This window comes from Artemia franciscana, chromosome 1 (genome assembly GCF_032884065.1).
Source record: "Artemia franciscana chromosome 1, ASM3288406v1, whole genome shotgun sequence".
NCBI lineage: Eukaryota > Metazoa > Arthropoda > Branchiopoda > Anostraca > Artemiidae > Artemia > Artemia franciscana.
This window is the reverse complement of record NC_088863.1, coordinates 23,093,538-23,164,630: the sequence shown is the minus strand read 5'-3', so window position 1 is coordinate 23,164,630 and position 71,093 is coordinate 23,093,538. Positions and strand designations below refer to the sequence as shown.

Below are 71,093 nucleotides of genomic sequence, written 5' to 3'. Positions count from 1 at the left end.
ATTAATATATATATATATATATATATATATATATATATATATATATATATATATATCATGAAAAGAGAAATCACCAATGCAACAGCACAAACAAAAAAAAGAGACAGAAGGAGAAAAGGAAGACTGTTTTCCTAAATTAGTGATTAATATAGACCATCACTTGAATGAGGCCTTAACCCTACTCATCCATACAATCACATAGGTCAAACAGCATAGCCAAACACAATCAACCATAAAGAATAATCCATGGACAGGCAGTCATGTCGTCAATAAGTATAAGTCGTCATTTACCAAACAATAGAAAAAATAATAAAGACAAATAATTCAGACGCAACAACCCAACACAAGGGCTCATCAGGAGAATACACTGGCCTGTAGGGTTTTGCCACTTTAAATTCTCTACCGAGCCAAGTGTTGTGGCTACCACAGAATATCCATGGCATCCCCGTGTCAGGTATCACCCCCAAAATACATGCCTATGAAAAAAAACAGCAAATGTAAAACAACCAAGTAACACCAAAACAAGCTTATCCTGTTAATATATCTCTCTTTTTAGCAACAATAGGTAAACTAAATATGATAAAACTTACCAAATCAAAAGTATTAACACATTGCAAAAAAATAAAATAAAAAATTAATGAACTAAAAAATTATAGAATTCATCTTTACCATGTGGCTATTTTTAAAAAAAATTCGCTCTATTAGAAACACAATTCAAAATAAATCGCGCTGCATCATCATTTGTCGAACCTCCGAAATTAGTTGAAAATTTCTTTAAGTATTTCCAGATTATTCTTTTGATATTTATTTAAAAGTTCGTTATAATGAAAACTAATTTTTTAAATTGCCAAGTTAATTTATTTGAAGAAAAACCTCTTGATATCAATTTTTGGCTTAAGGTTTTACATCTATTTTTAAAATCAATATAATTACTATAAATCCTTACATAACGAAGTAACTGTGAGAAAAACGCAGAATATGTGATATTTGAGTGTATATTACTTTCAGGGAATGGGAAGCTAATCACTTCAAAATCAAGATCATCTGTTTTATTATACAATTTAAAGCTTAATTTATTATTATCACAAATATTAACATTTAAATCTAAGAAATGATCTTCATGACCAACGCCATGACTAGGTTCAAGAGTAAGCTCTGATAGATATATATTTTAGAAATATCAACGAAATCCTTACAATTTAAGACCAAAATATCATCTAAATATCTTTTATTATTTGACAAAACATGTTTTAAATTATTTGCATTATTCTTATCCATCATATATTTATATTCTAGTTGACTTAAAAACAAGTCAGCTATAAATGGGCTGGCATCCCCCCCCATGGGAATTCCCACGATTTGCTTGTACAAATCACCACCAAATCTTATATAAGTATTGTATAAAACAAATTCTAATAACTCAAAAATCATATCCAAGCTGTAACATCTCAAGTTAACTGTGGTATTAAAGCAATTTGTCCATATAGCTTTTTTATTATAAGTGTCTATTTTTAAGAACCTTTTACTAGATAAGAGGAAAGATTTCTTGATAACAGTTTTTAAATTATCTAACACTACATTAAGTGATAAATTAGTATACATTGTCGTAAAATCGAAAGACTCAATTCTTTTAGCTGAAACCATTGTTAAAGACTCTATCACCTGCAGTGAATTATTTTTAAAATTAGAATATATTTTATTTCTCATTCTACTAATAATTAAATTCATCCAACTTTGAAAACTCTCTTTACTTTTATTCTCTTTCTTACACCACTTATCAGTAAATAACTCAAAATCATTTTCCAAGCCATCAAGAACACTCGATGGTTTCAGATGATGAGAAAGACGGAAATTAGCCCCTTTATTCATTATAATTTGAAGATCATCTTGCTTTATTATTGACAAGTCCCCTGTTATAACATGTTTGTAAGTACGATTTACAAATGGGCCAAGTTGCTTACAATTACAAACCGGTTTCCAATTTATATCACTGTCTAATCTTTTAAGTATTAAATTATAATTAAAAATAATTTGCCCAATAGTTTTTGAAAATTTATAGGTTAGGACTGGACTATCAATATATATATATATATATATATATATATATATATATATATATATATATATATATATATATATATATATATATATATATATATATATATATATATATATATATATATATATATATATATATATATATATACTAGCTGTTGGATAGGCGCTTCGCGCCACCCCAACACTAGTTGGTGGGGGCACTTCGCCCCCCCTAAGCCCCCCCCCCGCGCGCGTAAGTCGTTACGCACCATATTAGGTACGTGCCATTGTAGTTGTGTCCCTGTGTCCCACCTATGAATATAGATTGATATTTATATGTTTTTAATTACGTAGAATTTGCTAATATACAGCATTCTTCGCTGTCCCATTGTCTGTGCATATAAATAGATTGTCAGGTTTACCGACTCTTGAACGTGCAACATATAATTGTCCATGGGAAAAACAATCCGTATTCAGATCTATACCTCATTATTGTAATGATTGCCCTTGAGCTTTGTTGATGATGATTGCTAATCGAACATTCTCTGTGTCCCCGTCGTCAGTTATATATCCCCCTGTGCACCCCGGCGTCTCCGTTGTAGTTGTGTCCCTGTGTCCCGGTCATCACTTATATTTCCTGTGTCCCGGTCGTCATTTGTGTCCCGGTATCCCAGTCTGTGATTTCTCTTTGAGTGTCCCGGTCGTTATTTATATTTCCTGTGTCCCGGTGTCCCGCTCGTTATTTGTGTCCCGGCGTCCCGGTCTGTAATTTCTCTTTGAGTGTCACGGTCGTCATTGTATTCCCTGTGTCAATTTATATTCCCTGTGTCCCGGTCGTCATTTGTGTCCCGGTGTCCCGGTCTGTAATTTCTCTTTAAGTGTCCCGGTCTGTAGTGTCATCTTATAATGACGTCATATACAAAGCCTTATATACTTATATCTTGCGAATATACAACATTCTTTGCTGTCCCATTGTCTGTGCATATAAATAGATTGTCAGGTTTACCGACCCTTGAACATTCAACATATAATTGTGCATGGAAAAAAAAATCCGTATTTAGATCTATACCTCATTATTCTAATGATTGCCCTAGAACATTCCCTGTGTCTCGGTCGTCATTTATATATCCCCCCTGTGTCCCCCGGCGTCCCCGTTTTAGTTGTGTCCCTGCGTCCCGGTCGTTATTTATATTCCCAGTGTCCCGGTCGTTATTTGTGTCCCGGTGTCCCAGTCTGTAATTTCTCTTTGATTGTCCCGGTCGTCATTTATATCCCCTGTGTCCCGGTGTACCGGTCGTCATTTGTGTAACGTTCGGTAATTTCGTCAGACGACAAACATGACGTCAGTCAACAAACAACTTCATGACGGAATGATGCTCAATCCTCATAATGACGTCAGTCGACAAACATGACGTCAGTCGACAAACAAACTTGATGTCAGTCGACAGACACACAGACAAACAACTTATTTTTATATATAGATATACTAGCTGTTGGGGTGGCACTTCGCGCCACCCCAACACCTAGTTGGTGGGGGCGCTTCGCGCCCCCCAAGCCCCCCGCGCACGCAAGTCGTTACGCGCCATTGTAGTTGTGTCCCTGTGTCCTGCATATAAATAGATTGTCAGGTTTACCAACATATAATTTTCCATGGGAAAAACAATCCGTATTCAGATCTATGCCTCATGATTCTAATGATTGCCCTTGAGCTTTGTTGAGGGTGGCTGCTAATCGAACATTCTCTGTGTCCTCGTCGTAATTTATATATCCCCCTGTGCCCCCCGGCATCCCGGTTGTAGTTGTGTCCCTGTGTCCCGGTTATTTATATTCCCTGTGTCCCGGTCGTCATTTGTGTCCCAGTGTCCCAGTGTAATTTCTCTTTGATTGTCCCGGTCGTCATTTATATTCCCTGTGTCCCGGAGTCCCGGTCGTCATTTGCGTCCCGGTGTCCCGGTCTGTATATACATTCGTTTTTGAATTGGTATATGATGAAATAAATTTTGTTTTTTTTATTTTTATTTTTATTTTTTTAGTTTTCTTTTTCTCCTTTATTTTTCAGTGTTTTCCTTTTTTAGTTTTTTTTTCTTTTTTAGTTTTTAGTTTTTTTAGTTTTTTACCTTTTTTTATTTTTTTTTAGTTTTTAAGCCTTTTATTAGTTTTTTTTTTAGTTTTTAGTTTTTTTTTCTTTTTATTTTTTTTGTAGTTTTTACCTTTTTTTAGTTTTTTTTATTTTTTTTTTCTTTTTAGTTTTTTTTTGTAGTTTTTACCTTTTTTTATTTTTTCTTGTTTTGTATTAATACTAAAGCCAAGGTTCGAACCTGAAACCTCTCGAACATAGAACCTGGAACATAACGCGTTACCAACTCAGCTACATCGGCTTGAACATTCCTTGTGTCCCTGTCGTCATTTATATATCCCCCTGTGCCCCACGGCGTCCCCGTTGTAGTTGTTTCCCTGTGTCCCGGTCGTCATTTGTGTCCTCATGTCCCAGTCTGTAATTTCTCTTTGAGTGTCGCGGTCGTCATTTATATTCCCTGTGTCCCGGTCGTCATTTTTGTCCCGGTCGTCATTTGTGTTCCGGTGTCTCGGTCTGTAATTTCTCTTTGAGTTTCCTGGTCGTCATTTATATTCCCTGTGTCCCGGTCGTCATTTGTGTCCCGGTGCTTTGTTGATGGTGATTGCTAATCGAACATTCCTTGTGCCCCGGTCGCTTTCTCTTTGAGTGTCCCGGTCGTCATTTATATTCCCTATGTCCCCGTGTCCCGGTCGTCATTTGTGTCCCGATGTCCCGGTCTGTAATTTCATCAGTCGACAAACAAGACGTAAGTCGACACAAAAACATGACGTCACTAGACAAACACACAGACAAGTTATTTTTATATATATACTAGCTGTTGGGGTGGCGCTTCACGCCACCCCAACACCTAGTTGGTGGGGGTACTTCGCGCCCTCCAAGCCCCCCGCGCGCGCAAGTCGTTACGCGCCCTATTAGTTACGCGCCATTGTAGTTGTGTCCCTGTGTACCACCTATGAATATAGATAGATTTATATATGTGTTTTGAACTACGTAAAACTTGCGAATATACAGCATTCTTGGTTTTCCCATTGTCTGTGCATATACAAAGCCTTATGTACTTATAATGACGTCATATGCAAACGCCCCCCAGCCCCCCACGGGCGTATGTATATATATAGTATGTATATATAGTATAGTATGTATATATATTCGCAGTAAAACTTGCGAATATACAACATTCTTCGATGTCCCATTGTCTGTGCATATAAATAGATTGTCAGGTTTACCGACTCTTGAACATGCAACATAAAATTGTCCATGGGAAAAACAATCCGTATTCAGATCTATACCTGATTATTTTAATGATTGCCCATGAGCTTTGTTGATGGTAATGGCTAATCGAACATTCCCTGTGTCCCCATCGTCATTTATATATCTTCCTGTGCCCCCGGCATCCCCCTTGTAGTTGTGTCCCTGTGTCCCGGTCTTCATTTATATTCCCAGTATCCCGATCGTCATTTGTGTCCCAGTGTCCTAGTCTGTAATTTCTCTTTGAGCGTCCCAGTCGTCATTTATATTCCATGTGTCCCGGTGTCATGGTCGTCATTTGTGTCCCGGAGTCCCAGTCTGTAACTTATCTTTGAGTGTCCCGTTCGTCATTTATATCTCCCGGTCGTTATTTCTATCCCAGTGTCCCAGTCTGTAATTTTTTTTGAGTGCTCCCAGTCGTCATTTATATTCCCTGTGTCCCAGTTTTTAGTTTTCTTTTTCTCCTTTATTTTTCAGTTTTTTTCCTTTTTTCTTTTTTTTCTTTTTCAGTTTTTAGTTTTTTTAGTTTTTTTATTAGTTTTTGTTTTTTTCTTTTTAGTTTTTTTGTAGTTTTTACCTTTTTTTAGTTTTTTTTTGTTTTTTTTTTCTTTTTTAGTTTTTAGTCTTTTACCTTTTTTTTAGTATTTTAGCTTTTTTTTAGCTTTTTTTAGTATTTTGTTTTTAGTTTTTTTTGTAGTTTTTCCTCGGCACGCTTTCTTTTCTTACTTTCTCTATCAGTCGTAAGTTTTTTGGCATAGACTCTTTGAGCAGCTTCCTCGGCTGTTGCCATTGTAGGTTCTTCAGTCATTTTACAATTAAACATTTTTCCATCTACGATCTTCTTACAATTAAAAATTTTTCTTTGAAAATTTTTCTTAAATACCTTTAATGACGTCATCGTAATAACAAACATGACGACAACTAACTTCATGACGACCTGATGACATGACGTCACTCGACACACACACAGACAAACAACTTATTTATATATAGATACTAGCTGTTGGGGTGGCGCTTCGCGCCACCCCAACACCTTGTTGGTGGGGCGCTTCGCGCCCCCCCAAGCCCCCCGCGCGCGTAAGTCGTTACGCGCCATATTAGTTACGCGCCATCGTAGTTGTGTCCTTGTGTCCCACCTGTGAATAGATATATATATATATATATATATATATATATATATATATATATATATATATATATATATATATATATATATATATATATATATATATATATATATATATATATATATATATATATATATATATATATATATATATATATATTTAACTACGTAAAACGTGCGAACATACAACATTCTTCGCTGTCCCATTGTCTGTGCATATAAATAGATTGTCAGGTTTACTGACTCTTGAACATGCAACATATAATTGTCCGTGGGAAAAACAATCCGTATTCAGATCTATACCTCATTATTCTAATGATGTGTCCCTGTGTCCCGGTCGTCATTTATATTCCCTGTATCCCGGTCGTCATTTGTGTCCCGGTGTCCCAGTTTGTAATTTCTCTTTGAGTGTCCCGGTCGTAATTTATATTCCCTGTGTCCCGGTCGTCATTTGTGTTCCGGTGTCCCGGTCTGTAATTTCTATTCGAACAATCCCTGTGTCCCGGTCGTCATTTATATATCCCGCCTGTGCCCCCGGCGTGCTCGTTGTAGTTGTGTCCCGGTCGTCATTTATATTCCCTGTGTCCTGGTCGTGATTTGTGTCCGGCTGTCCCAGTCTGTAATTTCTCTTTGAGGTTCCCGGTCGTCATTTGTGTCCCGGTGTCCCGGTCTGTAATTTCTATTCGAACAATTCCTGTGTCCAGGTCGTCATTTATATATCCCGCCTGTGCCCCCGGCGTCCCCGTTGTAGTTGTGTCCCTGTGTTCCGGTCGTCATTTATATTCCCTGTGTCCTGGTCGTGATTTGTGTCCAGGTGTCCCAGTTTGTAATTTCTCTTTGAGGTTCCCGGTCGTCATTTATATTCCCTGTGTCCAGGTCGTCATTTTTGTCCCGGTGTCCCGGTATGTAATTTCATCAGTTGACAAACATGACGTCAATCGTTGTCATTTATATTCCCTGTGTCCCGGTCGTCATTTGTGTCCCGGTGCTTTGTTGATGGTGATTGCTAATCGAACATTCCTTGTGTCCCGGTCGCTTTCTCTTTGAGTGTCCCGGTCGTCATTTATATTCCCTATGTCCCGGTCGTCATTTGTGTCCCGATGTCCCGGTCTGTAATTTCGTCAGTCGAAAACATGACGTCAGTCGACACAGAAACATGACGTCACCTGACAGACAGACACACAGACAGACAACTTATTTTTATATATATAGAAGATATATATATCTTCTATCTATCTGTCTATGTATATAAAAATAAGTTGTCTGTGGATATGTCTGTCAGGTGACGTCATGTTTGTGTGTTGACTGACGTCATGAAGTTAGTTGTCGTCATTTTTGTTATGACGGTGACGTCACTAAAGATATTTAAGACATGCGTTCACGTAGAAATCTATTAATGTTTAACTTTAAAATGACTGATGAACTTACAATGGCAACAGCCGAGGAAGATGCTCAAAGAGTCTATGCCAAAAAACTTGCTGCTGATAGAGAAAGTCAGAAAAGAAAGCGTGCCGAGGAATCAAAAGAACAGCAAGGAAACAGGATTGAGGCTGATAGAGAAAGAAAGAACAGAAAGCCTGCCGAGGAACTTCCAGAGCAACGCGAAAGCAGACTTGCTGCTAAAAGAGAAAGTGAAAAAAGAAGGCGTGCCGAGGAACTACCAGAGCACCATGAAACCAGACTTGCTGCTAAAAGAGAAAGTGAAAAAAGAAGGCGTGCCGAGGAATCACAAGAACAGCAAGAAATCAGGCTTGCTGCTGATAGAGAAAGTAAGAAAAGAAAGCGTGCCGAGGAGTCAGAGAAACCTGAAAGTTAGCGCCTGGCATTCAGGTACAGCCCAGTCGATGATTATAGCTTGAGTAGAAGTGTTTCAATCAGGACTATGTCTAAAATTTTTCCCTATTGCAAGGCCTTGAAATTCAATGGTGAAACAATGGGAATGTGTTGCGCCTCAGGAAAAGTTAAACTTCCTCTATTGGCTGCACCACCAGAGCCATTGAAGACTTTTCTTACTGGAACTACGTCAGAATCTAAGCGTTTTTTGTCACAAATCAGAAAATATAACTCATGTTTCCAAATGACGTCGTTTGGAGCCCAAATCGAAAATCCAGATCAATTTATGTCTACTTATGTCTATGGCAAATTTATCATAGAGCAGGGTCCCTTCTACCTTTCTCAGGCGAGAATCATAAATTTTTACAATTGTATTTCGTCAGTGATAGAAATTCTGAATTGAATGCACGTTGCGAAATTTCTCCCAACGTTGAAAGGACAATCGTTTCCCAATTGCAACATCTTTTCCACGAAAATAATAATTTAGTGCGTCTGTTCAAAACAGCCATCCATTTGATGCCTACTGATACGCATAAAATTGTTATTTCCGCTGACAAAACGCCTCCTCTCCAACATGTGTGTAGATACAATGCTCCAACTATCGACGAAGTGGCAATCGTTATGGTCGGTGATCAGTTTTTACCTCAAGATATTATTCTTCATAAGCGAAACGCTCAGTTGTTAAGAATTGCTGAAACTCATCGATGCTACGATGCCCTACAATATCCTATCATATTTTGGGATGGAACCGACGGCTATCACTTTAATATTAAATTGATGAATCCAGCCACTAACAAAGAAATGAATAAGAAATGCAGTGCAATGCATTATTATTCCTATAGACTAATGATTCGGCAGGATGAAGAAAATTATATTTTTAAATGCCGTGAATTGTTTCACCAATTCGTCATTGATATGTATGCTAAAATTGAATCAGAACGTTTGCTATATATCCGCCTTACGCTTCTATATTTTCCCAGGCTTCATGAAAAAGTTGATGAGTTAAGACAAGTCTAATTCTGTCTTATCTTAATAAAGGTTCTGAATAGAATATAATCTGATAATAATAGCTAAATAATCTTCTTTTTGACCCGCTAAGGGAACAAAAGCGGGGTATAAACAAAGGACCTTAGACCTCCCTTAGATCCTCCTGAGCCATCGGTGGCGCATAAGGCGTCGACAAGGTCTCTCCATTCATCATGAAGCTGTGCGGCTGCAGTGATATCTTCCCATTGGGGAGTGAGGGAAATTTTTCCCTTTTTTAGGTCCCGATCATACTGCCTCCGCAGTGTGCGTTTCGGTCGGCCTCATCTTCGTCTTCCTTCAGGCTGCCATTGATACATTCTTGAGGGCAGTCTGTCTTCGGGCATGCGTAGAATATGACCCAAATATGTCCATCTTCGTTTCTTCAAAACTTCGGTCACTATGGGCTGGTTTGTTTTCAGCCGGATTTCCCTATTGATAATTTTCTGATGCCAACTGATTTTGAGGATCCTTCGAAGGCAAATGTTTTCGAATCCAAGGATACGTTTCTCAAGTTGTTGGTTGAGTTTCCAACATTGACTGGCGTACATCAATATAGACAACACATTGCTGTTGAACAGACGCAATTTTAAACGAAATGAGTATTTTTTGCTTCTCCAAATTAGTGTTAGTCTGTTGAAGGCGCTTGATGCTTGTCCAATCCTTCTCTTGATTTCAAATGTTACATCGCCAGTATTTTCGATCCAGCTTCCTAAGTATTTAAATTCTTGCACCTGTTCAACAGATTTATCGGAGCATTGAAGAGTTAGGGGGGAGCCAGATATGGACATACTCTTTGATTTATCGACGTTGATCGACAATCCGACCTCTCGAACTTTTTCTGAGATTTCATCAAATAGCAGCTGTAATCGATCTTTGGCGTCTTCAAGTTGTACTACATCATCTACAAAGTCAAGATCTGCGAGTTGTTTGTTGTTGACGTTTACTCCATAGCCCGTAGACTGTTTGAGTACGTAGTCCATAACTATTGTAAATAAAAGTTGTGATAATACACATCCTTGCTTGACACCAGTCATGATTTTGAAGTATCTTGTAATTCCGTTTCCTGTTCGAACACAGCATTCTGTTTCTTTGTACAGGGTGATAATCAGTTCTACTATCTCGGGGGTTATTCCATAGTATTTAAGGATTTTCCATAAGATTTCTCGGTCAACAGAGTCAAAGGCCTTTTCTAGGTCAATGAAAAGAAGATATAGCTTTTTATTCCATTCCTTTGAGTCGTCAACCAGCATTCTCAGTGTGAAAATTGGGTCTGCACATGATCTTCCAGGTCAGAAGCCATGTTGTTCATCACGAAGATATTGGTGAGGCAAAGAAAAAGGTAAAATAGAATAGAAAATAAGTAAAAAGGCTTTTTTTATGCCCAGGGGAAGGATCTTGGCTCAAAATTTGGTTCACGGTATTAGTCTTTTTTCGCAAGTCGTCTTTCTTCTCTAAGCGGTTGGCGGCATTAAAAATCATAGTGTCTTACATCATCATCAAAATTTACTTCAGATACATTAAAAAGGAGGAAAAATGCGGTTCATAATCAATGATCTTCTTCATCTTCGCTTTTGGATTTGACTTCTTGACAAGGGTCAAGGTGGCCACGTACAGGCTCTCAGAATTGTGGAGCTTGATCTGATTGTCTGTAGGGTAATATTTGTAGCAAACTGTATCTTTTGTTTTGGTCGCGGTTTCGTGACCAGCACGGCTTTAATATTTTCTTTCTTCAACCTATTCCGCTTTTTTGTCTTGACATCATTGATCCAAGAAAAAATTCTTTCTGAGTCTGCGTTCGAAGGCGATAGGGAGAACACCCTCTCAGCGAGTTCTGCCAGATCTGGAAAAACTCTTTCGTCGGTAAAGTTCATAATTTCGGTCGGTAAATTTCAGATAGCCATTCACTCAAAGTAACACAAGTTTGAAGAACTGGCTGACAGCCATCCAGAGATTGCCAAAACGGAAATGTTTCCTTAGTGGTACTGAGAATGCTTTAAGCTAGCCTTTGTCTTTGGGGAAAGGCTTGCATTTCATGAAGTTTCTACCAAAAACTAGAATCCTTAACTGTAACTAGCCACCAGTGATAGATTTTGGTAGATTAGAAAACAATATCCGATCAGCATAAGCTTTTCACAAAATCTTTTGGAGTTTCGGCGATAGTTAGGTGTCTAGCTGGTGTCAGCTGGTGTATAGTAGCTATCAGCCAGTTTTTGAACCATGAACCATTGCTTATGGTTGAAAGGACTAGGCCTAATTGCAAGGCAAAATTCTCTCACCGTTCACCACCAACAACAAGAACATGAAACCCCTCTAAATCTCAAAATTTCATCAAACAATCATCCTCACCAATCCAATCCAAGTAATCACCACATGTCTTTAAATTCAAATATCTCGCGTGTGCTTTTCTTTGCCATAGACCATAGACAATAGAATCAGAACAGAAAAATACCAGATGGTTCGTAGTCTGTCGCTGTGCCGAAAATTTTACTTTAGTTTGGTCGGAAAATTCGATAAGCCTTTGGTGTTCGTTTTATTGATGTGACGTTATGAGTTGCTCTACATCGTCTTAGACTATCTTAAAATTATGCTATCATAAGGAGGATTTTGCTTGGATGCTTTTGGTTCTTAGTTATGCTACGTCCCACATAATTATCCTACATTTGGCAACACTGTGTAAGGGTAAAAGGTTTTATTTGCAGTACTGCCAAGTTTTGGCTTACGGAAAATATACCAATGCGACTTGCACGGGAAACCATTTACTTGATAATAAGAGGCAATAATTTAAAAAAGCAAAATACTATTACTGCTGATAGAAAATGAGTCCAGCATCAAGCCAACTGGGGCAAATACAGCTATACAAACTTTTCCTCCATCTCAAATTTTCAACAAGTTCCGAAAATTGTAGGGAGGTATGTGGACTAACAACAAGTCCATACACCTCTTCAGAAAAACTGATCTTCATCAGAAAAACTAGTCATTGGAGGTACTATTCTCCTCCAGTCAGCAAATAATGAATACATACAATTATGTAGAGTAATACACTGTTATTGATTGTGGGAATTGCAAGTACCTGAGCTACCCGTCCCCAGCAATTTAAGTCCTCTAGGCTGGTCGGTACCAATACGGCTCTTCTTACTCATTCCCGCTCTCTTCTGTACAATCGAAAACTATAGACAAATCATTTTTAAAATTAAATTTTAAAATTAACTTCTTCAGGCTTTAATTGTTACTAAACAATATTTCTCTTCTTTAAGATATAGTTGATGCTTTAAATATCTTACGATCAATATCCCAGGATATTTTAGAATCCAGGATAGCTGTATAAGCATTTGGAATCTTCGCTAAGGAGCAGAAACGCTATGGAGCAATAGTCTCCTCATCCTTAGCCTGGCAATCAAATAATACATGCTGGATTGTTTCATCTACTGAAAAGCAGACTCGGCATAAAGGGGAATGATGTAACTTCCAATTAAATAACAAGCTATTTAGAAGTAGGGCACCTGATTTCAGCCGGTAATATAGCACCGTATTTAATCTTGTATGAAATGAGATAAAATTAATTTACTGTGATTAACATTGGATCTTATCCTGGTAATAGCTTGTGAATTGAGGTCAGACTAGGAATTAACGCAGAAGCCTTCTAACGAAACCTCTCACGAAATGAGCCTTTCATGAAATGAGCCAAATTAAAAATTATAGATGATCATCCAAAATCACGCACAGTCCATTCTAGGAAAATAAAAAAAATACATTCAAAAATAACTTAATAACCACTGTCCTGACATCAGTTCTAGCCATTGAGGGTTTTATAGAATACCCTAGACAATTGTTCTTAGAATTTTTTGGCATGGAATTTGATAAAGCATCAAAACTAACAATATAAGAACAAAAAAATCTGCTTAAATAACATGCCTAAGAAAAGATAGAGAAATTGAAATACCGTGGCTAGGGTATACTGTTTATATTGTCTTTTTAGTGTATAAGGTATTTTCGGCAGCGTACTGTCGTACCACCAGTTTCATTGACTGGTCCGTCAATATTTAACTTTATATTTAAGTAAAGCCCCTCTGAAAGAGTACGTAAAATAGTGTACAAAATTCTCAACGGGAGTTAGGCAAAAAGAAAATTGAAACTGAGTTTACGGGATCATTTGATTCTGTAATTTATAGTCTTTTTTCCTGAAGAGCCGTTACATTTTCTAAAAACTTCCCAAATCCCTTGCGCACAAGTGGTATTTTAACTCAGTTGAATAAGACTGCTCTGACTGGCCGTTTAGAATTTATCGAGGTTCTAAGTTCCAAAAATTAGAAATTTGAAACCTCTTTTTATAAGTATGGAATGTTTCGAAAGGACATCAAACATGACACTCTTCAAACATTAGGTAAAATATTAACAAGCTTGAAACTTGAGTAGGGTGCTTATGGGCCATTCAAATACCAAGAAAATAGATGTATTAAAGTAGACACCTCTAACACTCAATTAGAAACGTGAATTTTGTGAGAGAGTTTTCTTTCTTTTTCCAATAAGTTTAAAAGCGACTATAATTGTTCTCAAAGGGCTAAACTAACATCGAACAATAGAGATGAATCGCCTTCTCCTTTTCAACTTATATATTCAACTCAAAGCACCACACTCATTATTTGACATCGCAATCATCACTTGGAAGGATATTGACTTTCTTGAAAGATTCATCAATCCATGTGAAAGTATAGAATAAAAGCACTTTTGTATGGAATTGTTTAATGCCAGCAATAAATTTCCACGTGAATGCTTTTGGTGTTCCTGTGCATTCAAATAGTAGTAGGTTTAACGAAAATTTGCTAGTGTATCATTATTTTATCATGATGATATCATGCGGGGGTGTCAACCTTAGAGGCAGTATTATTTTATCTTTGGACCATTTTGAGCAAAACCACTATCTCATCTTTCAATTAGATGCGTTTGGTGAAAAGAGGGGAAGGCTGGAGAGGGGGAGGCTAAATGCCCTCCATCACTTTTGACTCTCAAAAGGGAACTAGAACTTACAATTTTCAGCAAAATGAACCTCTTCTGAAGTTAAACAGCCACCCATTCTATAAAAACCTTATATGCAACCAGGGCATATCTTACAACTCTTGCCCTGAAAGTTGTGGGGGTGGAGGAGTCTTCCTCAAAGACATAATTTCCGGACGCTTCAACTACAATGAGGCGAATTTCCGTCTCCAAATTTTGGTTAAATATACATTTTTTGAATACACTTTTGATAATACATTATCAGGGCTTTTAAATACACATGTATACAAATGTAAAAAAAAATGTGACTATCAGGCTACCATTTTATGTTCTTTAGAGGTAGGGAGTATTCTTCAGATTTTTCTCAGCTTATTAATTCAGTTGCACGGAAATTACCTCTAATAACCCCGCCCCCCCTGCAGAAATCTTTGGATTTTTATGATTTTGCATTTTATGATCATGATTTCATGATCAAGTCATTAAATATAACCCTTTTAACAATAACCCCTTTTAAAGGCAAGTTTGGACACAAGTTTATAATATATTTTTGAAAAGAACAAGGATCAAGGTCAGCACTCTGTAGCTGTTCGGGTTGTAGCGGTAGCTAGCAACCTAGTAATATACAATCACGTCCCATATTAAAAAAAAATAGCCCATCAAACAGTTCGTGGTAACGAATCCGGAGGTAACGGGGTAAAGGGTAAAGGGGCTGTTTCCCTCTCTACAACGCCCTGCTCTTTACGCTAAAGTTTGAATCTTCCTCTCAACTCTACTTTTTAAAACAGTAAAAACTTTTGCGTAAAGAGCAGGGCGATGAAGAGGGAAACAGCCCCTTTAATATACGGGGTAATTTCTGCTCGTTTTAAGTTTTAAAGTCCCTCCTTACTTTCAGTTAAAAAAATTTGTTTTTTTATTTAATAGCTCCTAAAACTAGAGTCAGATCAAAACAAGGAAGTGCACTATTAATACCACACTGCTCATTACCTCTACATAGGAAACTAACAATTTATTGGCTGGAATAACAAGGAAAGTATATTGATTTGAAAATCAAGAAAAGTGGCTATAAACCACGGTATTCTGAATCGAGGCCATTTTTCTTCTTTTGTTTCTTTTTTCTCAGATAGCGGGACAATGGTTCGTTTTGAAGGAATTTGATGGGCTGAAAAACATTTGTAGTTAAAACAACCAATTTCCAAATTATAAATAATTTTCTCTGAAAAACTGCATTTTTCTAAAGCACTGTTGTAGTTTTTGTTATTAAAACATCATGAAATTGTCACCTCTGAATGCTTTTGTAAGTAATCAAACAGTTTGTGGTAACGAACTGTAGTAAGGAGTGACCCGGCTCAATAGTAAACAAAACTCTGAAAAACAGAATTTTGATGCTAAAAGATACATCAAAAGAATCAAATTTTTATGCTGATTCTAAATATATAAGTTTCATCAAATTTAATCTATGTCATCAAAAGTTACGAGCCTGAGAAAATTTGCCTTATTTTGGAAAATAGGGGGAAACACCCCCTAAAAGTCTAAAAATCTTAATGAAAATCAATCAATCGCATTTAGCGTATCAGAGAATCCTATAGCGAAAATTTCAAGCTCCTATCTACAAAAATGTGGAATTTCGTATTTTTTGCAAGAAGACAGTCACGGTTGCGTGTTTATTTGTTTTTTTTTTCAGGGGTCATCGTATCGACCAAATGGTCCTAGAATCTCGCAAGAGGGCTCATTCTAACGGAAATGAAAAGTTCCAGTGCCCTTTTTAAGTGACCAAAAAAATTTGAGGGCACCTAGGCCCCTTCCCACGCTCATTTTTTCCCAAAGTCAACGGATCAAAATTTTGAGATAATCATTTTGTTCCACATAGTCGAAAACCATAATAACTATGTCTTTGGAATGACTCACTCCCCAAAACTCCTTGGGGGAGGGGCCGCAAGTTACAAACTTTGTCCAGTGTTTACATACAGTAATGGTTATTGGAAAGTGTACAGACGCTTTCAGGGGGATTTTTTTTGGTTTGGGGGTGGGGTTAAGGAGAGGAGGCTATGCGGGAGGATCTTACCTTGGAGGAACATGTCATGGGAGAAGAGAAATTCAATGGAAAGGGCGCGGGATTTTCTAGCATTAATATAAAAAAACAATGAAAAAAAAACTTGAAAAAGTTTTTTCAACTGAAAGTCCAGAGTAGCATTAAAACTTAAAACGAACAGAGACTCAAAATTTGGAGATGGCAATTTGCCTCATTGTAGTTGAAGAGTTCGGAAATTATTTCTTTGAGGAAGACACCCCCACAACTCTCAGGGCAAGGGTAGTAAGTTATGCCCTGGGTGCATATAAGGTTCTTATAGAAAGGGTGGCTGTTTAACCTTAGAAAAGGTTCATTTGGCTAAAAATTGTAAGTTCTAGTTCCCTTTTAAGAGTCAAAAGTGATGGAGGGTTTTTACCCCCCTCCCCCTCCAAGCCAGCCTCTTTTTTCACCAATCGCATCTTATTGAAAGATGAGAAAGTGGTTTTGTTAAAAAAGTGCCCAAAGAATAAATAATAATACCTCTAAGGCTGACACCCCCACGCTCTGGGGGTAAAGTTGTAAATTATGTCATGAGAGCATGTATGGCTTTTATGGAATTGGCGGTCTTGTAAATTTCATAATGGGCTCATTTGATTTGAAATTGGAAGTTGTAGTTTTCTTTTTAAGAGTCAAAGTTATTGGAGAACAACTAGCCCCCCCCCCACCTCTTCCATGCTTATCATCACGGTTAACACCTCCAATCAAAATTAGATGACAACAATTTTGTTCATCATAGTTGAATAGTCCAGAAATTATTTATGAGAGGAAGACACCCTCACAGTTAAGTCAAGACTGAACTTTTCTTGGCTGACATTTCTGTTAAGAGGTAACGATGCCTAGGCTATTTAAAGAAAGTGGATTTTTTAACCGAGAACTTTTATTGTAAGTGTGTTATTGTTTATTATTTTCTTTACTGAAGACGGCCCTTAGATATAGGGCCGAAATATTCAAATAGATTTTGTTCGTTCACCGTTTCGGAAAAAACCCTCATTATTCTCTTTTCCGTATTTATATTATGTAAAGGCAGTGTGGTCTTCGTCATTATTTACTTCACGCCTATTTTCTTGGTATTTGAATGGTCCATAAACACCCTACTCAAGTTTCAAGTTTGTCAATATTATACCTAATGTTTGGAGGGTGTCATATTTGATGTCCTTTCGAAAAAATTCCATACGTATAAAAAGAGGTTTTAAATTTCTAGTTGTTGGGACTTGGAACACCCATAAAGTTTAAACAGCTAGTCAGCGTAGTACAGTTTTCGACCAAGTTAAAATATTATTTGCACGCGAGGAATTCTAATGAGTGAAACTCACCAGAATTTAGAGAAATCTTAGAACAGCATAAGGATGATATCAACATTCTAAATTCTAAATTCTAATTTTGCTTCTGTTTCTTTTAATTCTACTTTAAGCAGACATGTGTTTGAAAGTCCTTGCCACAAAATACTCTTTGAAGAAACTGCCCTTATTAGCAATGAACAAGGCATAGGGCAAGTAGTTCAAGAAGCAATTGAAATAAGAATTAAGATTAATAATAATATTTCCTTAAATAGGGGCTTAGGAGAATATTCAGAAGATGCTCAACGCACAAATTTAATTAAAAACGATCTTACAGAATATTATAAGAAACCAATAGATATTAACCAAGAACCTGTCGCAAATACACCTATGAGATCAGCTGCCAAAAATCACAAAAAAAACAAAATCTCGAACGGTGGTTGTGAACTTCTTTTTTGCTTCACATTCTTTGTGAAGCTTGTTTCTTTTTGCGTACTTTTTTGGATGCTTCACCCTTTGAAAATAAAGTTACTTTTTCAAGTGAGTTGAAATATCACTTCGGCAAGAGGAACTTGGAACTCGTCAGAAACAGTTTTTTTCGTTTAAATAAGCTCTGAAAAAATCGTGTTTTATGACGCTGGTTGTAATTTTTTCATTGTTTCTGGAGTTTAGCTCCTTTTATATAGTTTTTTAAAAGGGTTTCACCGTTGGGAGTGAAGTAATGGGGATTTTTTGTTTGGTTAGTCCTGACTACTTAGGATGGAAAATTTTCTATCGACAATTTAATTCTGCATTGTATGTTATTTTACATAAATTCATTTTACGTAAATGTGTTTTAGTTTTTAGTGCATACATGGATGAACGGTAGGAAGAAATCAGAAGTAAATAAAGCAATGTATTTCTTCACTCAAATGGGAACTTTATTGGTGCAAGCCTTGTTTCAGAAATGATACTCTTTAGAAGTGTTTTGTTTTTCGGAATTTTTTTTTAAGTTTGCATTGTTGTTAGTTCTTTGGTCCATAAAAGTTGTATCTTAAGTAGCTGTGCCATATGGTTACTACCCAGCTAAAATTTAAAAATTTCCCTCACCAAGTGTTAATGTAGGGCCTTTCTTACCATCTCATCCTCGCTTTGCCCATTTTCGTTCATTTGTGTGTTTTTTTTTAAGTTTTATATACATGCGTTATCGCTTTTGGAACCTCAATAAACTTACGGAATATACTAATTAAATATCATATTATTTGTGTAAGGGTGTAAGCTTATAGTTAATTACATAGCGTAATTTGTAGTTATTCATAATTGATTGCTTCAACTTAGAAGGGAACGTGACTAGTGCTTTGAGCTAGTGAAAACTGTCCTAAGGCCACCAGTAAATGAGGAATGACTGGGGGACGCTATCCTGTTGAACTGATTTGTTGAACCTGTACAATTTTTCCTAAAGATGTCAAAAATTTAAATTCTCAAAGATGTAAAACCTCTGTCCCGATACTTACCCGTTGAGAACTGAAATTTTTTTTGAACTTCCATTTAAAATTTGACACATTCACATTTTTAAATGCTTGAAGCTTAAAATATTTAACCTTGTGTTGTTTAAAAATACAAAAAGTGGTGACAAGTCACCACACTCTAGAGTACATAATAAATGAGAAAATCAAATTTGATAGTATTGAATCGAAGAACACACGTAAATCATACCTTACACTTTTCTAAGCTGCATTTCGGCTTTTAAATCGTATACAAAAACATCAATACTAGTCGAAAAGAAATCAGTTCGGTTTCTGTTGGATAGGATTCAACCCAATTTAAAAGCATTAGAAGCTGAATCTTGTTTTTAGTGAGTTTTGATTACTAATGAGCCTTTGAGCACTTCAATTTAAATTAAATGGTAAATAAATAAAGCCAACTTCCAGTTTCATCCTCAGTAAGAATGCCGAAGCCTAGCCATTGAAGTTCGAGAGGTCCTCCCCTTCTATACAAAGTGGCTAAAAAAGAAAAGACATATGGTGCTTCATTTTGGCAGGACTATCCTACCCCTGATATTTTAGATTTTTCATATTTTGGATGATTGACCAATGCGACCAAAATAATCGTGCTTATCTATTAGGCAGTACATACTAAAAGATTAGTATGTACTGTTATTAGTATGTTTCTGTTGGATAGGATTCAACCCAATTTAAAAGCATTGTTTTTAGTGAGTTTTGATTACTAATGAGCCTTTGAGCACTTCAATTTAAATTAAATGGTAAATAAATAAAGCCAACTTCCAGTTTCATCCTCAGTAAGAATGCCAAAGCCTAGCCATTGAAGTTCGAGAGGTCCTCCCCTTCTATACAAAGTGGCTAAAAAAGAAAAGACATATGGTGCTTCATTTTGGCAGGACTATCCTACCCCTGATATTTTAGATTTTTCATATTTTGGATGATTGACCAATGCGACCAAAATAATCGTGCTTATCTATTAGGCAGTACATACTAAAAGATTAGTATGTACTGTTATTAGTATGTTTCTGTTGGATAGGATTCAACCCAATTTAAAAGCATTGGAAGCTGAATCTTCTTTTTAGTGAGTTTTGATTACTAATGAGCCTTTGAGCACTTCAATTTAAATTAAATGGTAAATAAATAAAGCCAACTTCCAGTTTCATCCTCAGTAAGAATGCCAAAGCCTAGCCATTGAAGTTCGAGAGGTCCTCCCCTTCTATACAAAGTGGCTAAAAAAGAAAAGACATATGGTGCTTCATTTTGGCAGGACTATCCTACCCCTGATATTTTAGATTTTTCATATTTTGGATGATTGACCAATGCGACCAAAATAATCGTGCTTATCTATTAGGCAGTACATACTAAAAGATTAGTATGTACTGTTATTAGTATGTTTCTGTTGGATAGGATTCAACCCAATTTAAAAGCATTGCTTTTAGCGAGTTTTGATTACTAATGAGCCTTTGAGCACTTCAATTTAAATTAAATGGTAAATAAATAAAGCCAACTTCCAGTTTCATCCTCAGTAAGAATGCCAAAGCCTAGTCATTGAAGTTCGAGAGGTCCTCCCCTTCTATACAAAGGGGCTAAAAAAGAAAAGACATATGGTGCTTCATTTTGGCAGCACTATCCTGCCCCTGATATTTTAGATTTTTCATATTTTGGATGATTGACCAATGCGACCAAAATAATCGTGCTTATCTATTAGGCAGTACATACTAAAAGATTAGTATGTACTGTTATTAGTATGTTTCTGTTGGATAGGATTCAACCCAATTTAAAAGCATTAGAAGCTGAATCTTGTTTTTAGTGAGTTTTGATTACTAATGAGCCTTTGAGCACTTCAATTTAAATTAAATGGTAAATAAATAAAGCCAACTTCCAGTTTCATCCTCAGTAAGAATGCCAAAGCCTAGTCATTGAAGTTCGAGAGGTCCTCCCCTTCTATACAAAGGGGCTAAAAAAGAAAAGACATATGGTGCTTCATTTTGGCAGCACTATCCTGCCCCTGATATTTTAGATTTTTCATATTTTGGATGATTGACCAATGCGACCAAAATAATCGTGCTTATCTGTTAGGCAGTACATACTAAAAGATTTAGATAAACAGGTACGGGGTTGAAATAACTGAGACGCTTGGGATATAGCTAGGATATACATAATTTTGGCTGTGTGTTTGGGCATTGGGGAAAGTTAAGCATAGCGGGGCTGCATGTAAAATGTAACCGAACCTAGCTAAAATACCAACTAAATGTTTATTGAAACATAGTTACAATGTAGTTTTTCACAGAGCCAGAGCTCAAATACTTCATTTTTCAGAGGAGGGGTGGTGGTAAAGTTTTTCATAAATATTAAAAAAAAATTTCAGTTTTAGGGAGATTGGCAAAATGTGGAACAAATTTTGAAATAAATAAAATATACGAGCTCCTAACCTCCCACTCTGAAAATAAAACTTTTTGAGCCCCGCTTACCTTATATAGTTCATAAGGTGGGCATCTCCTCTCTCCTTCATCGTGAAATATAAAATTTCCTACAATGTTTCTATTAATATCCTTTGTTTTGACTATTCTTATGTTTTTTATTAAGTTTATTCCGCTTCTTGAAATGTGCCCCCTTCCCCAAATGACGCTGTCTATGATCTTTATTTCGTGACCCTTAATCCAAGAAGTCCAACTGGGCAGGAGCACCCCACTGGTAGAGTCGGCCGCGGTGTATCGCCTGTTTTTGGTGCGGCTTCGAGGATTAATAAGAAGCCAATGAAAAAACTGTTTTTCAGAATCAAGTTATTTCTAGGAAAGTTCGTCGTAATAGCTGTGAGGTAAAACTTATTTTCTTGTGTAGGAATGTATACCATGAGTCAGGGTTATATTAAACAAAAGGGTAACCTTTTATGGCTATATAAATCATTATGCTAGAGTGAAAAGTATAGATAAGATTAAAGAATTTTTTTAAGTGGTTAACTATTTTGCCCTTTCGCATAAGCGTAGTTCATTTTCAGTCTTATATATAGTAAAAACAAAAGAGAAAAAGTACAAATGTAATTCATATAATTAATACATAGAATCTACCTGGCAAAACTAGATGTCATTAGGTGGCATATGGTGCGGGATGGCGTCTTTTTAGATATATAAGTGATTGTTAGCATTTTTTCCCAGAAATAAAAAGAATGCGGTAGTTAAAATAAGTGGTTAAAAATACCTTGGAAAGGTGTGCTATTTTCTTTATGTCAAAGTACCCTGAATTAGAAAATTCAAAATTGTCAGCGTATGTCAAATTTTGAGACTAGGGTAAGTTCTAATTAAGAATGAGTAATTGTCGTATAAGAATTTTATTTTGCCATTATGTTTGCCCCCTAGGGAACAAACCACTGTTCTTTTGTATTTTACATATCTTCAGTTGATCCGTTTCAGTCAGCTATACTTCAAAGTACCAGAGCAAAACATTCAGATGACGTATTGCACTAGATCAGTCGCTCTGCCTTTTTGGCTCAATAGAGCTGCCGAATTCATCGGCAATTTCAAGGCGCTGATGGAGTCCGTCGCTTCACATCGTGTTGGTGGAAACTAATTTTAATCTCCTTATTTTAACTATAGACTCAAGTAGATACACATTGGGTGGGAAGAATATTTTATTTTTGTTATTTATGTTTTGAGGTAAATTATGAACTGAAAAACACATCTATAATTCTAATTTGCACCTCTGAGTATACGATGTCCACTTAGCCAAATCATGGGCTTTGCTGCTTGATATCTTAGTTGGCTTAAGAATGACTGTACTATAACTATTATTTAGAGGTTTTCTTGTCATACACTTGCGGGAGCCATCTTACTAGCCCGTATTATATTCAGCTACCTGTCTCTTTTGGAGGTCGTGACCAATGGTGGTAGTTGCAATAACAATTTTACACAGTTGATTTTAAGTGTTGATTTGGGCTAGTTTTTGGTACTGGGTTCTTTTTCATAGTCAAACATGGAGAATTATTTGAAATGTCTGTTACTTCAAAGACACTACCTGATATAGAAAAGGTGGCAAATCATGGGCAGTGCGATAGATTTATAGATAACTATAAAGATCTTTTGAGGATTGATTTTCCTGTACTGCTTGCTGGAGCTGTAGTAATGAAAAACATACTTCAAACAAAAAACTTCGATATAAAAACCAATTCGATTCTATATTTTGAGTCATGAGTGGGGATGAGTAAAAGCAAGTAGAGACAGGAAGGTGGTTGGAGTAGAATCCTTCTTTTAAACTTTGACCTCGTGACTAACAAACGAAGCAACAACATGATTTAAGTTGAAAGTTGATAAAATTGACCCAATATATGAAATGTTATCATTCTCAGGCCATCCATATTAGTCGAGAGAAGCAAAGCCCCGAAAGATTTGTGATCGGGGGGATTGCATTTGCTATATCTAAATTGAAATCTCCGCTAATGATAACAGATTTTTTTAAGATATAAAACTTTTTACTAACTTTTTACCTTTCTACCTAACTTTTTTAAGAAACCTGCCTAAAAGCTAGCAGGCAGACGCAAATCGTGAATCAGACTGTTTGTTGTTATAATTTGTAGGCAAATAAACGTAAATTAATACATGAGTTTCAACCTTTGCTGAATCAACCTTTTTAAGTAATTCCAAAGTCTAGAAACAACCAGTATTTAATAGATGATAAGCTATAACAATACGAAATAATAAAGTTTTCCTTATGCAAGCTTTCCGATCTTTATTTAGATAGAGAAAATGAAGATATATAGAAGATAGAAGCTGCGATTTCTTGGTTGAGGAGTGACTTCACAAGGAGACTTCACAAGGAGCAGAAGAGCTGGGATGAGCAGTAAATTCGTTTAGCAAAGGATGAGCAAAAAATATAACTAGTTCAAAAATGTTAAGGGCTCCGTTTCTTTTAAAATGTGAAATAGAAGGAGAAAAAAAAGGCATGAACAAGAATTTTACAGAGAATGAAGCCAATTTAAAGTTGAAAGCCCTTGATTTTTATTTTAACTTTAAAATTACAAGAAGCCTGGTCTATTGCAACGTCTTTTTCTGTGAAAATGAATGCTATCACACAAAAAGACGGCAACAGTGTAAAGACTTACACGGTTTTTTACTGCGAAATTTACTGCTCAGCTACTTCTTAACCTAGAAAAGAAAAATGACGTTAATCGATTAGAGATAAAAGACATGTAACGAAGTGATGAAATAAATAAATAAACAAAGAACAGATCACTACTTTAAAGGAGCAATGTGAATGGGTCCTCAAGTTAAGATCAAGATTCTGACCCGGGTGTAAGAAAGAGTACAACCTGGTCATCTATAACTGGTCATCTTTAGGCAATCTTTTCTATTGACCTATGATTATGCTAAAAAAAAACTTAAGACTGGAAAGTCCTAGACATCCCTTTCCTTATAAACTATCTTAAATAAACCTCGTCGATGCCATATGACTGGCCACCTTGCAGCAAACTGCACAAACATTACCCTCTGCTCAAAATGCAAAGCTAATGACCATAAGTTTAAATCTGAATCCCCGTATAAGAACAGTCCTTTTTGTGTTAGTTGTAAAGTTCCAGGCGATACGTGCTACAGCATTAACTGCCCTAAAAACCGTAAAACCGTTGGCCAATGACTCCTGTGATAAATTTCATGTCTTGGCATATACATGGTTCTTTCGCAATTAAATTACCAGTGCTGATTATTTGTTTATTTCTTGGTTTTTCCTTGTTTCTTTTTCCTTCTTTTTCCCCGCTTTTTCTTATTTATCCTTACCTCGTTTAGGCTATTTTTTACTTTTCTTTCCTTATATTTTTTCCTTATACCTTTGGTCTGGTGGGTTTGGTCATGGAGCGGAACTGCCATCCACCATGAGTAAATCGACGATTTCTATTGGCGACCAGGTTGGTATCAAGTATTTGGGGGAACGTTTAATTGAATTACAAAATAATCCTTTAGATATTGAAAATAAAATTAATAATTCAATTGGAAGTAGATAATTCAATCTGAAGAATATTGATTCTAATTCGGCCAATAAAAGTAAGTATGTTTCGCATTTAAATGGTTCTACCTCCTCTAAACGTGATGATATATACTCTGTACTTCATCTTAACATTCAGGGATTTTGCTCGTCTTTTGATGAGCTGAAGTGGTGGAACTCCTGATGTTATACGATAATGTGAAACTTTCCTAGATTCAAAAAAGGATATCCTTTTAGATATTCCGGGATATAGAATTGAGAGGCTGGCTAGGAAACAGATGGCGAGAGGTGGCCTTGTCCTTTATATTGCTGATCGTCTTACATATAATGTCCGAAGTGATTTGAGAAGAAATGAGGAAGGAATCTTTGAATCCCTTTGGATCTATTTTATATATCCCCCAGTGGATCTATTCCTTCGTTTTTGAAAATTCTGGAAGAAGTTTTGGACTCAGTCCAAAAACATCCCTATGAACTAATGCTTATAGATGATTTTAACCTCAGCTTTCAGGATCAAAATTTTGCTTCAACTATTGATTTTATGTCGATGGTGCTCTCTTCGGGAACTCAACCTTCAGTTTGTACACAAGCCCGAGTTACTGACACGCAGGCGTCTCTTATTGATAATATTTTTTCGTCACTAGATGTCTTAGATAATTTGGTGCTGGTTAGTGATATTTCTGATCATTTTCCCGCTATTTCCCAATATAAGAGTGTTGATCAAGCGCAACGTATAGCATCACCATCTACTCTCCCAATTTTCTGTTATGGTGATATTGAGCTAAGTCTAATTAATTCTCGTCTGGCTTATCTACCATGGGACAGTTAGGTTTCTGATTCAGATTTTAACCGCTCTTTTGATTCCTTTTATGATTTAGTGAAAGAAGGAATCCTGGAAATTTGCAATCAGGGTCCAGCGCCCCATACTTCGAAAAGAATAGCACCACTGAATCCATGGATGAGTTCAGGCTTCCATAAAAGCTGGAAAAGGAAAAACTATTTGTGGAAGATTTACAAAGCTTCATCATCTGTAGCTCATAACGAACATTTCAAGACCTATAGGAGTATATTTAAATCTTTATGTCGGAAGGCAAAGTATCAGTATTATCATAAGAAATTTTCTGAATGCTGGAAGGATGTTAGGAAGACAAGGTATTTAATTAATTTAGTTCTTAGACCTACTCCTCCTCTGCCTTCAGTTCCATCAATGCTTGTACTCGATGGTAAAACCGTTTAAGGAGATGCAGATGTTCAGCTAGAGCTTACCTCTTATTTTGCTGATATAGGGAAGGCAACTGCTTCCTCTGCAAGCTCTGCTACTTCTCGTTGCGATTAGAGAGCCTTTCTTGGACCCTCATGTTTAAAGTCGATGGTCTTGCATTCTGTTACTGAATTTGAGGTTGCTCGTATGGTGAATACTCTTAAAGGATAATCCTCTTTAGGACCAGACAAATTTCCTACAAGGATTATCCGTGCCATTGTGCCTGCTGTTGTGTTACCATTGACTAAGCTTGTCAATCTGTCTTTCGAAAAAGGAATTTCCCCTGAATCTCTCAAGCGAGCTAAGGTTATAGTGCTGTATAAAGATGGTTCTCGGAGTGATCCTTCTATTTATAGGCCAATTTCTCTCCTATCTGTTTTCAGCAAAATTTTTGAAAAGGCCATGCTATCCAGACTTTTTAGTTTTCTGGATGTAAAAGAATTTTTGCATGATTTCCAGTTTGGATTCCGAGCGAGTCACTCTACGTAGCATGCTTGCGCAGCTTTCTCGAATTTCATTCGTTTGGCAATAGATTCTGGTCATATCCCGGCAGCTTTATTTTTGGATGTTCGTTAAGCTTTTGATTCCTTGACTCATCGGATTCTTCTTTGGAAACTATCGCATAATGGTATAAGATCAAACGGTTTTTCTTGGTTTGATTCATATCTTTCTGGTAGGCTTATTTCAATTGATCCGCTTTTCCAGAGCCCTTCTGAAGTACATTATGGCGTCCCTCATAGATCTGTTCTTGGTCCCATTTTATTTCTGATTTATGTTAATGATCTGATTTTGAAGGTAAAAACACCAGGCCTCTGGCATGCTGCAAGCTGTATCATCCTGATGCTCGGTCGTGTTCCAATACTACTTCTAACGAATATTTTCTTGTTGCTTTTGCTGATGATGCCACTCTTGGGACCATTGGGAGGACGGAATGTGATATCAAATCTAATCTTGTGGCATCATTTGAGAGAGTTATTCCATGGTTTAATGCGAATTACTTGGTCTTGAATGTTGATAAGTCACATTTTCTTATTTTTTCTCGAATTGGTATAGCTTTCCCTCAGCTTACACACCTTCAGGTGTCACAAGGCTCCTTGTCTAGACCAGAGAATTAGTTGGTCCGGTTTCTTGGTATCCTGCTTGATGAGAATCTTTCATTCAGAAACCATGTAGCCATGATTAGGGTTAAGGTCTCACGGAGTTTGGGTATCATTCGAAAACTTAGACACACATTTCCTGGATCTATTCTGAAACTTCTTTTCTTCTGTCTTGTCTAGTCATATGTTTCTTATGATATGGACGTCTACTTTTCCGTCTACACTGCGGTCACTTTCTGTTATGTGTAATAAAGCAAGGCATCTGGTTATGGACACCAACCGTTCTTCACCCACACCACTCTTAAGTCTACGGTCTATTTACATTATTTCTTGTACTTCTTTTGTCTTTCATCAGCTTCAAGGCAATCTTCCAAAATCTCTCCGGAAAACTCACATGTTTATTTCTGATTCAGCTCCATATAGCGTTCGTTCATCAAATAATATCTACATTCCGTTTACCCCTACTATTAGATCAGATTTCAATTCCCTCATTGCTTGTCAACAGGTCTGGAATTCACTACCTATTTCAGTACAGAGATACCACTCATTGGGACTTCTAAAAGGATTCTTAAGGGTCATTTAATAAAAATCAAGTAGAATAGCTTTTTTTTCCTCTGAGGAGTTGATGTCCCCTGAGTTCTGTTCATGGTGTATGGTTCTCTTCTCTGCTCTTTGACTCCCAGGCCTCAGGTATGTTCTCTATGTTCAGGTATGTTCTATTATTCTCCTTTTTTTTGTAGTTGTTGCTTTTATTGTAGTTTTTAGTTGTAATTTTTTTGTACCCCCCTTGTATCCCTGGCCTTGGAGCCTTTTGAGGGAGAATAAGTGTATTATAATTCCATTTTAAATTGTATTTTATATTGTATAAGTATTAAATAATAATAAACTTCTTCTTCTTCTAATAATAAACACTTCCTTTTATTGTTATTAAATAAATAAAAAACAAGTTTTTTTAAATGAAAGTAAGGAGCGACATTAAAACTTAAAACGAACAGAAATTACTCCGTATATGAAAGGGGCTTTTCTTCCTCAACGCCTCCCTCTTTACGCTAAAGTTTGACTCTTTCTCTTAGCTTTACTTTTTAAAAAAGGAAAACAATTTAGTGTAAAGAGCGGGGCGTTGAGGAAGAAAAGCCCCTTTCATATACGGAGTAATTTTTGTTCGTTTTAAGTTTTAATGTCGCTCCTTACTTTCATTTAAAAAAACTTGTTTTTTTTTTATTTATTTTCTGGACGTTTTTTAATTCATGCATGTTTTGATCTTGGCTCTCCGCGCATAAATAATTAAAACAAAATTTGCATATTAATTTTCTTTTTGGCTAAATGACTTTCTCATAGTTTTAATCGGAAGATTTTGAGAAAAAAGGAGTTCGCTCTTTACACTAAAGCTTAAATTCTGTCACAATTCCTTAAGAATGACCCTTGAATCACAAAGGCTGTAAAATAACTAGTTGAAATTACTAAAAATACTTTCGCGTAAAGACCGAGGTATTACGAGGAGGTAAACCCCTCATATGCGCAATAATTTCTCCTCGTTTTAAGTTTTAATGCTGCTCCTCACTTTCAGTTGAAAAAACTTCTCATATTTATTTTTTCCTTGCTTTTTTAAATAATGCGAAAAAAAATCCTGGTCCCCCTTCATTGAAAGTTTCTTCCCTATGAGAAATTTTTCCATGGAAAGATCCTCCTGCGTATTCAACCCCCCCCCCACCTCAACTCTCCCTCCCAAACCAAAAAATTTCCCCTGAAAACGTCCGTACACTTCCCAGTAACCATTACTATATGTAAACACAGGTCAAAGTTTGTAACTTGCAACCCCTCCCAGGGAGACTCTGGGGTAGTAAGTCGTCCCCAAAGACACAGTTATTAGGTTTTTTACTATGGTGAATAAAATGGCTATCTCAGAAATTTGATCCGGTGACTTTTGGGGAAAAAATTAGCGTGAGAGGGGGCCTAGGTGCCCTCCAAATTTTTGGTCACTTAAAAAGAGCACTAGAACTTTTAATTTCCGTTAGAATGAACCCTCCCGTGACATTATAGGACGACTCGGTTGATACAATCACCCCTGGGAAAAAAAAAAAAACAAATAAACACATATCCGTGATTTGTCTTCTGGCAATAAATGCGAAATTCTACATTTTTGTAGATAGGGACTTGAAACTTCTGCAATAAGGTTCTCTGATACGCTGAATCTGATGGTGTTATTTGATCGTTTTTTCTGATCGTTTAGATTGTGAGACTTTTAGGGGGTGTTTTCTCCTATTTTCTAAAATGAGGCAAATTTTCTCAGGCTCGTAACTTTTGATAGGTAAGACTTATCTTGATGAAAGTTATATATTTGATATCAGCATTGAAATGCGATTTTTTTTATGCAGTTATTGGTATCAAAATTCCATTTTTTAGAGTTCTGGTTACTATTGAGCCGGGTCGCTTCTTACGTTAATATGATTATGTATGTAAATACTAAAAAATAGCCCGTGTTTAAATGTTTAAGACAGTTTTTATTAAATCCGTCTTTAAAATTAACCATTATTTATAGATCCCTGAGCATGAATTTTATTTAGAGGGGTTCAAAAGCAATCACGTTGATTGGAAGGGGGTGTTCCGTTTAGAGTTCTCCCCCCCTATATATTGGAGAATACCTTTTTTAGTGTATTTTCATTGAGAAAAATAGAAAAACGACGAATTTTCCCCACAGAGATATTGAAAAATACATTCCCCTTCCTCCTCTAAGTTTCGCAAATTGATGCCACCGGTAATAACGTAAAAACAGAACGCAGAAAATGGGTAAGTATCGGGGTAACACAGGAGAATATGGGATAATAAGACGCTCAAGATTCCTGGGGGAAGGAACCAGAGTCGAGCCCCTTCGAAGTCCATAACTGATTATAAAAATAATATTGCTAACAGATTAAGGATGTGTAATTACATCACACAGAATAAATAACAGAACAAGACGACGAAAAAAATGAGGGAATTACGTAAGAGTGCGAACTAAATCTAAACATAATGTATCTTGACTTAAACCCATTTGATACCAAGCTGGAGTCCCCACTTGTGGTGTAAATTGGAAGGGAATATCCCCCCCTAATTTAGGAAATTTCTTCGAAGAATGGCTTTTTGTGTTTTCACTTAAAAAATTGAAAAAGCAACAAATTACCCCAGCCCCCTGCTTGACAATTCTTTTGTTCTCTCCCCTCCCTATATCTGCGCAAATTGAGGCCAGTGATACTAAACATGCAGATGAAGGAAGCGAAATTTTGTATTAAAATGTATTAACACTTGTATTAACATGTTGTATTAACCTAATTTTCTAAAATATTTTGTTTCACATAAATTGCCTTAAAACTAATCAAAATCATATTTTCCAGAAGAAAAGCAAGATTTTAATTTCAATTTACCAGCATTGAGATGACAGGTCAAAGCTAATTGGCGCTAAAATATGAATATTTTTCAACAGGAAATATGAGTGACAAAGCCTACACAGTAAATGCGGACATGCAAAAACCAAAACACATTCTTACCCGTTTCCTTCTCTCATCATCGTAGTTCACATAAGAAGAAAAAAACATGGTAAATACTACAAATATTTCTTGTTCTTTTCAGTTTGTTTAATTTTGGGACATAAATAATAAATATGGTTGGTGAAGCTTGAAAACACTGATGAGGTTAAAATTGAAGAAAATATACTGGTGAAGTAAACAGTTGAATTAAAAATAAAGGTGAAGTAGGTGAAGTTAAAGCTACAGTAAAAATACAGATGAAGCAGGTGAACTTGAAGTTGAAATACAAATAATGGTGAAGTAAATGAAGTTAAACTCGAAGCAACAATACTCATGAAGCAGGCGAATCTAAAGCTGAAGTAAAAATAATGATGGAGCAGGTGAAGTTAAAGTTGAAAAAATACATGTGAAGTTAAAGCTGAAGTAAAAATATTGGTCAATTAGGAGTAGATAAAGTTGAAGTAAAAATATTGACAAAAAAAAAAAGCGAATTTAAACTTGAAGCTGACGTAAAATTCTAGTTAAGTAAGCGAAGCTAAAGTTAATGCTGAACTAAAAATACTGGTGAAGTAGGTGAAGCCAAAGTTGAAGCTGAGGTAAAATACTGAAGAATCAGGAGAAATAAAAGCTAAAGTAAAATACTGATGAAGTAGGTGAAAGTTGAAACTGAAGTAAAAATAGCAGATGAGGTTAAAAACGCCCAATCTCATGTTATCAATTACTCAAATTAGAACCTAAACGGACGGCATAATATTCGACCAATCTTCAAATCGGCTATATTCTCAAAATATAATTTTTAAAAGAAGAATAGGCAACTGCTGAAAATTCCAGATTTGAAGTGAAGCCTTTAAGATATGAAACTCTTCCATTTTCATCTCTGCTTTACTCTTTTTTTCTTCTCGTGACTGGGGTTTAATTTCATTTCATTCTCAATTTCCAGATCCCTAGTGTCCGTCTTACAATAAATTATGGGAATAAACAGATAAACCTTATTAATGTACATAAGAATTATAAAAAATAGCAGATGTAATTTTAGTCAGTTATTTGACTGCAATACTTATTTAGTAAATATACATTTTAATGCTACGGACAAGGCCGTATCCAGAGGGGTACCAGATTTGACCCCTCCCCCCAAACAAAATTCCTTGACTCGTAAAACAGGAACAAAATGCATATAAACAAATTCTGGATGTATTTTTAAGTTTTTTGCAACCTTCCGCCCCCGAACAAAAACTTTTTATTCCCGTTTTAAAATCGAAATTTGTCAATTTGCTATTTACTGAACAACACATAACAGAGCTGATACAACAAAAACAAAAATAAATCGATTTGTTCCACTTTGTATAATATTGGTTTTAACACAATATTAAAACGGTAACAATTATAAAAACAACCTTGTATCGTATTGGATAACTAGTTAAAACACCCGAGGTATTGCAATTTTGTTTTCGTCAATATTCAACTTTCTCGCTATTTCAAAATTCAACTATTTAAAAAAAAAATCAATTTTAAAACAATTCGTTAGGTGGATAAAGCTGAATCTTAGCTATCGAATAATAGAAAAACTATCATCTTACGTTGAACTATTAAAATCGTAGGATTTCAGATAAGCTCTGATACTTCCAAGACTATTGGTTCTGAGTTACTTCTCCGCTTTTCGTCGTACAATAGGATGGCTCCTTTTTTCTGTTTAGCCTACTTCCAAAGGGTAGTCTTTTTTTTGTCTTTTTTTTTTTAATTGAAAATGGAATAGTTGTGGAAAAAGTCAAGTCATGGCCAATTAAGTGGGCATCAAGTCAGGTCTTTTTTTTAAGTACTGAAGATGGGTTAGCGGAGGTCTTTGCTCAAATATCTGTTTTTTTTCATTACGTACTGGCTTTATCTCCAATTAGCCATGGCTTGATGGCAACTTGATTTTAATTCAAAAATCAAAGGCTAAGACAGAGTCTGTTGATTTTTGAATGAAAATCAAGTTGCCATGGCTAATAGGAGAAAAAGACAAGAAAGACAGTCTGAATGAGTGGCATAAGCCTTTTTACAGGATCGTATAAAAATGATGTCATTTTCACTTGTTGATAGATAATCTTATCATCCATCCATCCTAGGGCAAAACTAAGGTTTATAGAAAATTATCCTGGCTGAATTATCAATGGCTGAGAATTATACCCGTTTGTTTTGTCTTTTTGTGTTAACCTTAGAAATGCAGAAAAATAACAAATCAAAACGTACACAAGGAGCATGTGCCTAAATATTTTTCATTTTATTTCATTTGGGCGCTTGACACAATAAACAGTCCAGAGCGAAAAGCCTTGGGCCCCCAAATAGTGCCTCTTCTATTTAAAAATACAATCAATTTTATTGGTTCAACTTATTATTCAAATAAACTAGAAAGTTTACACTTCTGTATTCGTTACACTTAAAGGCGGTCGATTATTATCATAATTACTATTTGCCCGCGTGATATTTGAGGATTTTCTAATGATAAAAACATATCAAAATGACACTTTCCATGCCAGAACTTTAAAGATTATTTTCTAGCATGGTTCGATTCAGACTATTAAAATCCGAAAGCTGTTAACGATAAATAGTGTGAACAGCAAAGATCCGGAGGTTTCAGCATGGAACCGACACACTTGAGATAAATCTATATGTTCTAATTTGCAATTATTTTATTTTTATCATATATAATTCAGCAATGTGTGCAATAACAATATAATTATATGATTATGAGTAGTAAAAGAAAAAAAAGAAAGGTAAATTACTTTTGGTTCAAATAGGCTGAAAAGTACGATACGATTTTGTTAAAATGTATGTTTGTTTAACGCCTTCAAACCAAATAACAATAGTAACAATAAAAACAGCGTTCAGCTAAGAACAAGGGTTTCCAGATTTTTTTTTTCTGAAGAATCTCCCAATCATAAATTGTTGGACAGGGAATCTCCCTCTGCAACACAGCCAGCTATTCATTTAAATTTTAAATTAGGCACAATCCAACAATTTAACGGATTTCTTTAAAAACTACTTTTTCGAAAATTGCCCTTTACAAATTTGTAGGTGAAACTTCGATGCAAAAAAGTCGTCATTTAATAATAAAATAGATGGCTGTCATGATCGTCAAGCTTCACGTATCCAAAGTTTGCGAAAATAGGAGTTCGTTCATTTAGAATGCTAGGGGACAGAAACTTTTCACTGACCTCTTCTCAAATAAGAAAAAATCATAAAATGCAAATATCTAAAGTTTTATTATATACATATCCCAAAACAAAGGGACATATTTTATACCATATCTTTTTAACAAGTTGGAATATTAGAGAAGCTTAAAGTCTTATCATCACTCTTCAGTAAAATCAAGAAAATCTTATATAAACTTCGGTGAAAACGACCTAATCATAAGACGATATCTTCAATTAGTTGAGCCCCCCCCCCCCCCCCGAATAAAATGCAGAATCCTGGCAGAAGGATCGGCTAATACTGCGATTAAATGTAGTATTAGTATACACTGAAACTACAGACTTACATTTTTATCGACTATGGGCGCGTTGTCATTTTTACTGAAAAGGTTCAAAGTACATCCAATGCTGGGAATCCTTCATCAACAGCTTTAACAGTAACATAAAGCAGCTTTTCTCGTTTCGGTTCATCTCTACCGAACACCTGGAAACAGAAAATTAAAATCTCTAATATTTAATAATGGAAAATGGCATGGTTTAGCTTATTGTTACCGTTTATCACAGACCAAATATGAAATAAAAACCAAAAATGGAAGAAGTTTTTTTGCCATATATTGCAATTCTGATTGGTTTTTTGTAAAGGAAATAAAAGCCTATTGTCTGCCTATATTATGTTGTAAGTTCTTTACAGAACTAATTCAAGTTTCGAGTTCAGTAATTTCCCGCCTTTTTTCATTCATAGGAGAGACACAGGTTCAACCTTCATCGGGGATGAAAAGAAGTCTTATTGTAGGGAATAAAACACCTCAAACTGTATTCTAATCAAAGTGTTCCCTCCTTCAGCCTTTCCACGAAAGGGTAACCCGAGCCTCCATCCCAACATCTCATCATATTTTCCTCTTATAATTTGTTTATTAATTGCTTTTGTTGACGGACTTGGTCACCTTCCAATATCTTCCCATAATAAATGTTGGTACATGATCCTATCTTTCATTCCCCTATTTAAAAGCATGGTCAGAACCCACCTAAACCACTTTAAACTCAAGATCCCTCCATTTTCAATCTTAAAAAAATAAGAAGAAAAGAAAAAAGACATTGAATTTTAAAATCCCTATCGGCAGTGCTGATCTCTATTTCATGGCTTTTCACAGTAAGGAAGTGCAATGAAAGGGAGGGGTCGGCAGCCATCCTGTTCTTTCGCAAACCCTTCCCGGCTACCTTCCCAATATATCTTCAGGTACCCATTTAGAGCTGGATCCCATCTTCAATCTATCAAATCAAACCAAAAAAAAAAAAAAAAAAAAACAATAAAAAAAAAAAACAACAACAGGAATCTCAGCAAATATATCTGAAAATATACATCAACCTAACGGTACAAAGAGAAAGTAATTGAAGCTAAAAAAAAAAAAAAAAAAAAAAAAAAAAAAAAAAAAAAAAAAAAAAAAAAAAAAAAAAAAAAAAAACAGCTGATCAATCATTACTAGCACAGAATAAGCAAAACCATAAGAACTATAAGTGAAGGCTCGTGTATCTGTCATATATCACAAAAATATAGGAACACAGTTTTCGTTAAGATAAGAACTTTTGATTCTCGGTTCCAAACGAGATAGCAAATTATTTCTGTGCTTTTCAATAGAATACCGAAAAAAAAATTAAGAGAATCAAGTCCCCCTTCGCAAAATTTCTACCAACACATGACACTTGGAGCACAAAATGTCTTTCACAGAAACACATTGGGAGAGGGACCAGGGGAACTTTTGGGACCTTGCCCCTTCTCTCCAAAATGGTATAATTTTTACAATTTTTCACAATTCCCCATAGTTTAGAATTTGCCAGTAGCCTATGTTGTTTATAAGTCAGCCCGCCATTCCTCCATCGGTGTGTGGACTCTAGAAATTCATCTCCACGTGCATATGCGCAGAAATATCCGACTCGATGGTAAGGGAGGTGGAGGTCAGAAAATTTTTTTCTTAAGCAAGAAACAATATATATTTTCAGGTCAACATATTTTTTTATTTTCTGGGATTCTTAGACCAAGCTTAGCCCCCCCCCCTCCCACTGTTTTGTGTAGGAAATTGCATTGCGGTGCAATTTTATCTATTTATAATAATCTATTATAATGATAATAGTCTATTCAAATCATAGCTTTGTACGTAAGCGGATATTGGTTAAGAATAAGGTATAGTCCATTATAAAACAAACCCAAAATTTCAAGGACCAAATTAAGTCAAAAAATTCTCCCCTTTTTTTTGCAACATTTTAGAATTCATTTTGAGGGTTAAGTTGATTTCCAACTCTCTCCCTGAAACAAAAAAAATCATAATATTCGAAATAAACGACACCTTTCTGACATTAAAAATATTTTCTATCCTTCCCCCACTAAAATACCCTGCAGTTTCCCATTATTCTTTAATTGTTGGAATGAACAAGGGCAGTTTAAATCAAAATATAACATTAGGCTAGTCAATTAAATTCTCCATGCATCAATCACTACAAAAAAATCACTTTGGGTAATGGAATGATGGAAGCAATAAGAATCCATCACGGATAATTTCAGGAAATAGGCTATTGGGAGACTTCATAGCATCCGTAATTCAATCAGAGGTACATAATACCTTTTTTATTGTTTTAAAAAGTAGAGCTGTGAGAAAGAGTCAAACTTTAGCGTAAAGAGCGGGGCATTGAGGAGGGGACAGCCCCTTTCATATACATAATTATTTCTGTTCGTTTAAGTTAATACTCAATTAATAAAAACTTATTTTTATAATATATATATTGACGTCAATCATTTTCAAAATTTTCAAGCTCCTATCTACAAAAATGTGGAATTTCGTATTTTTTGTCAGAAGACAAATCACGGGTGCGTGTTTATTTGTTTATTTGTTTGTTTTGTTTTTTTTTCCCAGAGGTCATCGTATCGACCAAGTGGTCCTAGAATGTTGCAAGAGGGCTCATTCTAACGGAAATGAAAAGTTCTAGTGCCCTTTGTAAGTGACCAAAAAACTTGGAGGACACCTAGGCCCCCTCCCACGCTCATTTTTCCTCCAAAGTCAACAGATCAAAATTTTTAGGTAGTCATTTTGTTCCGCATAGTCAAAAACCATAATAACTATGTCTTTAGAAATGACTTACTCCCCCACAGTCCCTGGGGGAGGGGTTGCAAGTTACAAACTTCGACCAGTGTTTACATATAATAATGGTTATTGGAAAGTATAAAGTCGTTTTCAGGAGTTTTTTTTTTGGTTTTGGGGGTGGGGTTGAGGGGAGGGGGCTATGTGGAAGGATCTTTCCTTGGACATATATGTCATGGGGGAACAGAAATTCAATGAAAAGGGCGCAGGATTTTCTAAAATTACTATAAAAAAATGAAAAAACAAACATGGAAAAGTTTTTTTCAATTGAAGGTAAAGAGTAGCATTGAAACTTAAAACGAACAGAGATTATTACGCATATGAGGGGTTCTAAAAATACTTTAGCATAAAGAGCGAGGTATTTAGGAGGAGATGAATACCTCGCTCTTTATGCTATAGTATTTTTAGTAATTTCAACTATTTAGTCTACGGCCTTTCTGATTCAAGGGTCATTCTTAAAGAATTGGGACAAAACTTAGGATTTAGTGTAAAGAACGAGGAATTAACGAGGGTACAAACCCCCTCATATACATAATAAAAATTAAAGAATATAAAAGTTTGTTATATAAGTTAATTCTTAAGTTATATATATTTTTTACTAATAAAAAAATTCGTTAAAAATTAAATTTTATAGTTGCCTTTTTATGTAACCGAAAAATTGCATGGCAACTAGGCCTCCTTCCTCATCCCTTATTTCTCAAAATCGTCTGATCAAAACTAAGAGAAAGCCATTTAGCCAAAAAAGGAATTAATATGCAAATTTCATTTAATAATTTATGCGTAGAGAGCCAAAATCAAACATGCATTAATTCAAAAACTTTCAGAAATTACATAAAAAAACTAGTTTTTTTAACTGAAAGTAAGGAGCGACATTAAAACTTAAAACGAACAAAAATTACTCCGTATATGAAATGGGTTGTCCCCTCCGCAGTCCCTCGCTCTTTACGCTAAGGTTTGACTCTTTGCCACAATTCTGCTTTTTAAAACAATTAAAAGCTTTCTCTCTCTCTCTCTCTCTCTCTCTCTCTCTCTCTCTCTCTCTCTCTCTCTCTCTCTCTCTCTCTCTCTCTCTCTCTCTCTCTCTCTCTCTCTCTCTCTCTCTCTCTCCCTCTCTCTCTCTTGCGCAGTACTTGGCACTTAAAATAGAAATTCTTTACTGATATGTGGAATTTCGAGTATATATATATATATATATATATATATGTATATATATATATATATATATATATATATATATATATATATATATATATATATATATATAAATATACTCGGAATTTCGAGTATATATATATATATATACAAATATATACATATATATATATATATATATATATATATATATATATATATATATATATATATATATATATATATATATATATATATATATATTTGTGTTAAATGCTCCATTTGATTCCATGATGGAATCAAATGGGGAAGAAGAATGCTCCTGGACTTTGATTATTCTGATGATTTAAGCATATTAGATGAAAGTGTGAGCAAAATAAATGACTTTTTGGAGATTTTGCGAGTTCAGGTTGGTAAAATAGGCTTGAAAATTAATGTTAAGAAGACTAAGTCACAAAGGTTAGGAATAAGTGAAGATGAACAGGTGACACGAGGTAACGAAAAGATTGATCAGGTTGGGAGCTTCAGTTACCTTGGTAGTATTATTGGTAAAGATGGTGGGAGCAGTGAAGATGTTAAAAGTAGAATAGCTAAGGCTCAGGGTGTTTTTTCACAGTTAAAAAAAGTTTTGAAGAATAGAAAGTTAAGTCTGCAAACCAAGATTAGAATATTGGAAGCCACAGTGATGACAGTGGTCAAATATGGCTCTGAAGCATGGGTGCTCCGAAAAGCAGGTGAAAATTTACTAGATGTTTACAGAGAAATTGCCTACGGATTCTTCTTGGTACCCGGCTGACAGACCATATTTCAAACGGTAGGTTGTAGGAAAAATGTGGTTCAATCCCGCTTTCTAGAGCTATAATGAAAGAACGGTTGAGATGGCTTGGCCACGTTCTGAGGATGAAGGATGACAGATTGCCAAAGATTGCCCTTTATGGCCAGCTATCTGGGGCTACACGGAAGGCAGGTCGTCCTCGTCTGGGTTGGGAGGATGTCATAAATAAAGATTTAAAGGAAATGGGAACTTCCTGGAAGGGTGTAAAGAGGGGGGCTTTAAATGGATTAGGTTGGAGGAGGAGCGTGCGTAGCTTGGTGCTGCAGTGAGTAATTATTTGTATTAGTAGTATATAACAGCTCTGAACAGACTGGGCATAGGTTTGCATTAATTCTGTCCCTTAAAAGAAGTTGAAACTAAAAAAAAAAATATGGAATTACCTTTTTTGGGAAGTTTTCAAAAGGATATGGAGATACATTTGAGAAAGAGATCAGTTTGTGGACAACTCAAAGGCCTTAGTCTGTCATAGTCTCCTTGACCTGAAGAAAAGAGGATTTAATTTGATTTCCATACAGATAAATGAATGCTTTCACAATATGAGAGTACTCACATAATTGGCGTGATCCTGATGGGCGAAAAAATAAGAATCGAAGAAATAAATTAAAAACCAGACCTTAAAACAAACAGCCTTGAAAAAAAAAAAAAAAAAAAAAACCAGAGCCTTTCATAGCAAAGGTGAAAGGCTAACTAAGTAAAAAATACGATCCTGGATGGCATAACAAAATTTCATTTTATGTTAAACATTCTTAAAGGCCAATCGCTTACCAGGTATGGTGTTATAGATTCTATTAGGTTGCAAAACATGATTTTGTGGATGGATATAAAAACGATCAAAAAACACAGTAGTCTAATTAACCATCAAGGGTTTTTGTAGAAAAAATACTTTGACACAAAATATCTATTCTAGGATGCACCAGTGCCCTACCTCTACTTGGCTCGATTTTGTTCTTTTTTTAAGTTCGACTTTTTTTAATTACATTAATGATTGTATTTTGGTGAATTTTGTGTCTCGTGTGGTTTTTAAAAGGTTTTTATAGCTAGCAAAGGAAATAAGCATAAATATGCCAATTAGGAATGATGGCAAAAAGGGTTATTTAATTTTCGGTCCAATGTAAAGCAAAATTGCATAAAAGGCAGAAAAAAGAATATGACTAAATATTTATTTTGCCTCTATTTTGTTTCTTATATTCACTTGATTTTGTTTCTTAAGATCTTTTTTTACTTCAATAATCGTATTTAGGAAATTACATTTTCAGCCCTTAGACAGACTAAGAGGGATCCAATTAGGGTGTGGTAACCAAAATTCTAAAAACATGTTTCTAAAAAAATAGTTTAGGGAAAAAAATTGCCCATTCGGTAAATTTGCAGTTTCTTTGATAATTCAGTAAGGCTGAAAATGAATACATCATTTGATACCCTTTTTAGCAAACAGTTCATGATAATATCAAGAGAATCGACCTATTGTGAGGATTTCATATATATAAGAATCATTAGGCTTAGTGTTACCTGTTAAATACTGCAAGCCTGAGAAAATGAGCCTGGTTTTTGAAAATTCGGGAGAGTACCCACTAAAGTCCAAGAGCCTTAATTAAAATTAAATAAAAAACAAGTTTTCTAACTGAAAGTAAGGAGTGAAATTAAAACTTAAAAAAACAGAAATTACTCCGTATATGAAAGGGGCTGTTCCCTCCTCGATGCCTCACTCTTTACGCTAAAGTTTGACTCTTTCTCTCAACTCTAATTTTTAAAACAGTAAAAAACCTTAGCGCAAAGAGCGGGGCGTTGGTCACCGTCCAATTTTTTGATTATTTAAAAGCCTAATATTTTTTGGTAATTTAAGTTATTTAATTTGCTATTATTTTTTGTTTATTTCAAAGGCCAATAAAAAAGGTCATTTAAAACTTTTAATTTTTTACGAACGTTTTTATTAGTAAAAATATACGTAAGTTACGAATTAACTTAATTAACGAACTTCTATACTCGTATCATTTTATCACATATATGAGGGGGCTCCCCCCTCGTCAATATCTCGCTCTTTACACTAAGGCTTAAATTTTGTCCCAATTCCTTAAGAATGACCCCTGAATCACAGTAATAATTTCTGTTTGTTTTAAGTTTTAATGCTGTTCCTTACTTTCAGTTGAAAAAACTTTTTCATAATTTTTTTTTTCATTGTTCTTAAAAAAAATGCTAAGAAATCCTGCGCCCCCTTCACGGAATTTTTTTCCCCATGACAAATTCCTCCATGGAAATTTCCTCCCACATCCCTCCCACAGTAAAAAAAAATCCCCCTGAAAGCGTCTGTACACTTCCCAATAGCCATTATTATGCGTAAACACTGGTCAAGCTTTGCAACTTGCAGCCCCTCCCATGAGGACTGTTGGGGAGTAAGTCGTCCCCAAAGACATACTTATTAGGTTTTTCGACTATTCTGAATAGAATGGCTATTCCAAAATTTTGATCCGGTGACTTTGGGAAAAAAGTAGCGTGGGAGGTGCCCTATATGCCCTCCAATTTTTTTGTCACTTAAAAAGGGCGCTAGAACTTTCAATTTCCATTAGAATGAGCCCTATCACGAAATTGTAGGACCACGGGGTCGATATGATCACCCCTTGGAAAAAAAAAAACAACAAATAAACACGCTTCCGTGATCTGTCATGAGGTAAAAAATGCAAAATTCCACATTTTTGAAGAAAAGAGCTTGAAACTTCTACTGCAAAGTTTTCTGATACGCTAAATCTGATGGTGAGATTTTCGTTACAATTCTATGACTTTTAAGGGGTGTTTCCCCCTATTTTCTAAAATAAGTCCAATTTTCTCAGGCTCCTTACTTTTGATGGGTAAGTCTAAAATGAATGAAACTTATGTATTTAAAACCAACATTAAAATGCAATCCTTTTGATATAACTATTGTTATAAGAAATCTGTTTTTTAGAGTTTTGGTTACTATTGAGAGGGGTTGCTCCTTACTACAGTTCGTTACCACGAACTGTTTGACTACACCATCACATTCAGTGTATCACAAAAAACCAACAGGTCTAGCTTTTTTAGGAATCGGCAGATTGCTTACAATTGACCTCCTATGGACGTAAACCGTTGCCAAGTTGAATCCAGAAATCGTGATACAGCCTTAAGAACTTAATGATTTTTAAGTTGCCGACATAAACATATATATATATATATATATATATATATATATATATATATATATATATATATATATATATATATATATATATATATATAGGCCCCAGGTGCTGATAGTATGATTAATGAGTTCCTTAAATATGGTGGCTCTGAGGTTAGGAATAAGCTACTGAAGATTATGAACATGATTTTTGAAAAAGGGGAAGTACCCAATGATTTTAGGAAAACCTTAATTAAACCACTGTATAAGAAAGGTGACAAGAGTGAATGTCGGAATTATCGAGGCATTAGTCTGGTCTCTGTAGGTAGCAAATTACTGAGTAATATGATACTTTTTAGACTGAGACATGCTGTAGACAAAGTTTTAAGGGAAGAACAATGCGGTTTTAGAAAAGGTAGAGGATGTGTCGACCATGTTTTCACTCTTAGGTTAATAATTGAGAAGTCCCTTCGTTGTCAAACACCTTTGGTCCTTAGTTTTATCGATTATGAGCAAGCTTTCGATTCTGTTGATAGAACAGCGTTAACAAAGGTCTTATCGTTATATGGTATACCAGAAAAATACATTAAAGTGATTTGCGCTATGTACGAGAATAATATGCTGCGGTTAAGGTAGGAAATGAGGTTAGCAACTGGTTTTGTATTAAATCAGGAGTTAAGCAGGGTTGTGTTCTATCCCCCTTTATATGGATCATTTTGATGGACTTCGTCTTAAGGAGCACAGGAAAGGCAATTGGAGACCATGGAATCAAATGGGGAGGAAGAACGCTCCTGGACTTAGATTATGCTGATGATTTAAGCATATTAGATGAAAGTGTGAGCAAAATGAATGAATTTTTAGAGGTTTTACGAGTTCAGGGTGCTAAAATAGGCTTGAAAATTAATGTTAAGAAGACTAAGTCACTAAGGTTAGGAATAAGTGAAGATGAACAGGTGACCTTAGGTAACGAAAAGATTGATCAGGTTGGGAGCTTCAGTTACCTTGGTAGTATTATTAGTAAAGATGGTGGGAGCAGTGAAGATGTTAAAAGTAGAATAGCTAAAGCTCAGGGTGTTTTTTCACAGTTAAAAAAAGTTTGGAAGAATAGAAAGATAAGCCTACAAACCAAGATTAGAATATTGGAAGCTACAGTGATGACAGTGGTCAAATATGGCTCTGAAGCATGGACACTCCGAAAAGCAGATGAAAATTTACTAGATGTTTTCCAGAGAAATTGCCTACGGATTGTTCTGGGTACCCGGCTGACTGACCGTATTTCAAACAGTAGGTTGTACGAAAAGTGTGGTTCAATCCCGCTTTCTAGGGCTATAATGAAAGAAAGGTTGAGATGGCTAGGCCACGTTCTACGGATGAAGGATGACAGATTACCGAAGATTGTCCTTTTTGGCCAACCGTCTGGGGCTACACGGAAAGCAGGTCGTCCTTGTCTGGGTTGGGAGGATGTCATAAATAAGGATTTAAAGGAAATGGGAACTTCCTGGGAGGGTGTAAAGAGGGAGGCTTTAAATAGATTAGGTTGGAGGAGGAGCGTGCGTAGCTGTGTTGGCCTCAGGCGGCTTGGTGCTGCAGTGAGTTATTAGTAGTAGTAGTATATATATATATATATATATATATATATATATATATATATATATATATATATATATATATATATATTCTGTTTATAGTTATCAGTAAACCTAATATGGATCCAGGGTGAAAAGCTGCTCTTATTTTCATGTCCTTGGTCTTTCAATGGTTTAAAAAGAATTTTTGACAACACGATATAAAAAAGAGTACTAAATACCAGCTCAGGGAAACACAGAGTTTGTCAATAGGGAAATGCTGTCTGGTAAAGATCAAATGTACAGTAGAGCACAGAAGGAAATGTCCTTGAAATATCCAAAGAACTTTAGAAGTGGCAGAAGAAGTGCTTTCCAAAAACTTTTCCCGCCAGAAAGCATATTTCACTTACAAAATGTAAATATGGCAACATTAGGGGGCAAATATCGAATAACAGCTGACTTATATTTAAATTTACCCCATGCTTGCCAGAAAGAAAAGGAAGTCTGGTTTTGAGGCTCAATTTGAATCCAAGAAATATAAAGAATTGGCAAATTACATATACCCCAAGTGCAAGCAGACAATAAATAACTTCTTCAACCAAAAAACCATGTACTAGAAGCAAATCATAAGTTTTATGACTTACACAAATTAAAAGCGATAGCATAGAAAACCGTGTGTTTCTCCATCCTAAGTATAATTCAAACTGCAAAAATTTGTTCGATTTCAGTTTTATGTGCATCTGAAATATGGATTTCTCAGACTGTCATATGTTAGGATACATTTTCATAAAGATTATTTGTTATTATTTGCTGATAATATTTGATTATATCGGCTGAAAAACTAGTTTTACTATCCGATTAGATTCTAGGAAAAGCTGTGACGACGAATAAGCAATTTAAAATGATTAAATGAAAAAATAAAGTAATCTTTTTTTAGAATAATCTTTTTTCTAGAATAGAGTTTCAAATTCCTTGAACATTTTTATTTTACATTGCTTAATCGTATGTTTGCAATAGCCCAAGTAATTGGTCCTGCTCACAAGGTTGTCATAAAACAAATTCTCTGATACACGTTTTTTGAAAATAACAAACTTATTTTTCATCTGAAAGTAATGAGCGACATCAAAACTCAAAATGAACAGATTTTATTTCATTAATGGAAGGATTGCCCCCCTCCTCGATAGCTTTAACAGTGCAATTGCAATAAGAGCGCAATTTTTTGTTTAGTTTGTCCCAAAGTGTGTAGTGTTTTCCGACCGCCAATACCTTTGCCATTGTACTAATTGGCCTTGCCAATACCGTAGCACTTGCAAAACTGTAAAATAAAGAGTTTTTTTTTTTAGTACAGATTCACTTATCAAACATACAATGAAAAAAAAAAAATCCCTTCCCCACAGGAAGGAGATCTCTTCGGGAAGGAGAGCTATTTCTCAAAATACTTTCGTCATAAAGAGTGTTTCAAACAGTTCGTGGTAACGAACTGTAGTAAGGAGCGACCCGGCTCAATAGTAACCAAAACTCTAAAAAATGGAATTTTGATACCAATAGCTACATCAAAAGAATCTCATTTTAATGCTGGTTTTAAATATATAAGTTTCATCAAGTTTAGTCTTACCCATCAAAAGTTACGAGCCTGAGAAAATTTGCGTTATTTTAGAAAATAGGGGGAAACGCCCCCTAAAAGTCATAGAATCTTAACGAAAATCACACCATCAGATTCAGCGTATCAGAGAACCCTACTGTAGAAGTTTTGAGCTCCTATCTACAAAAATGTGGAATTTTGTATTTTTTGCCAGAAGGCAGATCACGGATGCGTGTTTATTTGTTTTTTTGTTTTTTTGTTTTTTTTTCCCAGGGGTGATCGTATCGACCCAGTTGTCCTAGAATGTTGCAAGAGGGCTCATTCTAACGGAAATGAAAAGTTCTAGTGCCCTTTTTAAGTGACCAAAAAAATTGGAGGGCACCTAGGCCCCCTCCCACGCTAATTATTTTCCCAAAGTCAACGGATCAAAATTCTGAGATAGCCATTTTATTCAGCGTAGTCGAAAAACCTTATAACTATGTCTTTGGGGACGACTTACTCCCCCACAGTCCCTGTGGGAGGGGCAACAAGTTACAAACTTTGACCTGTGCTTACATATAGTAATGGTTATTGGGAAGTATACAGGCGTTTTCAGGAGGATTTTTTTGGTTTGGGGGAGGGGTTGAGAAGAGGGGGATATGCTGGGGGAACTTTCCTTCGAGAATTTGTAATGGGAGAAGAAAATTTCCATGAAGGGAGAGCAGGATTTACTAGCATTATTTAAAAAAAAAACAATTAAAAAATAAAAGTGAAAAAGCTTTTTCAGCTGGAAGTAAGGAACAGCAATAAAACTTAAAACAAACAGAAATTATTACCCATATGAGGGGCTCACCTCCTTCTAATACCTCGCTCTTTACGCTAAAGTATTTTCGGTAATTTCAACTACTTATTCTACGGCTTTTGTGATTCAGGGGGTCATTCTTAATGAATTGGGATAAAATTTAAGCTTTAGTGTAAAGAGCGAGGTACTGACGATGGGGCGAATCCCCTCATATATGTAATAAAAACATGAGAATACAAAAGTTCTTTACGTAAGCTAATTTATAAGTTACGTAAATCTTTTACCAATAAAAAGATTCGTAAAAAATTAAAAGTTCTAGTTGCCTTTTTAATTAACCAAAAAATCGGGGGGCAACTAGGCTTCGTCCCCCGCTCTTTTTTTCTCAAAATCATTCGATCAAAATTATGAGAAAGCCATTGAGCCAAAAAAAAAATATGCAAATTTCGTTTTGATCATTCCTCTGCGGAGAGCCAAAATCAAAACATGCAATGATTCAAAAACGTTCAGAAATTAAATAAAAAAAACAAGTTTTTTCAACTGAAAGTAAGGAGTGACATCAAAACTTAAAACGCACAGAAATTACTTCGTATATGAAAGAGGCTGCTTCCTCATCAACGCCCCGCTCTTTACGCTAAAGTTTGACTCTTTCTCTCAATTCTTCTTTCTAAAACAGTAAAAAACTTTAGCGTAAAGAGCGGGGCGTTGATGAGGAAGCGTTAATTTATACATTCTTTTATCAAAGCCACAGATCTTAGAATATTTTCTATCACAGCATCTTTCTTTTCAATCAATATATTTGATTTAATAGCATCTTCTATTCTTACCATTATGCAACATATTAGTTCTGCAACTAAAAGAAAAGAAAAACTAAAAAAGAAACAAACTAAGAAAAGAAAAAACTAAAAAAGAAAAATAAAGCTAAAAAGGAAACTGTATCTATATATATAAAAATAAGTTGCATATATACATTTTTGTTTTTTCGTGGGTTTGCATTTGACGTCATTATAAGTATATAAGGCATTGTATATAACGTCATAATAAGATGACACTACAGACCGGGACACTGGGACACAAATGACGACCGGGACACTGGGACACAAATGACGACCGGGACACTCAAAGAGAAATTACAGACCGGGACACCGGGATACAAAGGACGAGTGGGACGTCCCATTGTCTGTCCATATAAATAGATTGTTAGGTCTAACGACTCTTGAACATGCAACATAATAATTGTCCATGGGAAAACAATCCGTATTCAGATCTATACCGCATTTTTCTAACGATTGCCCTTGAGCTTTGTTGATAGTGATTGCTAATGGAACATTACCTGTGTCCCCGTCGTCATTTATTTATCCCCCTGTGCCCCCGACGTCCCCGTTGTAGTTTTGTCCCTGTGTCCTGGTCTTCATTTATATTCCCTGTGTCCCGGTCGTCATTTGTGTCCCGGTATCCCAGTATGTAATTTCTCTTTGAGTGTCCCGATCGTCATTTATATTCCCAATGTCCCAGCTGTAATTTGTATCCCGGTGTCCCGGTCTGTAATTTCTCTTTGAGTGTCCCGGTCGTCATTTATATTCCCTGTGTCCCGGTCGTCATTTGTGTCCCAGTGTCCAGGTCTGTAGTGTCATCTTATAATGACGTTATATACAAAGCCTTATATACTTATAATGACGTCAAATGCAAACCCACAAAAAAACAAAAATGTATATATACAAATTATTTTTATATATATAGATACAGTTTCCTTTTTAGCTTTATTTTTCTTTTTTTGTTTTTTCTTTTCTTAGTTTGTTTCTTTTTTAGTTTTTCTTTTCTTTTAGTTACAGAACTAATATGTTGCATAATGGTAAGAATAGAAGATGCTATCCTTGCGACGCGTGGAATCGAACCTGCAAACCTTCACTTTGAAGTGAACGCCATTGTCCAGTACGCCATCGCAAGGTATTCAAAGAATTCACACACCAAGTATATGATAGCTACCTGAACATTTCAACTGACGATATATTGATTGAGCAGAAAGATGCTGCGATATAAAATATCCTAAGAGAGCCTCATTAGTCTAAAAGATAAGCACAAGAAAATGATTGAAAGAAGAAGGTTGGAGTTTTTCTTTTCTTTTAGTTGCAGAACTTATATGTTACATAATATCCTTGCGACGCGTGGAATCGAACCTGCGAACCTTCACTTTGAAGTGAACGCCATTGTCCAGTACGCCATCGCAAGGTATTCAAAGAATTCACACACCAAGTATATGATAGCTACCTGAACATTTCAACTGACGATATATTGATTGAGCAGAAAGATGCTGCGATATAAAATATCCTAGAGCCTCATTAGTCTAAAAGATAAGCACAAGAAAATGATTGAAAGAAGAAGGTTGGATGATTTAAAGAAGGAAAGAAAGAAGGTTGTGTTTTTGAAAGAAAGTTGGATGAATGAAAAAACTTTGGCTGATTGAAAGAAGTTTAGACGATTGAAAAAAGGTTAGATGATTGAAAAAAGGTTAGATGATGAATGAAAGAACGATGGATGATTGTAAGAAGGCTAGATGATTGAAAAAAGTTTGGATGATTGAAAAAAGGAATGGAACAAGGTTGTGTGTTTGAAAGAAAGTTGGATGATTGAAAGAATTTTGGGTGATTGAAAGAAGGTTAGACGATTGAAGAAAGGTTAGATGATTGAAAAAAGGCTGGATGATTGATAAAAGTTCAGCTGTCCGAAAGAAGATTGGAAAATTGAAAGAAACGTTGTATAATTGAAAGAAAGGCTGTATAATTGAAAGAAGGTTGGATGATTTAAAGAAGGTTGGATGATTGAAAGAAAGCTGGATGATTGAAAGAAGGTTGGATGATTGAAAGAAGGTTGGATGATTGAAAGAAGGCTGGATGATTGATAGAAGGTTGGATGATTGAAACAAGGTTGGATGATTGAAAGAAGGTTGGATTATTGAAAGAAGGTTGGACTATTGAAAGAAGGTTGGATGATCGAAAGAAGGCTGGATGATTGATAGAAGTTTGGATGATTGAAACAAGGTTGGATGATTGAAAGAAGGTTGGATTATTGAAAGAAAGTTGGACTATTGAAAAAAGGTTGGATGATTGAAAGAAGGGTTAATGATGGAAGAAAGGTTAGATGATTGAAAAAAGGTTGCATGATTGAAAGAAGGTTGGATGATTGAAAGAAGGTTGGATGAAGGTGGGATGATTGAAAGAAGGCTGGATGATTGAAAGAAGGTTGGATGATTGAAAGAAGGTTGGATGATTATAAGAAGGTTGGATGATTGAAAGAAGACTGGATGATTGAAAGATGGTTGGATGATTGAAAAAAGGTTTGATGATTGAAAGAAGGTTGGGTGATTGAAACAAGGAATGAAAGAAGGTTGTGTGCTTTAAAGATAGTTGGATGAATGAAAGAACTTTGGATGATTGAAAGAAGATTAGACGATTGAAGAAAGGTTGCATGATTGAAACAAGGTTGGAGAATTGATAAAATTTCGGTTTTCCGAAAGAAAATTGGAAAATTGAAAGAAACGTTGTATAATTGAAAGAAAGGTTGTATGATTGAAAGAAGGTTGGATGGTTGAAAGAAGGTTTGATGATTGAAAGAAGGTTGGATGATTGAAAGAAGGAATGAAAAAAGGTCGTGTGTTTGAAAGAAAGTTGGAAGAATGAAAGAACGTTGGATGATTGAAAGAAGGTTGGATGATTTAAAGAAGGTAGGATGATTGAAAGAACGCTGGATGATTGAAAGAAGGTTGGATGATTGAAAAAAGGTTTTAAGATCGAAAGAAGGAATGAAAGAACGTTGTGTGTTTGAAAGACAGCTGGATGATTGAAAGAACTTTGGATGATTGAAAGAAGGTTATAGACGATTGAAGAAAGGTTAGATGATTGAAAAAAAGGTCGGTTGTTCGAAAGAAGATTGGGAAATTGAAAGAAAGGTTGTGTGAATTTAAAGAAAGGTTAAATTATTAAAAAAGATTGGATGATTGAAAGAAGGTTGGATTATTGAAAGAAGGTTGGATGATTGAAAGAAGGATAGAAGCCATTCTTTTGTACAACCTTCTTTCATTCCTTGTTTTAATCATCCAACCTTCTTTTAATCATCCAACCTTCTTTCAATCATCCAACCTTCTTTCAATAATAGATAGATAGATAGGTTTATTTAAACAACATCGTAGCTAAAAGCTAATTTGCGTTGCTTCACTATGCTAAATAACAAACTAACACAAAAAGAAGAAAATATCACTCGGCTTTGTTTAAGCTCTACTGTGAACAGTTCTGACAACTAAAAAGGGACGGTAGCAGCATCTGGTGGCTTCGTCAGAAGATTAAAAGTCACCAAGTTCGAAAAAGTAGATGGTGCCACCGTATAAAGGGGTGAAGAAAGGTCAAATAAAGTATCTTTCCTGTACTTAATTTACATATTGATGGCACAGAAAACTGTCAGGATAGTCACTGCTTTAACTGGTGACGCCATTGACGAACCAGCAACTAGCTTTCATTCAGTGCGGACGAACAAAAAATAACATTTTTCTGGATATTACCTTGCTTTTGAAGCGTGAACATAAGCTAAATTAGACGGATTATTTTTTTCAAGTTTCAAGGATAAACTATTATGAAAGTGTAAAGATTGAATCTCATTATCTACGTCACTCGTACAAATACCGATCTACCTGTGTTTGCTGAGAAATTGTGCAAAAAATATTGGATTTGTTTGTTTTGCTAATTAATGGATTATCTGACGTTGAGTCTGGAACTGTGTGTGAACTGGATTCATTTCATGGGATGCAGCCTAATAGACTAGTACATAACACTATATTAAATTTTGCCATGCGGGCGAAATCAAAAGGTAATGCAAATGCCGATATTATAAAAACTGGTTGTGATTTTTTCGCCGACGATTTGGTGAGCGAAGCGAAGAAAACAATTTGGTCTGTGGCGAATTATGCTACTCGACCAAGTGAAAGGCTGAAAGTTGCTGATACATTTGCAGACATTTTGAAAGTTTTAGACTACCGTGATAAGAATTCAGTGGAACTGCCGAAGTTTGTTATATACGAACCGGACGAAGTCCCCACAATTCCTGGCGAGGAAAGCGCTACGTTAACCCGCAAGGTAAATGATTTATGTCTAGAATTTAAGAATTTTGTGTCTATGGCTAAAGCACAGAGCCTATGTTGCCCTTCAGCGAGTAGTGTCCCAGGCCCCGCCAATCCTGTAACAGTCAATCCTCAGACATCCTATGCCGTTGTTCTTAAAATGCCAAAGTCTCTTGATAATCCCATTGCTCGCAAGCAGTTTTTGGATACCATCTGCCCCAACTCAGCCGAAATAAGTGAGCTAAAAAAGGTGAGACAGGACTGGAAATTATTCGTCAAGTCCAAATCTTCTGCTGAAAAGATCGTTGAGAAAATGAAAGTTAGTAAGCCTGAGGTCTCTGCCATGCTCAAAGAGAAAATGTTTATTGCTGTTTTGAAAAAGGTTCCACCTAGTATGACCCAGACTGATATAGAATCCCTTGTTCCATGTGCATTAAAAGCAATAGAAATCGGTAGCTTTGAGCGCTCCAAAGTGTTCAAGCTGTATTTCGGGACCAGTAAGGATCTCGAAGACTTTCTTGCAGTCTCAGTCCGAAACCGTTATGAGAAGCTGCCTGCTGAAGAATTCAAATTTCTCCCAAAAAGATGTTATTCGTGTCATAGAGTTGGTCACTTAGCGACTAATTGCGTATTGACGCCTATATGTGGTCGTTGTGGTGCTTCTGAAAACACATCCACGAAGGATAATTTGTGCACTAAAGATATGTACTGCATTATATGCAAAAAGAAAGGCCATACATGCTATAACATAAGATGTCCGGCTAATAAAGAGATAATCAATATGAATTCCCTACCAAAATGAATCTAGAACCCACTTGTGCTAAGCATGCAGTTGCAACGTGGAATTTAAATGGAAATATCCTTAACCGGTCTATTTTTATCGAGGACCTTCTTTCAAGATATGATATTGTGTGTTTGCAGGAACATTTTGCAACCTCTCTCAGCCTTCCGTTATTGAACCTGTCACCAAACCATCAAGTTTTTACAGTTGCAGCCAAACGCTCTCGCACTCATGGCCGGCCATCTGGTGGCCTTGCGACTTACTTTAGATCCTCTCTATCAACTTCTATGTTTGACTCGGCATTAGACTTTCTCGCTATCAAAATGCATGATATTGTTATAGTGAATGTTTACCTCCCTACGGATTTTCGTGATGATCGATCAGATAGACAGTTTGCCAGAAGTATTGCAAGGCTATCCAAATGTATTGATAAAATAAAAAAAGCATGGACTTTCGTGTCTGATAACAGGTGACTTTAACTGTGATCTTGAAAACCCGAGCGGCAACAACAGTTCAAGTTCTATTCGTGCCACTACAATGTTTTATCATTATTCCACTTCACACCTCCTTAGGTCACATCCACTTTTTCTCCGTTCCTTTTATTTCATATGATCTATCGCTCAGAAAGTTCTTCAACAAGCCCCTCCTTCACTCTATTAAACATAAAGCATTTTTAAGAATATTCCTTGCTGCGTTCCTAACTTTATTCCCTAAGCCACCATCAGCAACTTCAAAAATTATTTTCCTAGAATTATTCACTTTATTTTCTACATCAGAAATAAGAAATCATTTATTTTAAGACAGCTTTTATAGTCGTAGGTTAAAATCACAAACTAAATGTCGCTGTCATTCACAAACCGAGTCCTAAAGCCTTTTGTCATGGGCAATGGTAAAAAACGGCCAAATAAATTGTTAAATCGATTAGTTCTGAAAGGCACTGCCACTAATTGGTTCTTCTCTTCGGTATTAAATACTGAGTTGGCAGCAGGGGGTAGAAAATGTCGGTGCTTGGGAGAAGCAAGGAGAAATTGCCCGAAACGCATTATCTACTGAAACCTGCGATCCCTAAGAGTTTCAATCTTTAAAGATTCAATATTCAATCTTTCAATTTTTGAAAGATTCAATCTTTAAAGATTCAATCTTTTTTGAACTCCTTCCATATCAATCACTTAGATACTCCCAAAACAGGGCATGTATATTCTAATATGGGACATTTGTATGTTACATATGGCGTTTTCAGCTGATTTACTGGGAAAGCATTAAATCAAAGCTGCACAAATCAAGAGCGGCACAAAAATCAAGGAACTTAGTGCGTAGTAGCCTTTCTGGACTAGCCCTTGAATATGAGCATTAAATGAGCAATCGACGCTGAAATTAAATCCCAGGACTAAAGTTGACAATACAAACGGAGATCAGGGATTGGGCAAACAAGACCTCATTTCAGCGGATTAAATTTTACGATTTTGGTTTTACTTTCGTTGATCTGCAAACTATTTGCATTACATTCTTCTTTGAATTCTGTTAGAATATCAGAACTGAATTGGGGCATAGCTTGGGTTGTATCTACTGTGAACTTAAGACGCCCATTTAGATCGCCTACGTATTTGAATTGACCATCCATGTTGTCCTTAACGTAATTCATTACCGCAAGGAAAAGTGGAGCGACCAAATTGATGCCTTGAAGGGCTCCAAATATAATCTATTCCGAGTCAGAGTCGAGATCACCAGGAAAGAGGGCGTAGACTCGCTGGTACAGGGAACGTAGGAAATCCATAACAAGCAGTAAGATATGTTTGCGTTCACCCATTCTTTTAAGATTCGTAGCAGCCACAAGATGTTTAATAAAATCAAATACTTTCCTGTAATCAACGAGTAGCGAATCAACGAAAGCGTCTCCAGATTCAAGACATTGCACGATCAGGTGATAAAGCCTGACTAAATACACTGCGGTACTACACACTTTTAAAAAACCATATTGTTACAAGTTAAGTGTATCTGCGACTTGCAACATAAATTCACAGTAAATTAAGGACTAAGTGACTATGGTAGGATTGAAATGGATATTAACTGATCACAGCTATTGGGATGCTTCAGCTTTAGAATGACACGTACATAAGTTTGTTTCCAAGACTGGGGGAACGATTGATTATTGAACGAAGTTAGAAATTTCACAAGAAATATTGCATATTCACGTAAAAGTTTTACTGGCAATTCGGCAGGATGGGAAGCACAGTTATTTCGCAGTTCCCGTATTTCCTTTAAAATGCGTACTCAGAAACTTGCTGGATTTCATCGCATTTGCTGTCTTCTATCAGAGTATTCAAATCAACTTCGCTCAACGATGAATACCTGGTACAGATTTTAGTAAAGAAAGAATTGACTTCTTGTGATCAAAGTCCCATCTGATTTCAGCATCCGTAGATCACAACTGACAGATTTTGTAACTTTTTCGCAGATGAAATACACCCTGAACTATGTAGTCGGCATGTAAGTTTGATCAATCAGTTCAGAGCTGTCGTGATCCTCGGCTTGTCAGATCTAAAAACTGGCACTACTTTAGTCGGAAAAAATTCATAGAACATTTCGAGCAGCATGGAGTTGAGTGTTTTAACCTTGTCGTTCAAGTCAGTGATTGAGCATATTTCTTCAAATGAGTAATTACCAACCCACTGTTCAAAGGTACATATAGAGTCCTGGTTCAGTGGACGAACTGTTACTTTGCTTCTTTTCGGTTTCAGCACATTGTTTTTCGTTTGTAACAGGATTACACAATGATCGACGGTTTGCAATGGGCCCATTGAGAGGGTAGGACGGTACAGTTCACTGACATTTGGAAATATCAGGTCTTAGATATTGCCACTTTCATGGGAATGTTCACTACTTGTATAAGATCAAGCGCATTGGAAAACCACTGTTTGTTGGACTGGTTAAAGTCACCTTCAATAATAAAGGCAGGAACCACATATGCACGTCGAAACTTATCAAGGCAGGATTGCAAGTAAATTAGAAGCTTTCTGTTATAATAGACGGATGCCACTATCAGGCATGAAAACTTCTTCGGCAGTTGGGAGGACATAGATTCAGACCAGATTACTTCATGGCAAAAGTCATTGGGGACACTTAGCAGCTTGGATGGGAGGTCGTTACGAAAATACAGTGCAATACCGCCACCTCTGCGGCTTCGGCCTCTATCAAGGCGGGTGTTAAAAAAACAAGTGTAGCCTTTGAGATACCCGGTATCATTTGTGATATCCCAACATTCAGTCACGATTGCAATTGGTACACCAGATCCTTGTAAGAAGACTTCTAGTTAGTCCATTTTGTTAATAAAGGAGTGGGTGCTGGTCATGTGAATAGAGGCAAGTTGTGATTTGGCAGAAAGGAGTTAAGGACATAAAACAGGAGGAATTTCGCTGGATTAATCAGAAATAGCCACATAAGCATATCATGACGTAAGATTAGGTGGGATTTCATAGTGAGTCAGACAGTTTATTTTTACAAGCGGCCGTAGTCTTTCTCTTTAATCTTTAATCTGGTCGACAGATCTGAAACATATACTAGGATAAAATGCCATTAATTCCCTTTGGCTCCACGCTTGCCTCTGCAAGTGCGTCTGTAGGTCGTTTCCGATAACGTCACAACATTGCCACCTGGTGGCACTTAGGAGTCCAAATTGAGAGAGTGACGAATGTAGGTGGCGCCACTACGTGTCGAAGTGATTTAAGTTTGTAAATCGTCGATTTTTAGATTATGACTGGCATAAATACTGCACTAAATAAAGGAAAAAAAGTTAAGTCTCTGATTACTTACATTGCCAGGGCAAGAAACTAGGAACACTAGCACTAACAAGCTAACTAAGCATGGTTGCGAAGCAGCTATTCAGCGTTTGGTACGCTATCTCACTCAGCAATTTAAACTCTCCAGTGTAGTATTTGACTTTTCCTGGAAAGCTTCTCTCAAATTCTTATCCTGGAGTCTACCAACACCAAAGCTTCCTTGAAGCTTCGCTTGATCCTGCCAGTCTTCAGTTTACAACAACAAAATGAATAAGGTTGCCTGTCTAACCATTATTCAAATGCCATGTTAACTCATAGGCCATTTTATGACCAAATACTGTATTGGTTACTAAAATTGCAACATTCTGTAGCCATTGCTGTTTTCTTTTCCTGCACCAAATTTACCTATGCTAGGATACTACCTATCCCTATTTCTACAAACCTTTGCAATAAAATCTCCTAATAAAAAAAAAATCCTTAAGTCTGGGATCCAGTCTATTTTTTCCTATTGCTATAAGTAAAATTCATCCGAGTCACTACTATTTCCGTTAGTCAGTCCCACAGAGGCATATACAACTATGACTAATACCCTGCATTTTTTAGTCATAAAATGAGCGACTAGGATTCTATTATTAATATCTTCCCAACCTCGACAAAACTTAGCAGATCCCTTATTCATCACAAGCCCTACTCTCTGTCTAAGTACCCCCATACTTCGTGCCCGATTAAATAAATTCTACATCACCTAATTTCACATTTCTTACCCCTGAGATATAAGTATCTGAAACTCCCAATAAGTCAAATTTGAAACGTCAGTATTCGTCACTAAAAATGTAGAACAATAGTTATTTTCTAATGCTGTAACATTCCAGGTTGCAATCTCCATATTCTTATAATCATTGAAATTACGCTGGCCTAACAAAAAGCCATGGTCCCAAAAACGGTCCAGAACAGGGACAAACGTAACTCCTCAAGTCTAAACATAACGTCTGAATGAGTAAAATGAAGGCCTTACACACCAACAGCCCTATTTTACTAAATGAGACGCATCTTAGATGGCAGGAGTAGGATCAACAGATAATAATTATTGCGGTAAGGGATATTTCTCAGTTGAATCAATGCACAAATTGACTTTTGATTTACGCAGATATACACGTACGAATAAAATTCGCTTTTAACAAATATAATTGTCAACTTAGCATTCTAGTTGTGGCGCCAAATAAGGTGTTGAGCTAAAGAAAAATAAACTTATACAGTCCAGCTTGGCAATTTTTCAAGCAATTCTATCTACGCAACAGCAACATACATGTAATTGTTAACTTGTCTTTTTCAAAACAGCAGTAACAGTCGTAAGAGAGATAGTCGTATTTAAAAATAATGGCAATTAAAAGTGCTAAGTTGCATTGTTGAAAGTATTGTATGAACCTGGAGTTATTTCGCATAGAACAAGTACATCGTTCGATTGCTACATTCATACATCGCCTTTGAAAGTTAATAATTACTCTTATTTTATGTGGGTATTTCTTAGAAAAATTGCTTCATGACCAGATAAATCCAATTTATTCAACTTCATTAAATGTTTAACAAGGCAAGTAAAACTGCTTAAATCTTAAGCAGGCTCTCACATTTGAATTTGATACGATAAATGGCAAAAAAATTTCCCCTAAATGTCCCAACAGATAAGGAAAAAATAAAGAACAATCCATACAAAATAAGAAAGGAATAAAAAAAGCACCAAAACATATATCTTTCTTTTATAAAAAGCAATGGAAATTTATATAGATTCACATGTATAACACGACTTAGCAGTTATATCTCGTCTTTTTAGTTGTTTCCCTCTTCTCATTATCCAGAAAGCACATAAAAAGAATTCTTTTCACTTTTTTTTGCAAAGACTTTAAATCATACGGGAGAAAAGCGTCAAAACACAAGAATACTTCCGTGTTTGAAGAAAGCACAAAAATTGGCTGACATCTACTTTCGAGCATGCTCTTCAATATGGCTTGATTTGGAAAGTGAAATTTTTAATCAGAACACCGCAAGGTGACTCGAAATTCAAGATGGTGGACGAAAATACGAGTTTGTCAAAATGAGAAGACATGGCTGTTCAAGTAGGCTAACATGGGTTAATCCAGGGCAGAGGTTCCGAATATGAACGCAAAAATAACCTAGGTTGTACCATTGTGCCACTAGGAGCCTCAATTTCAAAAACGCGGACAAAAATACGAGTTTTTTAAAATGAGAAGACATGACTGCTTAAATAATTTAGCCTGGGATAATCGATGGCACTGGTACATCAAAGTAAGAGTCGACTGACGTAATAATATCTGGCATTCTGTCTATTGTTCTGAATAATGATGAAACGTCGCTTTCCGTAGTTTGAATTTTGGGCACTTATCATGGAATTCAAGGAACACCAGTTGTAGCTTGATGTCATATCGCTCCGCTGATTTCAAACCATACATGGAAATCTTACAGCTAATAGCACCAAGTTTTTTACTTTTCGACCATATCAATTATTCCCCTTGGCTCCCTGTTCACATTGAAAGATATGGTACTGCTAGAAACAGAGCATCCGTCTGTTTTTGAAGAGTTCATGATAGACAGGTTAACGATATCAAAATCGGGAAGAACATTCTCAAATTCACCTCTGGACCAGCCATACGAGCAGCTAAACTGTGTTATTAAGGGCATTGGGGGAGATATAGGCATTCTGAACGATTATTCAGCTCTTCGCTGCTGGTGCACTGGAGGCCCAGCAGTAGCCAACAGCATCAACGAATTCGAACATAGTCCTTCCAACTCTGGTCCTCATAATGACGGAGACCATTGTGAGGCAGTCACACCAGAAGAGTTTTCAATTGAACATTTCCAGTCTTATAACAACTATTTTCGAAATAGGGAGTCCTTTTCTAGAAACAACGACAGATCTCATTGTTTAAGCACTTTACATGGGCTTTGTTGCTCGAGGAGAGATATGGACGCCTTCTTCAAACATGAAAACAGTCAGTAACCACCAGCTTTGACGTCTGATGGTCAGATTCGTGCTGGCAACAAGGCTGAATTTGCAGATGTCTTAATCAGCTTAACCTCAGCTCCTCGGGTGCAAATGTTGAAACCAAGGAATTTGAAGACCTTCAGATAGTATTTAGAAAACGTGTTTATTCTTATGATAGACTATCACCTCAATTATGCCGAGATACTTGATCTCGTATTAGATTTTATTAGATTGGATAGTCTAAAGTTGTCTGTCAGAAATCAAAGAGGCAAAGTTTCACGACTAAAAGTTGTCCCGAACACACAAATTTCATTTAAACGGAAAAAATTCCTGCAAGCAGATGCAAACAAAACAGACAGTGTTTAAGCTGGTGTCCCATGCTGTGATGAAAAAGTTTCCGACGTCAAAACCAGTATGTTGCACTATAGGAAACACGAGCAGAATTTCATCCAGTTATGTTCATACCAAGAGGCTGATACCCACTTTTTGCTTCACGCTTGTGACGCAGTCTCACAAGAAAATTCTTCGATTCCCATAAGAACGGTGGACACAGATCGATTGTGACGGCAACCACATGCTTTCATTACATTGGAGTATTTGAATTACTTTTCGCGTTTGTTGTTGGTACCACCCTAACTCCTAAGGCAGGATCCCATTCACGAAATAGTTCGATCACTCGGGCCAACAAAATCAAAGGCACTTTTGTTCTTCCACGCGTTTATAGGATTTGATACCCTTTCTTCTTTTATTCACCACTCAAAGAGGTGGTTCTTTGCGACTTGGCAAAATATTCCAGGACTGACGGACACTTTCCTTCGACTGACAAACCAGGCTTCCCAAGTGACAGAACTGCAAGCATACAACCTTGAACGCTTTGTCATGAAGACACACGACGCAAAACAAGACTGTGACGACCTGGATGAATTTAGGAAAGTTACATTTACTCGACAAAATACCAAGAACATGCAGAGACTTCCTCCAGCTACTTTTTTGCTTTTACAACATATCCTTAGAGTTGCAGGTCATATGTGGAGTTTGAATCAACATTCAACCTTCCAAGTTTTTCTGACTTTGGCTGAGGTTAGGTTCCCTTCCACCAGGGTCAAAAGTCTGGCGCGAGACAGAGCGTTGTGGTTGTGAAAAAGGGTGTGAAATAAGGTGCCGCTACAGGAAATTTGACCTTAACTGTAGTTCATTATGTTGGTGGAAATCTAAGTGCTTTAATACTTGAACATTCGATTATTTTTTTATGAGCAGAAGATTCGATTGATCTACTTATGTTCCTAATAAAAATATATAATTCTTAAATGCTTTAATTCGTCTATTTAGCCTCTGATGATTCATTTACAATAATTAAGGAGATGAAGAGTTAACCAGTATTTAACTGATTTTGGTTTAGCAAATATAAACAAAGGCTATAAATTGGACGTATCTTAGGCAATTTGTACTGTGCACACAGTACTATTATAGGTGCATGTCGGAATGACAGAACAATATTTAAAACTGTTGTACTAATCACTCAACTCAAGTCTGTTATATCGGGATCATGAACCTCATGGAATCTGGAAAACTGACATTTTCTTCCACCGTCTTCAAATTTTAGGTCCCAAGCGGATCAACGGTATAACTAAGGTATATTTATGTGCATATACGTGTGTTTTGAGAATCTGAGCTATCAATTGCTCCTAATCTGCCCATTGGAAGTGATTAGTTCTTGTTTTAACAAAGCTTGTGTTTTTTGACCGCCATCTTGAATCTGAAGTGCCTAGCAATACTCTGGTACAACCCAGGTTGGTCTTAAGTTCATATTTGGAACTTCTGCCATCGATTACCCCATACTGGCCTATTTCAGCAGTCATATCTTTTCATTTTGACAAACTCATGTTTTCGACCGCCATCTTGGATTTGAGGCACCTAACGGCACTAGGGTATGATTTAGTTACTTACTATTCGGAACTTGGGTCATCGAGTACCCCATACTAGCCAATTTGAACGGTCATGTCTTCTCATTTTAACAAACTTGTATTTTCGTCCGCCATCTTGGATTTCAAGCCACCTAGTAGCATTCCGATGAAAAATTTCGCTTGTGTAATCGAGCCATATTAAAGAGCCTGCTCGAAAGTACACGTCAGCTAATTTTTGTGCTTTCCTCAAAAACCGAATTATTTTGGTAGTTTTCACCCGCACTAAGATTTACATATTAATATAGACTTAATTTTAAAACAAGACCATCTTCGCTTCTCCTTCCCCCCTTCTTCTTTAACCTCCTATTGTTCTCAAAAACTTGAAACGAATTCACCTATTTTTGCAAAGATTCTAAATTACACATTTAATATAGATTCACTTTCATAGCACTCGCGAACTCACCTTCTTCTTTGTCTGCCCCTCCTCTGGCCCCTTTATTCTTCTCAAATATTATAAAATCTGGTTAGTTTCAGAAATTAAATTGCCATTTCACAAGAGTTTTTTGTGAAAAAAAAATGCTCATATTGATCCATTTCTATCAAATTGATCCATTTCAATCAAATGAAACAATTTGGTCTAATTGATCAAATAATTATATTACGTAGTTTTCTTGCAGTCTACTATAGATTTTAACACTTTAGTTTCAAAATAAGGGTTTTGGTAACATGTCAGGCTTTTGGAGATACAATAAATGGCAGTCAAATTTGCAAAGCTTCTTCATTACAAAAGGATTTGCGATGCATATTTGACTTTACCCCATACAGACGCGTCACCATTATATTGCAATTCAGTTGAACTTGGAAAAAAACCTACCTCTTTCTTTTAAAATGAGCATGCGGCCTAGAAGAATGACAGTTTCTATCACAGGAGCCAGCATTAGCCTGATTGTATAGAACATATACTTTTCCTGCCATCAACTTAAGCGCTTTAAAGTTTCCGCTGATTGGAGTTCTTTTTATCCAGATTTATGTCCAGTTTCTTGAATGTTTCCATTGCATAACTAGAGAAAACAAAGTCAATATTAGTGAGGGATGAAGGGGTTGGCCAATGCGTTGTTGTATAATGTTTAAGGATTAATAAGAACTATTGCATTAGACGCTTTCTTAACGTGGTGAAGAAAATAGCATTAAATTCAAGCTATAAGAAAAAATTATACAAAGCCCTACTTTTACCGGCGCTTAGTAAGGTTTTATCACAGCATTTAAAGGAAATCATCAGTGGAATTAATAAAATAATATAATTGAAACTAGCATATTTATAAAAAGAAAATAAGCAACTTTTTGGGTTATTCGCAAAATAATGAACCTTTGGATTATTTAATAGATTAATTTCAGACAGAGAGTTCACGGAAAAAGTTCTTTCTAAGTCTTGATGTGAATTTCCTTATTTAATCTTGCCCAAAAGTGAAACAGACTTCCAAAAAAGGTGGCAAAGCCTTCTGTATCTTCTAATTACAAACGAAATGTTGAATTCATAGTTGTTTACTTAGTTGCTCTCATTTCCCCATGATATAAAGACGAAAGATTTGATAAAAATATAGGCCTATCTTATCTAAAAGTCAACATAAAAAGTATGCCAGTTTGTAACTACTTTAAATATTTTTTAGTTCCCTTTTTCCTTCTCCTCTATTCCCTTTTCCTAAAAATGTAGGCCTATCTCATCTAAAAGTAAAGATAGAAAGTATGTCAGTTTGTAACTACGTTGAAAATTGTTTAGTTCCCCTTTGGATTTTTTCTCTTTTCCCTTTTCCTAAAAATATAGGCCAATCTTATCTAAAAGTAAAGATAAAAAGTATGTCAATTTGTAACTACATTGAGTAGTTTTTAGTTCTCCTTTCTGTGAAAACTACGCCCTACTTTGTGAAAACTTTGTGAAATTCCCCATCTTCCACTACTTTCCTTTTACGATTCGATGTGACAACAAAGAAGAGAATTTACGTAACGAAAATTTTTAATAATTGAATAGCAATCAAAAGTCAAATTGTAGAGGATACCGGCTTTTGGGTATGAATAGACCAGAGATGGAGCCAGGGAGACAAAAATGTTTCCATTTTGATTTCCTTGGTATTTTAAGTGTGACTGATAGCCTACTTTAGACCTGATACAACTATACGCTATACACAGAGCGTACGGAGGGTTAACAAGAATCAACTCAACACACAAAAAACTCCCTTGCATGTTTGAGTGGGAAAATTCATTTGGGTAAAAATGAGGATCTTTGTTGAGGTGGAGCGAGAGAGGCTTGGTCTAATAGAAGTAGGTGTAGGAGGAGATAACTAGTAAAAACGAACTTCATGGTAGCTATGGAAAGCACTATTGGCAAAAACAAATCAAAATTTTGTTTCCCTTTCTTAATGGGAAGAAGGGGCATATGAAAAACTTTATCCTTGTTTTAAATAATTCTTACACATTTTTTAAACTGCCCCTGTTCTGTTCGACAACTCATTGGAATCCCTAGGAGGCAAATCTGGAAAGATGTTTTCCACGATTGGGGGCATATTTGTGTCGAAATTTTTCAAACAATTTTTGACTTGAATTTTTCAATTTTTTGACTTGACTTTTAAAATTTCAGTGTCTAAATTTAAGTATTAGCTGCTTAGTTCTAATACATGTTTAAATATCTCAACTGACTTGGAGTCTACAAATATACTAAGAGTGCACTAGATCAAATTGGCTTCCAAAGGAATATTTTGATGTTTACTGGTATAAATGGTCTTTTTCTTTTTTTATGGGGTTAAGCCACATTTTCCAGCGACTGTATTTAGGACTAGTGAGTCGAAACTCAGGAATTATAACAGATAGATATGGCAAGATTGGCTCCAGAATGACATCTTGTGTTTCGGAACGATTTTAAATTTTTGCTAGTTACGAGTTAGATCATTTAAGTGAAAACAAACAATAAGATGAGCAATTAATTTAGTGGCAAAGCACTTGATGAAATATCAAAGCACTTATTTTTCAGTTTGTCCACCGTTAAGTTATTTTATATGACATTTTGTGTATATTGAATTATCAACTTCTGAGCAGCTAAAATTTTAACTACTATCTTACCCACATCGTTCGGGCACAAAAAATGGGAATCACGGATGCAAGTTAGAACTACAGTTAATTATGTTTCAAATAAAATGGAATTTAGGTATTTAAATCTTTCTCAGCTTAAATTTGAGAACAAAATATAGGAGATTTTTTGGGGGATAAATTACAACAGGTTTTAGAAGCATTTTATTTTTTCCTTCTGAGCCTGCAAGAATAATATTAACAAATGTTCACAAAAAATTCCAAAAACTAAGCATTCTGAAAATGACAGAGTATTTTACAGAACACTGAATGATATTTTTGCAGGCCAATTTGAAGAAGCGCGTTCTAAAACGGGCTTAAAATCTGTCCATAGGTAAGTTAAATAAATCGATCAAATTAGCTCCTGAGCGATTCATTTTAAGCGCTTTTGTTCTCAATTTTTCTTTGTTCTGCTTAATGTTTATGCACAGTTCCGTAATTATTTATAAACATCATGCCGAAAATGGGCTATTCTTGTTTATTTTTCCACACACAAAACTCTCTCCTGGGGATTGTAATGTGGATTTAACTGTTTTTCGATTTTTTTTTTTTTTTCATTTGTTTTTTCAATAAACAAGCTCCTACATGATTCATTTTATGCGACTTTTGTTTTTGAACATTTGTTATTCTGCTCGATGTTTATGCATAGCTCCATAGTTATGTACAAGTAGCAGGTAAGTAAACAAGCATTGTTTTGGCTGCACCAGAATTCTTCTTTGGATTCTAAGTAGTATGTTATACAATACTCCGGAAGCGACATCCTTATTTGGGCCCTATAAATATGGTCAATTGTCCAGAGGTAAGAACCTGATGACCTTTTTACTTAAGCAAAGTATAAGAGATACAATATTAGCATAATTCAGTTGGCTTCTCATTTGCATATAAGATCCTAGCAACCAACCGCAGCAACCAGATCCAATATAAGGCTAAATTTTTAATGTATTTTATGCTAATACGAAAGTAGAATTCAGAGAGAGGAAACTTTGAATATACCCTTTATCATCAAGTTTTTATTTGACAAGATATACTAGCAAAAATGGGTGGTTTGTTTACAATATTACAAGTTGATATTGGAGCTAGCAGCAGCAATGATACAAAGACAAGACTACCAAACGTAGCAGTTGAAATTACATCAAGATGTCGACTGAGCCCTGCATGGGATGAGAAGTATGCGAGATATGCGATATCAATGAACAAATTCAAATTGGAGGAGCAGTTATGTTTGGAAGCAAAACTTAATATAATGCATACAGATAAGCCTGTAACCTGCTTTAAATGCAAAAGTGAAATATACTAAGGAAAATAAATTGAATTAGTGCGTGAAAAAAGAGTGATATATTGTTGTAGTGATGCAATAAAAATGTTTCTAAATCGAAAATGTTTATTCTTATTAGATATTTTCATTAGGTTACCGTTCCTCTAGGAATATTCCTAAAGAAAAAAGAATCTTAGTTAGTCTGCAGTCATCTTTGAGAGAGTTAGGATTAAAAAATGGATAGATTTATGAAACTTAAAATCATGCAGAATTTTGTGATTTCGGAAAAGCGTCTCAATCTAAATGACCGTTTTCAAAGGTTATCTGTGCAAATGAAATATTTTCTCAAAGTAACAGGTAGGTAAATAAGTTGTGTTTTGGTTGCACCAGAATTCTTCTTTGGATTCTAAGTAGCATGCTATACAATATTCCGGAAGCGACATCCTTAATTGGGCCCTAAAGATATTGTCAGTTGTCCAGAGGTAACAACATGATGACCTACTTACATAAGTAAAGTCTAAGAGATACAATATTAGCAACAATTCAGTTGGCTTCTCATTTGCATATAAGATCCTGGCAACCAGCCATAGCAACCAGATCCAATATAAGGCTAAATTTTTAATGTATTTTATGCTAATAAGAAAGTAGAATTCAGATACAGAGAAGTTTAACTATACCCTTTATCATCAAGTTTTTATGTGACAAGATATAGAAGCAAAGATGGGTGGTTTACTTACAATATTAGAAGTGGATATTGGAGCGGCAGCAGCAATGATACAAAGACAAGACTACTAAACGTAGTAGTTGAAATTACAACAACATGGGATGAGAATGCGAGATATGTAATGTCAATGAACAAATTCAAATTTGTTGAGCAGTTATGTTTTGCAGCAAACCTTAATATAATGCATACACATAGCCTTCCAGCTGCTTTAGATACAGAAGCGAAATATACGAACGAAATTAAATTGAATTCGTATATGAAAAATGAGTGATATATTGTTGTAGTTATGCAATAAAAATGTTTCTAAATCGAAAATATTTTTTCTTATTAGATATTTTCAGTAGGTTACCGTTCCTCTAGGAATATTACTATAGAAGAAAGAATCTTAGTTAGTCTCTAGTCAGCTTTGAGAGTGTTAGGATTTAAAAATGGATAGATTTATGAAACTTAAAATTATGCAGAATTTTGTGATTTTGGAAAAATGTCTCTGTCTAAATGATCGTTTTCAAAGGTTATCTGTGCAAATGAAATATTTTCTCAAAGTAACAGGTAAGTAAATAAGTTGTGTTTTGGTTGCACCAGAATTCTTCTTCATATTCTAAGTAGTATGCTATACAACACTCCGGAAGCGACAGCCTTATTTGTTACCAGGTTGTTACCAGAGGTAACAACCTGATGACCTACTTACACAAGTAAATAGTTCAAAAAATCCTTGACACTGAAAGTATAACATATTGTCTACTAGACACTAAAGATGAAGAGATTCTCGGCAATTCTTATGACTATGAAATTCAAAAAGCCCAAAATAATTGTGAAATCTGTCAAATTGAAGAGACATTAAAGAACTGAACTCGCAAGGATAAGAGACAGTTGCTTGTTCGCTAACCAGGATACAAAGAGTATCCTATAATACTTGCTAACGAGTATTTGTCGGAGGATTTTCCTATGGAGGAGAGAACACAGAAACGAGTCTTTCTCAGTTTATGTGTTCCTCACCCAAAGGAATTAAATGGGAGGTTTTAAGGGTGACCATACTCAGTGCTACAATTGCCCAAATTCGCGTGCTACATAGGGATTTTTGGCGCTACACTGAAATATTTTTTTTCGCGTGTCGAGACGCGCATTATTTGTTTAATTGTACTTAGATTAGTTATTATGTCAATTTTTTAAAGTGCTAAATTCAATGAAGCACTTGCTACACACGATAAAATAGTGCTAAAATAGCAGTTTCGTACTCCAAATGGGAACCCTGTGTATCACAGGGTTTGAGTGTTAATTTAGTGTTAAGTGAACGTTAAGTGTTTGATGTTAAATTAGTATCTTTATACTTTAAGGAGGAAATGATAGACCGTATTGAATGCAACGTATTGAATGGGACAGAACAAGGCTTATCATGCTTTCCTCTCCCTAGAGTTGAAGAATTAGTAAAATTGTGTAAAAAAAGGATAAACCATCGGAGTGTGGAAATACAGGAGGTTTTCCTAACTGGGACTTTTTCAGCTCACGACGCCCGTCCCTATAGAAAGCTGAAAAAATTCCATATTTTCTTGAGCTTTAAGATTGTACAATTCATATTCATTTCACGTGGGATGGAAATTACGTTTCCGTCTAATTAAGACATTTTTCAATGTCTTAATTAGTTCATCTACTTAATTTATACATTCTTTTATCAAAGCCACAGATCTTAGAATATTTTCTATCACAGCATCTTTCTTTTCAATCAATATATTTGATTGAATAGCATCTTCTATTCTTACCATTATGCAACATATTAGTTCTGCAACTAAAAGAAAAGAAAAACTAAAAAAGAAACAAACTAAGAAAAGAAAAAACTAAAAAAGAAAAATAAAGCTAAAAAGGAAACTGTATCTATATATATAAAAATAAGTTGCATATATACATTTTTGTTTTTTCGTGGGTTTGCATTTGACGTCATTATAAGTATATAAGGCATTGTATATAACGTCATAATAAGATGACACTACAGACCGGGACACTGGGACACAAATGACGACCGGGACACAGAGAATATAAATGACGACCGGGACACTCAAAGAGAAATTACAGACCGGGACACCGGGATACAAAGGACGAGTGGGACGTCCCATTGTCTGTCCATATAAATAGATTGTTAGGTCTAACAACTCTTGAACATGCAACATAATAATTGTCCATGGGAAAACAATCCGTAGTCAGATTTATACCGCATTTTTCTAACGATTGCCCTTGAGCTTTGTTGATAGTGATTGCTAATGGAACATTACCTGTGTCCCCGTCGTCATTTATTTATCCCCCTGTGCCCCCGGCGTCCCCGTTGTAGTTTTGTCCCTGTGTCCTGGTCTTCATTTATATTCCCTGTGTCCCGGTCGTCATTTGTGTCCCGGTATCCCAGTATGTAATTTCTCTTTGAGTGTCCCGATCGTCATTTATATTCCCAATGTCCCAGCTGTAATTTGTATCCCGGTGTCCCGGTCTGTAATTTCTCTTTGAGTGTCCCGGTCGTCATTTATATTCCCTGTGTCCCGGTCGTCATTTGTGTCCCAGTGTCCAGGTCTGTAGTGTCATCTTGTAATGACGTTATATACAAAGCCTTATATACTTATAATGACGTCAAATGCAAACCCACAAAAAAACAAAAATGTATATATACAACTTATTTTTATATATATAGATACAGTTTCCTTTTTAGCTTTATTTTTCTTTTTTTGTTTTTTCTTTTCTTAGTTTGTTTCTTTTTTAGTTTTTCTTTTCTTTTAGTTACAGAACTAATATGTTGCATAATGGTAAGAATAGAAGATGCTATCCTTGCGACGCGTGGAATCGAACCTGCAAACCTTCACTTTGAAGTGAACGCCATTGTCCAGTACGCCATCGCAAGGTATTCAAAGAATTCACACACTAAGTATATGATAGCTACCTGAACATTTCAACTGACGATATATTGATTGAGCAGAAAGATGCTGCGATATAAAATATCCTAAGAGAGCCTCATTAGTCTAAAAGATAAGCACAAGAAAATGATTGAAAGAAGAAGGTTGGAGTTTTTCTTTTCTTTTAGTTGCACAACTTATGTGTTACATTATCCTTACGACGCGTGGAATCGAACCTGCGAACCTTCACTTTGAAGTGAACGCCATTGTCCAGTACGCCATCGCAAGGTATTCAAAGAATTCACACACCAAGTATATGATAGCTACCTGAACATTTCAACTGACGATATATTGATTGAGCAGAAAGATGCTGCGATATAAAATATCCTAAGAGAGCCTCATTAGTCTAAAAGATAAGCACAAGAAAATGATTGAAAGAAGAAGGTTGGATGATTTAAAGAAGGAAAGAAAGAAGGTTGTGTTTTTGAAAGAAAGTTGGATGAATGAAAAAACTTTGGCTGATTGAAAGAAGTTTAGACTACTGCGTCAATCCCGACACGATTTTTTTTTCTGGCGGAACAGACGTACTACAGAATCGGATTAAGGTTCACATAGAAACATAGACTTTTGCGTCACTGCGATAAACTCTAACTGGCATCTAACAGCCAAAATTTGCTTTTCAATCAGCTCCATAACTTTGTTTATGATTTTTTTTTTTTTAAAAAATCAGAACAACACATGCGATTTGTCGTATGAGTTTAAATTATTCAACGCATCCGACATTGCAGCAAAACGGATGGTTTTGTGTGGTTTGTGCACGATTTGCGCACGATTTGTGTCATTTGTCGCGGGATTTTGCGCGAAATCGCAGCAGTGGGAACCAGGGGTTATGTACTTTTGAATTTTTCACTTTCCCTGTTTGAGCACAATACTTTTAGAGCACTAGTGATAGCCTGTTTTCTTCAAAAGAAAAAATACACTAAAATTTTGGCTGGATCCTTTTTTGTAGGTTCAAATTAAAAGTTTTTAGATACGTTAAATAACCAGATCGTAAGTTCGAAGGATGTTTTGATTTTTTTTTAAATAAGGTCCTTGCCAGTTACATAACGGTATTCTTCCCTATTTATAACATTCTCATATGTTTTGGCTATTTGAAATACGAACAACTTTTTTTGGAGGAGTAAGGCCTAGAATTAACTGATAACCTAACCTAACATAACGGTATTCTTCCCTATTTATATCCTCTTCTTATGTTTCGGCTATTTGGAATACGAACAACTTTTTTTGGATGAATAAGGCCTAGAGTTAACTGATAACCTAACTTAACATAACGGTATTCTTCCCTATGTATAATCTCTTCTACTATTTCGGCTATTTGAAATACGGACAACTTTTTTTGGAGGTGTAAAGCTACACCTTTTTGGGAGGTGTGGAGGTGTAAGGTAGGGTTACCTATTTTTTAAGTGTGAACGTTCCTCTGCTCATGCAACCGGCATCACGGAAGCAAGGAAAAAATATGGACAACTTTTTTTGGAGGTGTAAAGCTACACCTTTTTGGGAGGTGTGGAGGTGTAAGGTAGGGCTACCTATTTTTTAAGTGTGAATGTTCCTCTACTCATGCAACCGGCATCACGGAAGCAATATGTAATAATCACTCTTTGTTATTTGTGGAAGTATTTTCTCTGTTTTCTAGGAAAGCTTTTGCCTCTCTATTGTCTATAGATATATTTTCGTTATGTCCAATTGAGAAAAAGCACAGACGTTTTGTTGCCACAGCTGGATGTCTATTGAGTGGCAGAATGTCTAGGTGGAGCTGCAACTATCACCTCTGTGCCAAAACCAAATTGTTATAATCTCAGTTAGTTAAATCTTAAGAAGAACGGCACAAATTTCTTTGTTGACTGTTGGGATAAGTGCTTCAGTATGAGAATTTGTATTAAGCGTATGGTTTTCATACGTATGTAATACAAAATGTTTATTTAGTTTTTTTTATGATTTCAAAAGGGAGCTATTTTCTGAAAATCCTTAGTATTATTTTGAAATGTGTAGTCGAAAAACTAAATTTTTGATTAGGGTTTGTGCCACCTTACCCATTAAAATGTTTTTTATAAGAACTTCCGTAGACAATTGTGTTTTAAAATGGGTGGAGCAAATTTTTGATAATTGGTAAAAATTTTCACCGGGTGGTGTAATTTTTAAGTAAAATTATGTTTAAAAAAGAGGCGGAGATGATATGGGCTTTGATTTGT

At 35.8% G+C, this 71,093-nt stretch overlaps 1 long non-coding RNA gene across 1 annotated transcript; it reads right to left on the bottom strand.

Annotated features, from left to right (window-relative positions):
* Nucleotides 1-23,820: 23,820 nt before the first annotated feature.
* LOC136027092 (uncharacterized) lies at nt 23,821-39,739 on the bottom strand. Its single transcript, XR_010617494.1, has 3 exons — nt 39,641-39,739; nt 34,511-34,647; nt 23,821-24,303 (listed from the first exon to the last, which is right to left on the bottom strand). It is a non-coding gene; the product is annotated as an uncharacterized LOC136027092 (long non-coding RNA).
* Nucleotides 39,740-71,093: the final 31,354 nt, after the last annotated feature.